Below are 60,948 nucleotides of genomic sequence, written 5' to 3' on the forward strand. Positions count from 1 at the left end.
CAACTTTCTACTTTATATAGTCCTATCCCATATTGATCTATGATTTCTATTTGTAACGACAACTACTCTCTTACAAGCTTGTATTATTCACCAAACCTTATAAGGGGAAAGGTATCTTTATTGAACCCAAAGACATTATAAGGTTTGGCGAATAAAATGCCATTTGTATTATTTTTTCATGAATAAAATTGTAAAAATAAAAATAAAAACGTTATATACTTATATATCAAAATTTTAAATGTAAAATATATAGCCGAATTTTAAAGAAATATATTCATATTATACCCGTTTAAAACACGTATATCGTATTTTTACCGTTAGCGTTTTATTGGACCGAATATTTAAAAGTATTATTGTTGAAAATTTCAATCTTAGGCTTAATAATTGACGCATCAACTTTTTTGTCATTCCACGAATTTACTAGCTATGGTATAACCTAATATTTCATTTTTTTATGTACCTTTATTAAAGATAAGGTTAGTGGTTTCACATGGGTTTTATCTAAAGTAAGAGTCAATGATCATATGATTGGGAAAATATGGGTCGGGACGAGTGCTAGTGTGCCACGATGACAGCCGTGAGTTGGATTAGGCAATAAATAAAATAAAATCAAGTTCTTCATTAATTGGGAAAACCCTTCGTGCTCAAACCTTTCGGTCCTTGGTCTTGCCATTAAGACCTTGGACATAGTTAGGATCCAATCCTACAATGTATAAATCGAGGGTCACACTAACCATTTTGGTCTTCCCCTCCAAGTTACAAAAACTTACAACAGTTCTCAACAAAAAAAAGCTTATGACAACGGTGGATTTAGTTCTCAGCCGTGTACTCATTAATTTCCAGGTTTCTCATTTTAATTTTCAGTTTCTGCTTTCCAACTTCATATTGTTTCTTTCTTCGCTCTCATTTTTCTCTCATCAATTTTATGCTCTTCAAGTTTTTCAAATAGAAAGTTAAAGTTTTTAATTCCCATTGGTCATGTAAAAGTTTTGGCCAAGCAACTACATATATATTACACCTATTTAGTAATTGCCACTCGCCATCTAATTCTGAAAAGTTAGGTTTGTTTAGCTTATTTTTTATTTTCACCATGTTTTTTGGACTTTTTTTGTTAAGATTAATTTAGTAACTGATGATCTTAAGAATTCTGAGTGGGGTGAGTTAGAGAATTGCTATCGTCCTGCCCCTTTAAAGGGGTAGGACCGTCCTACCACACTACAAACAAGAAAATACTACTTTTTCACCTATTCTAAAGGTTTTCTTAATTGTTTTGAGAACAAGTCAATTAATGAGTTGACTCACTTTCTTCTCTCTCTTTTTTTAACAAATGCAGCACCCATTAGTTCCGGCTGCCGGAATCCGTTAAGGCGAGTCATTTTTTTTTTCAAACAAAAGAAGAATCAACACTTAATGTTCTTTGTTTGAGATACAACAAAAGCATAACATCATAGCATCAAAATAGATGTCTTCAAGTTTGAGATGTAAATCTTCTAGAAATTTGACACCTCCCATAAAAATTTAACCATTAATAAGTAACGCCATCACCATGTTTACAACAAGTGAACTACAATAATTTCAAAATCAACTATGTATGATGTATGATGTTTTGATAGTTGGTGGTGGTGTGGAGAGGAAGAAAAGAGGAAAAAGAAAAATCAAATGAAAAAAGAATTATCAAACAATTAATTGTAACAAAATATGATAAAGATGAGAAAAGTGTGCAGTGACGGTTCTGGACAGTGGCGGTGCTGGATTTGGCTGCTGCTGGATGGGGATTGCTTGTGGTGGTGTTTGAGAAAAGATGTGAGTCAATTGAGTTAAATCAGTTTTAAATGCTTACAGGTAAATGGTCACATAGTTTGTTTCTAGTGTGGTAGGACGGTCCTACCCTTTTAAAGGGGCAGGACACTAGCAATCCTCGGTGAGTTATTGGTGGGAGTTTTCATTTTTCAATGTTTTATTATTTTACTTTTTTTTTCCCTTGGAATTGATTGGGTCTTCTATTATTTTTACTTAATTTCTAAGAGGGCTTTGCAAGTTTCTTCTTCTAACTGGCAAATATTAGGTTAAATTTTTATTAAAATCAAGTAACTTCAACATTCGTAGAGTATCGGTAGTAACCTGGTGGGTCCTTATTTGCTAATTTGTTTGTTGATGGTGTGTTTCATTCACGTGTTCAACTACAGTTGTTGTGCTTCATGTGTTTTGTTCCCTTATTGGGTGGAGGAAACTTTTGATGAGCGAGCCTCTGTGGTAATATAATATATCTCTTCAATCAAATGAAATAGAAATTTTTGTTGACCAGATTTTTGTGTTTCGATTTTGGTATTCAATCAGAATTAAAACTTTGTGCGAAGGTGTGTGTGCTTAGCTAATTTTCGGGTAAACTTTGTGCGAGGGTGTGTCGCTTTCACTCTTGAACTTCATCTTCTCGCATGAATTTGATATTTTTTGAATTAATTTGGTCTATTGGGATGACTCGAATCTGCTTCTGACTGCGTTCATCTCTTCATTCCAATGAAATAGAAATTTCTGTTGACCAGATTTTCGTGTTTCAATTTTAGTATTCAATCATAATTTAACCTATCTGAAAGGGTGTGTGTGCTAAGCCGTAGGTCTCCTCAAAACAGCTAACAAATAACAAACAATAATCTTAAGCTACTGACTTTGTTAATGCCCAAAATGTGAGGGGAAACAAAGGTTTAGCTTCTGTATGGGGATAATCATTTTCGGCTATTACACCATGAAAAAAACCAACTACAGCAGTACAACCTATTTTGTTTGGACAAGTTTAGCAGTTTTCCATTTCCATTTTTATTAATTTTTTTGGATCCAATAGAATAATATATTACATTTTGTCTTAGTGATTCTCATTATCCGTTCCCCCTCTTATTGTACTCCTTTTACTATCTACCTAATTTTATCATATGGAGTATACTAATGTTTGGGTTAGCGGTTAGCCTGTAACTTTCTTTTATCTAATGCACTTTTGCACTTTGAGCGGAGGAACATTTCTTAATTTGAGACCTCAAGGGTTGTATTGCAAAAGCAATTCCTTGGGTAGGGTTTGTCTCACTGAAATTGTGAGTTTTATATCCAAACAATTTTTTTCTTTCACTTTATCAATTTGCGCTTATGTAGTACTCTTTTTTATTAGATCCCTATATTTTCATCCTATGGAGTGTGTTAATGTTTATCGTTGATCAAATTTGTATGAGGAAACGCTAGCTGAGATTGAATACACAAGCTAACTGAAACTAAATGGAATAAGGCATTCAAGCATTTCATGTATGCTTTTACTGATTTATATTATAATAATATATCAACTTATATCCGATTCGATGTGTCTTACAATAGGAGCACAAAGAAAGGAGCTGCATGAGCAATTTTGTTGAAGGCTGGGGCAGTGTTATTGATATAGAAAGTTCGGTGCATCATCAGCTAATAGTGTTCCAGTGTGGTGTTGGGTTGGTGGAACCGTCGAGCTTTGCTCCGGTTGTCCGTATACCACACTCACCCCTGCATCGATGAAGAGGGCGCTGACCGCTGGCCCCATGGGCGGCTGCCAAGGCAACAAATACCCGATGCCTAAAGAAGAAGATATGCCCAAGGCTTCACTTAAAAGACTCACTTTCCCAAATTTTATTGAAGAGGGCGCCATCACCTAAGCGCCAGCACAAGGCCCCAGCTTTTAATGAAGGCGCCACACCACTATGTATACCCAGCGCCAAGCTCCGCACTGCGCCCAAGCCCATTTACTTCCCTTTGTCTATGTACACCTATATAAAGGAAATAGATTAGGGTTTTGAAGAAAAACTTTGAGAGATTCATTTCTAGGGTATCAGGGAGCTCATTGAGCTAGGTTTGAGTGAGGCCTCTTCTTATTGATTCTTGATCTCTTGTAAACTCTCCAATCTTTGTTATAAAGGAAACTCGGCTTGTGTGTGGATGTAGGTAACATTTACCAACCACCTAAATCTTTGTGTCTCTTTGCATTGTTACTTCCATTATTATTGTTAAGTATGAATCGTGATGATATTGTAGTGGTTTTGCTTTGTTGAGGTTGTTGTGATAACTACCAAAGTCTTGGGTGGGTGATTTCCTTGGTGTGAACTCCAAGTTGAAATCATTTGGGGATAGAAAGTAACTAGATTGAGGTGTGACTTTCTAGTGAAATCTCCCAACAAGTGGTATCAGAGCCGATGGTTCGGGCAGGACAAAGGCACCGATCATGCGAATCGAGACAAAAAATCATTCAAACCGAGCGCCAATAAGGCCGCAACTCGTGGAGTTGCTTAACGGCGTGCCCGCTATAATCAAGATTGGTGCCCCGATGTTGTAGAGATTCGGCAGGTGTAACTCGAAGTTGGATCTAGCAACATGGAATGATGTTCGAGGTGGAGTAGGCTCGGGGTTGAGAAAAATCCCTCCCTCGAGGGCCCTGCACACACCGAGCTCGCATTGATCGTGCTCGACGATGAACGAATGTACTCCCTTGGAGTTCGGTCTAAGGTGGAGATACTCCCTTGGAGTTCGGTCTAAGGTGGAGATACTCCTTTGGAGTTCGGTCCAAGGTGGAGATTGTTAGAGTGTGTGGACCGAAAAAAGAAATAGTCCCACATTGAACAAAAAAGGAGTTCATCATGGGTTGATAAAGTGGGAAGATCACTAACTAGTACCGAGGCCTTTTAAGATAAAACCCCACACCCATGGCCAAGATGTGGCCCAAGCCCAATGGGTGGTTAAGTTGGGGACAATATCGGTACTAGTTATCCCATGGGCGCGGAGGCCCAGGCCTGGCGGGTGTGCCCAGGTCCTAACATGTGGACCCTAACTGTGGTAATCAAGCATACGGTTAAATTCTCATGTGTAAGAAAAATTGCCTGCGAGCAAAGTTGCAGTGTCTTCTTGAACTTGCTAAATTCTCATGTACATGTTTCGTTCTTCACTTCTCGTATGTCTTCAAGAATACGCAACCTTTTAGACCCTCAACAATTGTAATTCTATCGACATTCTTATAAAGCACCTCGCTTTGACCATGCTTGAGGCCTTTTGGTTAATTCCGTGATACACCAACATCCTTCTTACTAATTGGTTTCGAAAGCAGAAATTTTGTTCGTTACAAAATCTGCTCACACAAACCATTTTGTTAGTTATGCGTGGACAATGTGCGACGCGACCTTCAACAAAATGCTGGTGTCTTTATACTATTTATCAAGTTTTTCAAGATCCACCTTCAACACAATTTTGGTGGCTTTAAACTATTTTGCATGTTTTCGCACCTACTCTATTTCTCGACGCTCTTCTCTCACCGATGAACACCCGATAACACAAGACTATTTATTAAATAATTAAAACCTTTCGCCACCAAATTACGCTTATAAATGAATGCACACGATTTGTTCCTCTGCTCATATTTGTTTGTTTTTATTTGCAACGCCGACTTCCCATGTTACGCATAATCCAAAAGAATTGTTAATTAGCTTGGCATATTTACCCAGTTTAGTTTTACAGGCTGATCAAAATATATGTTTAGAGTTGGAGAAACACTTTGTTTAAGATAGTGTACTGAAAACCTAAGGCGCCCAATCTCTTTTAAAATCTTACAGAGGCAATATATCATGTTCCGACTGTTGCGGGTTCCTATATTAAAACACATATCTTCAGTTCTTAACGCTTGCCCCCAAACACTTCGTTTCCCCTCCCACTCCAAAATTTTGTTCTTTTCCTCTTCCTCTAATCAAAGTTTTTTAGCAACTCCTTTAACAGTTTTAAATAGCTTTCCACCCATGACTTCCCACTATGTATCGTTACTGAAAGGTCTCCTCACCTACTATAAATACATTGGCGAAATGAGTTCATTACCAGCAAGTTGTTCATAATTCTGTCATCTCATCCATGAGGTTCGTTTTTTCCCCCCACCCGTTTGCCTAATTGAGCAAACCTTATTTTGATATAACGATTTTGTTTATTTGAATGTCCAGATCCTCTAAGCACGAAGTTCCTACAAGTTACCCCGTTAGTTTACTTCCTCATTTCCTAATTACAATTTCATATTGTACTACACACTTAACAATTTCATTCAATTATGCTTTATTCTAATTACATCTTCTTCTTTGACACAATTCATCACAGCCAATGGAAAAGGGCAGCACAATTGCAATTTCTTTCAAACACTTGCTAAATGACGTAACCCATCAGATAGGATTATCACTACCTATCTATGATGCAGTCTTCAAGTTCGGCTGTTACGAATCTTGGGTCGATATACAAACCCTTACATTCATCACTTCTAAGAAGAGATGTTTTGAGATCCATCTATCAACCAAAATGGTTCTCGATGAGGTTGTTGCCCGCAGAGCGATCAAAAATACCTTCGCTCTATTAACCATTTTGATCTTATTGACTTCAACTCACAGAACTACGCCAAATGCGACTTCAAAATCAATGTACTCCAAGCCGACTCTCAACAACTCCGCAACCGTAACACTACCCTCCTTCAACAAATTGCAACTCTGCAAGCACAACATGTCATTCCTAATGTTATTGTCATTAGTGATGATGAGGAGAGCATTGCTGACGACTCTGACTACATACCATCGTCGATGGACATAGGGGAATAAAGCGACCCTTGAAGAAAAAAGAGGATATTAATTCCTTCCTGCCTATCAGTTATTTAGTTTCCCTTTGCTTCCTGGATTGCACAACTACCTTTGCAACTTGCTTTATCTTAACAGGCTTTGTTGATGTTTAATACATTATGGAGTGTCGTTTATATACACCATGTTTGAACGAACCTCTGTCTATCTCATTCAACTTTTTCCTCTGTCTATCTTATCAGTGTTGTTTGACTTTTTTTTTTTTTTTTTTTCTGTTTCCCTTTTTTTCCGGTCAATATCAATGTTGTTTGCTTAACACATTCACTTCTTCCAGCAACCAATATATATCTTATACTCAGTAAATTACTGCTGCCTACTTCTATTAAACGACTGTGCCTACTTAAGGGAAAATTGACTAAGTCTTTTACCAATACCGAGCCATAAGTCAGGTATACAACTAACCATTTCAGTCACAATCTAGCCAATCCTTTATTATTTTGTTGTCTTTGAGCTCATTAGTCCAACAAGAATAGAGAATGGTATTTTCATTCAGTGGTGATTGTGGTAGCAGACGGTTGAGCTCTTAAACCAATAATCTAAGAAATACGTTATCGCCTAAAAAAACCAAAATTATCGCCACTCTCCAATTGCTCTTGAGAGGCCGCACTGTGTGGCACTTGAGATTGGATTCGTTGCCAGATTAATAATGTTCTTAAAAAATCGTTTACAGCCCAACTTAAACACATAAATCAATGCTTACAGGATCCGCCCAAAAATGAATGCATCATTCTAAGCAGACCCATGAAAATAAGGTTCCCCAACCAACTCCTTTTTTACAACACATACTAGCATGCACAAACAATCTTTGTTAGGTGCCTCAAATAAGACCTCGGTTGCTTCCCCTCGTCCACGCGATAACGACATTCGGCGCCTCTATTAACCAACATTATACGAGCACTGCTAGGCAGACCTTGTTTTTTTACCACCTATTTGCGACACACTGTTTGTTAAACGTTAGTTTGCATTGATACACACGGGTACATGTGTCGAGACAAATCAATGATTATCATTAGTAGGTCGGTTTGGCTGATTAAATTGGTTGTTCTCGGAATCATTACTCACATTATATTCAGTTACATTGCTTTTCAAGCAAATTCATTCTGCTTTGTACATGATCTATTATACATAGTATGAAAACTACCACAATTATTACATTAAAAACATTTTTCATTTTTCTTCTTTTGACTCACTTAATCCTATATGTATATGTAACTCCCATACTCATCAATTCTCCACCCTTTTACATTTACTACATTACTTCCTTCCCTATAAAAATTACCCTCAATTCTCTTTCAAGCGATAAAACTTGGTATCTATTTCTCATTACCTCGCCATAGAAGCAAGCCTTCTCTTACCAACACCCAGTCCACAGGTACGGTTCCCAATTGCTCTTCTTTTTTGTTCATCTAATTTGTACATTGTCATCTATTTATGTGCTTAATGTTTTGTGACTCTCATATATCTTTTGCAACAAATGTCTTACTTATCAAACGAAGGCCCAGATACAAGCAAGCCACTGTCAACATCCTATGAAGACAACTTTCCAATTTATAAGCCCGAAACTCCACCAGGAATTGTCGGTCTAAACGCAATGATGTATGCTTTTGATCATCTCACCGAGTCACACCTAAACTACCATAAACCAAAACTCAATGTTGAAGAGACCCCTGCCAAAAGCACCAAGACGCCTATCAAAACCTCCTATGATAAAGAATTTAATCCCACTTCCATGGACAACATAGATTAAGTTGTAATACATAACAAGTTAAACCCAATCCTCACTTGCCTCCGTTTCACGTTAATAAATTTTTGACTATTTAGTTTTTCAAATACTAATGATTTCCGATTCAAAATGTTAAATGCATGAAATGTTATTGACCTGTTTCCCGCTATCTATCAAGCCTTGCCAAAATTTTGAGCTTTAACCTAATCTACATGACTCAATATATTGCTTTTATGAAGCATCAACTCATCGTCCTCAGAGATCATAACTATACTAACCAAAGGACCATATGAATTAACTGCTTTTTATAATTTGTTGCCACTAATTTTGAATAGTGTGCTATGCCAATCTCTCCCACGCACAACATTTTTCTCCTTTCTTTGGTGCTCTAAGTGCCATCATGATGGCTTGATCACCATTTGGAAAAAAAAACATTTTGGCACAATATTAGTGTTTCATCATTCTCTAAAACAACCATTTTTTGGTTGGGGTTTTCTGTTGAAATTAGTTGAATGTTTTGTGGTTTCATTAATTTAAGCACTTGCTTTTGACAGCCACAATTAAGGATCAAGATTCAATAGATGTTATATATCTAATATATACCTTTGCACACTAACTCCACTTGAGCAGCAAGCTATTGTGTTCAATTTTGGAAGGAGATTCCTCTTCCATATCAGTTACCCCGAAAGTTATGTCGTGGTTAGGGTTCATGCATACATTGCAATTTTTGCAAAGCAATATTAATGGGCATGCCTTATACTTTTCTCAGCCATGGTGCGATGTGATATGCCCTTTGTTTTACCTTGACTCAACACATTTCCAACCATGCAGGAAAAAAATGATCATAAACTATTACCCTAATACAATAACATCAAATCTAATTATAATACATGGCGCCACCAATATCCCTAACGCATTCGAAAGGATTGGAAAACAATATTGGATGCATTGCTAATTTACAAAGTTTAAGAGAAAAAAACATTGGAGTCACAATGTCGCAATAGATGACTGCTCTCTGAGGCCCTCCACAGATATATTTTCCGATTATGATGAAATTCCAAAACATTTCGGCAAGCTACAATGTGAGGTCGTTAGGGTGACTTTTTCTGCATATTGATGAATTTCCTTGGTCCTCAACAGTTTCCAGCACTCTTAACACTCCTTAATAATAAACTTCTCACACTCCTCTTTTTTCTCCACCCTCATCCACAATTCAATTAAACCCCTACGTCTTCTGTAACCACATCCCACTACACCAAAACAGGATATTTGTAACACACATATTTTTTAATTTGTAACAGTTTTTTACCGTTAGTGTATTTTTACTGCCTTTTTACTGTGAGGAATAATGGTAAAGCGTTAGTTTAATTGCCAGTGAGATTTGAATTAATTTCTAACGATTTTATGTTATTTGGTCACGAAATTTTATCGTTAGGGCAAACGCTAATGTAAAAAAATTAAAAATTAACTTGAAATTAGAAATTTGGGAATGAGGGAACTTTTTGGGAACAACATAAAAAACTCTCAAACTAAAATAAAAGCTCCTCTCTCTCTCTGCTCTCTCTATCAACCCTCTCCTAAATCTCTTATAATTTAGGGTTTTGCCACTTCGGTTGTCTCACCTGCTGCCATTTAAAAGTTAAAACTAACTAATTTCAATTTTTTCTTAGTAAACTAACCTCTTTACTCTACTATTGTGTAGTAATCCTGTGATTCACTTAATTTTTGGTAGCTTTCTGGTCTTGGTTCAGTGTTTACACTACGATTTGTTGTAAAGGTATGATTTTTTTTCCCTTTATCATATTTTTCAATTAAATCTAGTAAATTTGGTAGTCTTTTCTACGAATTGGTAGATTTCCAGCTTATAGTTGTGCTCTTTCTTTATTTTGTAATTTTATCTTTTATTTTAATTTTAATTTTAAGATTATGAAATTCAGTATGGTATTCGTGTGATCCCTATTCCTAAATTTTGTGTGGTCTTGAGTCTTTTAATTCAGTTATAAATTCAATCAACTGTTAGAGTATGCCATTGTGGGTTTTCTATTTCTGTGTATCAAAGTATCCATCCTTTCTTCCATGGTAATCGAATGTTGCTTAGCCAAGAATTCACTCTAAATTTGCAACTATTAATTGACACAGCAAGTGTTTTCCGTTTAGTGTATAATGTTCCTATTTGGTTGTTTCTCTAATTGATTTTTTCCAGTGAAGTTGTTTGAGTCAAGATTTTATCCGGAAGTCGGGTGCTTAAATGTTTGTGAAGTTCTGCTTGTTGTTGGTATTTGATAAGATAATGTGCACCCAAAATGGAAAGGCAGTCAAGTATAGACCAATGAAAACTTATCTGAGGGTTTGGGGTTTGGAAGAGATTAAGTACATCACGAATATAAATCACTATTTCAGTTTGGATTTTTCTGTTGTTTCTTGTATTATGTAGTTTTGTTTTATCTATGGGTGAAGTTTTTCTCCAAAATTGCTTATACTTTCACAAATACTTAGTTATTTTGGAAGAAAGATATTTACTATTTTTATAGTATGCTATCAGGACCTTGACTAGAATACATACTAGGAAACTGTTAGATTTGCATCTTATTCGTACATTCTAGTGGTTTGTTAGTGTTGATTTTCTTTTATCATTGTTTCTTGTTACTTGAGCCACGTGTTTGTGTCGAAAAAGAATGTTGTGTTGTGTGTACATGTCCAACTTAGAATATGTTCATGTTTTGTGGTACTTTTTGCTTCAGCATCGATCCTCATCATCACTGTAATAGATGGGGCTCTTCTCCTTCTCCCTCTATACGTTTTTTCCCAAAATCTATAAATTTGTATTGGAATTTCATGGCAGATATAAAGGTGCTACATTCTTTTAACTTGCAACACAAGCTTCGAAAAGCACCGCAAATCCTAGAATGTTATTGGCTTTTTCCTCCCTCGGGCATAGTGAAAGTTAATGTTGACGGGAGCTCACGAGGCAATCCTAGTAGGTCAGGCTGGGGAGTGGTCCTTAGAGACTGTAACGGAGATCTTTTGGGGGCTGCTGCAAGGGTTTAGGCAATACAACCAACTACATGGTAGAATCTTTTGCGATAATAGAAGGAGTCTCAAAAGCAATAGATTTGGGATGGAGGAACATCTGAGTGGAATCGGACTTGGCTTCAGTGGTCAAAGCTTTCCAAGATGATAAAATGCATTGGAGGGTCAAATCAAGGTGGATACAGCTTAAGGCCAAATCTTCATGGATAAATATTACGTCCACCTAGAGGGAGACAAACTTAGGTGCGGACAATTGTGCAAGACATGGTGCGGCTCTATCAAAGGGAGAAAGTAAATGGTGGACATCTAGACCTCCGTTTATGAGGAACTTGGAAAACCACTATACTACTTACTTTAGATTCATTGCATAAGACAACACCTTTTTGTAAGTCAATGGTGGATACACAATTGATGACGTCCACCATAGACCATCTTCAGCCTTCTTCTTATTATTCTTTTTTTTTTGTAACTTCCTTTTAAATTAATTTAATCAATTACCTTTTAGCAAAAAAAAAAGTATCGGAATTTCGTATCCACCACATTTGTTCACCTTCTTCATATCAAGATACTATTCGTGTTACAACATCAGCAATCAGGTTTTGTGCTTATTTTTTTATCTTTCTCACAAATGTCCTGTGCTTTATATGTGGATGCGCAATTCAATATTTTGATACATGGATTATGCAATTTCTATTCTGTCTTATTCCTTACTGCATGTCGGCTACTCCCTACTTAATTTGTCCTTTCTATTACTGATTCATGTGCTATGCCTCTTCAGTCTTCCAAAAAAATATAAAGGAATTTGCAGGATTTCCTTGCGCAATTTTCATTTAGTTACATCCATTTCCCTATTGAGTTGTTTGTGTAATTTAAGTTGCCCGTATATTATGCAAACGTTGCTGCTGACCATCCTAACCCAGTTGTAAGGTCAACCAATTGTTATTATTCTTGAATGGGTTGGTAAATAGTTGTGGCATTTGCCTTCATTGTCGTTTCATCGACACACTTTTTAACAATTCGCGCTTTGTTGTTGTTTTAGTTATAATTTTTCTTTCTTTTATCCTCCATTTTGTTTTTTATAATTCCATATTGTTTAATTTGGCCCTTTTCCTATCCTTAACAGCTGTGACTCCCGATGTCGATGCAAAACTATCAAGACCTTGACAAACTCCACAACGGATCAAATCGATATAAAGTGAGGGGCCGCATTACAAGGTTTTGGGAGTCAGTGCATTTGAAATATAAGGACACTCTTAGTTTGGAGTTTCTTCTTTTAGATGTAAAGGTGATTATAATTCTATATGTGCCATCTATTTGCCAAAGCCATGCTATAATGGGTTGCTGACTTTACTGTTGTTTCCCGCATCGTACACAGGATGCTCACATCCATGTCGTTTTACTGAAGAAATATTTTGGGGATTTTTACGATTTACTTAAGGATGGTGTGTTAAAAGAAGGCAATGTCTACACCATGGAGAAATTTGATGTGTGGTTTGCAAAAGATTATCGGCCAGTTGAGAATGATCACAAAATTTTTATTAATGATGGAATGGTTATCACACCAGTTGATGGGGAAGGTACCCACATTGCAAGGCACAAATTCAACTTCTCCCAGTTCGACACCCTTTCGAGTAGAGTTCACGACAGGACTCACCTTATAGGTAATAGTTTGCTACGAGTTTCGCTTTCATAACTTAATAAACTCTTAAGGAATGTATTCTAACATTTTTTGTCAAAAAAAAATTAAGATGTTATTGGACTCCTTAAGTGAATCGGTGAAATCACACACAAAAATGGAACTGTTTTTCGAGAGATTGTGCTCATGGATAAGAGGTAACTTGCCGACGTTCATCTCTAATAAGCACTATGTATTTTTTTTTCCTAACACAAACTATCCTATAATCAGTGCCGTGGAATTGACTATTGCTTTATGGGGTTATTTAACCGAAAAGTTTCCAGATGATCTTTTGACACAGGAAGATGTGGTTGTCATTGTAACTTCACTTAATCGAAAAGATTTCCAAGGTACACATTTATTCCACCTTCATGTAATCATTTTTTTTTTTTTTACTACGCAAAGCAAAATAATGCATATTTCATGTCTTAATACTATGTTGTAGGCAAAATTTCTCTTTCATCGCTTAGTGGAGAACAAAGGTCTACATAGATTTGGACACCCAAGATGTTATCGACTATAAAAACAGATCAGTGTATCATATTACTCTTCGTTTTTATCATATTACTTCATAATCATGTCATGTTACAATATTTGTCATTCTTAATTATATAGTTTGGGGGATACCAAAGTGCAAATAGCAAAGCAGTATTCATCTACAAAAGAGGGCTTCTCTGAGGAAGAACTACTTAGAAACCGTAGGGTTTCAATAGACAAATTAAAGGAAATGGGACTAGATGAATCGAATAAGGTAACATTCAATCCATTAGAGACAACTTTGTTTCATTGCCCAACATTCTATTAAAGTTCATTATGATCGTGAAAACAAGGAGCAACATACACTTGCAAAGCAACCATAGGATATGTCTTCGACACGAATTGGTATTACACTTCATGCACCAACAACAACTGTAACAAGAATGTTGTTAAGTGCATTTGCCCAAGCTGTCACCTTGAAATCAAGAGCTGCAATGAGAGGTCAATCATTAATCCCTTATCGAATTTTTTCTTTTGGCGGATAAACTTTTTATAAATTTTATTTGGAGTGTCCAAGTACCTTCCAAGAATGGATGTGGAAGATTCATCAGGGGTTACTCAATTTGTTGCTTTTGATCGGGAAGCTAAATACCTTATTCAGAAGCCGGTTAAAGAATTGGTGGACTCCTACAAGAAGACAACACCTTATAACTTTTCATATCACAATTTTTTTGCTTTTAAACACAAAACACATTCTTCTCACCAAATGTAAATAAAATGCTTCAAAACACAGAAAAACGGCCCACAAATCATTCAGGATGCATTGCAACACGCTTTGGAAAAAGAGTACATCTTCCAAGTTAAAATAAATTATTTCAAATTGAGAATAATGAAGGAAAATCTACAAAATTTTCCCACCTACTATGGATGTGATGACCCACTTACTAAAGAAATGATTGATGAGGTATTCTTCTGATCCCTTTATTTAAAAAAACAGTATTGTTTCACCTACATTAAACTTATTGTGGTTAAATACAAGACAAAAAAAGTGGAAGCCCTGATTTAGAAAATGGAGTTACTGGAAAAGATGTTTCAAGCCAAGATATGCAATCTGAACTCCACCAAGCAAAAAAAACAAGGGTTCAATAGTGGGTCAGCACTTATTCAACCATTTGGTCCAATCCAGTTCAGCTTTTTTTGGTTTAACGTTTAAAAATGAAACATCAAAATATCACATGACTGTCTCCTCCCTGATGCAGGACATGTGTCGGAGTTGGAACTCATTTTGCTTAAGTTGTTTGCTTTTCAATTTACTATTTGCTCAAGGTCGTCTACATTTACAATTTTCTCGTGGTGGTTAGAACTTTCTCTTTTGAATGTGGTGTTTGTGTTATTCATTTAACTTGAACACGAATTAATGATGATTGCTAAAATATTTCTAGCAAAGGGTACCTTTTTGTGTGTGCTTTACTTTGATGTGCATATGGGTTTTGCTTATTGATTCTTCTACCCCCTTGCACACACACACACACCAAAACCACCCAATTAACACCCACACCAAAAATATATATAGATTATTGATGATTTCATATCATAAGCTACTTTATCGTTTATCCCCTCACGATAGAGAACCACTACATACAAGATTGTTCCACCAACACATTGTGAGTACAACTTTAGAAATTCACAATGTCTTTTACATTTTATTGTTGGCCCTTAATTGAACTGCCTTTTACCAAAAGCAAAGCAAATAGTCACGGCTACCAAATTGACTCATCAAGTTAAATACATATATAGGGTTTTTCCGCTTCCAAGCTTCATCATGCGCATCTACAACAAACAATACTCCACCTTCCAAAACCAACACTCTAAGTTGTTATAATTCTTCAATATTATGAAACTCATTTGTACTGATGGTAATAGTAACTCATTTGGCATGGGGTTACCACTTTTGATTATAGCGTTACACTTTGTGCACCTCTATAAATTGCATGATCCACAAAAAAACAAGTTAATTAGTCTGAAAGGTATGGTTCTCTATTAATTTTTTTTTCTACTACTGTCAAGCATCTTCCCTTCAGTATATATACCTTTTATTTATGTACTTTTGTGCATAATTAGATGCATTTCATCACAATCCCAACATAATCAACTCAAAAACTTCCTTCATCATAATCCCAACATAACAATGTTCATGTTTGTACAATATTTACTTACTTTTTTTGTTCGTCCTCAACCTGACAAATCCTTCCTTTGTATATTATATCCATCATTTCACTATGTAACTATGTTGCTCCCACTATAGTTAATATTACTTATTTATTTATTTATTTTATATATTATTAATTTATTCTTTTTGCATAAAATGGGTAGTCTGTCAAACACCTCTAGAGATACAAACAAGACAACCACAACATCTTTTGAAGACAGATTCCCAATTTATACTACTCAAAGCACCTCAAAACATAAAGCTTTTCTATATCTTTATGAGTACATCTACAAGTCGCACCTTAAACCAAAACTCATCCTTAGAGAAAACCCTAAAAAAAAATGGATAATTGAATTATATTCAAACCGTGGCCAATATAGATTAAGTTGTTGCACATCATAGAGTTATGTCGCTTTACCACAATTCCTCCATGAATAATTTAGTTATTATTACGTTTTTCGAATCATTTTGTATTGTACATTTCCCTTTTCATAATGTTACACATTACTATCCTACTTCAAAATGCTTTCAATTAATTTGGAACAAAGATGATCCGAGTCACCTACTCTACATTATTCAATCATATTTTTTTTTTTTTCTTTTTGCCAAGATTATTTAGGCTTCTTCATCAACTTGGCCTCGCTTATCAATTTTTTGTTTCACTTACGATTAGGGAAAGAGTCAATGCATGTGGAATTTTAAATCACATTATCAATTGTGCTTCTTTATGGAATCCGTGCCTTCAGCATGGGCATTAACTAGTGATAATAACAAAATAAGTCCGAGTAGGAGTGTAAAAAAAAACCGTTGACCCATCATCCGGTAGGGTACCCGGTCTTCACCCGCCACCTAAATCCGCACCAACCCAAAAACAGACCCGCCTTGCCCCGCCACCATTTTTACGCGGTCGAACTATGGGTGTATGTTCTATGCTCAAACCCGACCTGTCAAATCGCCCGACCCGCACTATGTGAAAAGCCGTTGACCCAACCCCGTTGACCCGTATAATTTCAAAACTCTAACTCTAATATTTTTGTATTTTGTTTATATTTTCTTTTAACTTTTGTAGAAATTTGGGAGATATGAACACAAACTTATGAGTTCAACATCAATTTCAAATATTCAAGTTTGAACATTGGGCAAATATCAAAAGTTCAAATTCAACTTTCGAATTTTGGAGAAGATGAATCATTCATCCTTGTATTAATTTCGAATTATTTTAGTTTATATTTTATTGTTTTGTATCATAGATCCTCGCTCTCATCTTCATTTTATCATGTTATAGAAAATAATCAATTTACAAATAAATCACGAAAAAGAAGTTTCAAATTTGTAGATATGGTTTTGGGTTCAAGTTCAAGTTTTTTTTTTTTTTGATTCCATTTTTTATTTATATTGTGAATTGGAAATATATTACTTGCAGAATTATAAAGTTTTTTTTAGGTGAAATTGGGATAAAATTATAATTTCCACCCGACCCGGATGACCTGCCCAAAACCCGTCCCGTAAGCTGACCCAACAGGCTGGGTGATGGTACTAAGACATGACACTTCAACCCGCCCCACCCCGTCGGAGACCACTGGATTTGTATCCCCTAGACTCGCCCCGCCCCGCCACTATTTGACCCAAAATTGACCCGACCCGCCCAGTATTACACCCCTAAGTCCGAGTCTTGCACGGTTGCACACTAATACTTCTATGTATTCTAATTCTCTTTTCTACATGAACGGAATCCTAAACAACCTGACTTTTGATTATGACTTCTGAGTCAATATTTAAGGATATTTTGGTTTCGATAACCCGATAACCGATCCAAACCAAACCGATAAAAAATGGTTTGGGTTTTAATAATTTTGTTTGTCCTCTACCGACTCGAAATCGAACCGAACCGATAAGATATTGGTTTGGTTTCGAGTTTGTCTTCTACCGAACCGATATGAACCCGAACCGATAAAATAATATTTTAATAATATTTATGATTAATTTTTTATATGTTTATCAATTGTGTGGCTGAAATTAATTGATTTAATTTAAGATTTATTTGATTTTATAGTTTTCGGTTCGGATTGATTCGGTTTCAGATTGTATATCTTATCGGTTCGGTTCGATTTTGGATGAAAAATAATATTATCGATTTGGTTCGGTTTCGGGTTTTCAATTTTATTATCAGTTCGGTTTGGATTTTTCAAAACCCGACCCAAACCAATCGATTGATGGCCTTGCTCCACACACAACGCATTAAGTTTAGCAAATTATTTTAATAGCGAATTGGCATCAGATCGTAATCATTGCTAATTTTTTTAAGAATAAGATGATTTAAATAGCTCTAAGAGTAGATTAGTTGGGCCTACAATATATTTTCAAATATTCTTTGTAGATATTGCCTAGGATATGCTGATTGCTGAATACCTTTTTTTTTTTTTTTTGCCTAGCGTATAGTGAAACTAATCGATGGACTTAAGTGGAATTTTTTTTACCAATTCAAGGTTTACTTAGCGCAAAAAACAGTTTAACGGTCAAAATGAAAAAACGAGACAAGTTCAATGGAATATTTGCAATTAGGCCTTTTTTTAGTAATTCTCTCATTAAATAATTGGTAGTTGGATCATGGATAAAATTAAAGAATAAGAAAACAAATCCGAGTCTTGTACAGCAAGTCTACGTGTGTGACACGTGCCCATGGATTAGTGTGAAATTAATTACAAAGTCCTATTCCATCCGCTTGAGTAAAGTCAGCAAACTGTAAACTGTTTCAAGTTTCAACTGTTAAAATAATTGAAGGACAAGGAGCAGCCATGTAGCTAATAAGTTGGGTACTTCTGAGTTCTTCATTTCTCTTGCCTTAGTAGAGAAGACTACAGAGCCTGGAAGTTATGATATAACACGTCCTTTTCACGGCTTAGTTTGTAAGTATATATCCAAGCCTTCATTTGTTATTTTAGCACGTACGTCGTTTTAAAGTTGTATATCAACGACAGAGTTGTTGTCTTAAAAATCTTTTTGCGTGTGAACTTAGTGTTTTGCGAGCTAGCTCATTTGTGAGATCTTCGAAATAACTTTATAGCTCTCTGGTATGCTTAAATGATTGAGTGCTTTCAATTCATAATAAACAGAAAGATTCTATATTATGTTTCCTTTTACATGCATGTTGACTATGCCTTGATGTCTATTGACGGTTCACCACTTGTTGGCTTCTAATATGTAACTACTGTCATGTGTCACTTTAGGATTGGTAGTGAGTAATATCCTCCTTACAGACGTGAACAGGAACAGGAGAAAGCCAAATGGAGAACTAACAATCAAAAGTAGAAATCAAAGAAGACGATATGGATGAGGTACGAAAAGGGACTGAAAAACTTCCTGGACTAAAACATCTACAATTTGATGATGGGGACAAGCTTCAGAATAACGTGTTGGAAAATCGCAAAGCGGTGAATAATTTTAAAGAAGGGGCCGTGCGTAGCTCAAATGCGATGGAAGTGTCATTAGAACTGCAAAGAGATAAAATACGGCGATATTCACCTAAGGATCTTATGAGGTTTACTAAATATTTCACTTGTCAAATAGGTTCTGGCGCTTATGGAGAAGTCTTTAAAGGTCAACTACCTAACGGTGAGAAAGTAGCGGTTAAGAAATTAAAAAAAACTGCAATGGATGTTATGGAATCCACATTCATGGCTGAAGTGAGATCAATGAGCAGTACTTCTCATCGAAACCTAGTTAGACTTTACGGGTATTGCTTTGAGGCAAACATGAAAGCACTTGTCTATGAATACTTGGAGAATGGATCTTTGGATGTTATTTTGTATGAGAACCATCTTAAGTTGCCGTGGCAGAGGTTGTATGACATTGCAACTGAGATAGCAAAGGGCTTTCTTATTTGCATGAAAGTTGCTACGAGGTAATAGTTCACTATGATGTAAAGGCTAGTAATGTGCTCATTGACTCAAATTTTGCTCCTAAGATTGCGGATTTTGGATTTGCCAAGGTTTCTCAAAGAGATGTCAGTCAATTATCTTTGATCGGATTCAGAGGGACCCGCAGCTTTGCTGCCCCAGAAATGTGGATGCAAATGCCAATAACTTACAAAAGTGATGTTTACAGCTTCGGCATGATGTTGTTCGAAGTTTTGGGGAGGAGGAGGATTTGTGTCGGCGATAATTGGTTTCCAGGACAAGTTTGGGAAAACTTTAAGAATGGACAAGTAAATGAAATTATGGAGGAATGTGGAATTGAGGACATGGACAGAGAAAATGCAACAACATTAGCTGTTGTGGCATTGTGGTGTACTCAGCACAATCCCGGTGACAGACCAACCATGAGCAAGGTGGTGAAAGTTCTTGAGGGGTACATACAACTTCCGCCCCCTCCCGATCCACTTTTTCCATATAGCGTCTCTTTAAACGCAAGCAAATTGGGAGCTAGTTCCATAGCAATTAGCGGACCTCCTCCTTCACCAGTTTCTTCTGATGTCTCTCTCACCCGGAGTGAACGGTAAGATCACTAGCTATGAGATTTTTCTTTCCGAAATTAAGTCTTTGATGCTTAAGTTGGTTATGTCTGAATTGACCTTGACTATTGAAGGTCTGTGAAAAGACAAAGATGAACCACTCCTCAGTGTACTACAGTGCCCCCTCCCCCCCTCTCTAATTTCCTAATTGTGCAATGCAGAACCAGAACGCAGAATTCGGCGAACTGGGCTAAAGTTATGGCAATACTGAAAGAATTTGAAGACATGTGTGATACACCACTTGGGAAATTGAAACAAGTTGCTGAAGCCATGACTGTTGAAATGCATGCTGGTTTAGCTTCAGAAGGTGGAAGTACACTTGGGATGCTTATCAGCTCTGTTGATAATCTTCCTACAGGAATGAGCACGGATTATTCTATGCATTGGACCTTGGTGGAACAAAATTCCGCCTTTCACGTGTACAATTGGGTAGAAAGAAAAGACGCGTTCTCGAGCAAGAATCTACTGAAGTGTCAATACCTCCTCATATGATGGTCGGAACTTCTAAAGGACTATGTGATTTTATTGCTGAGAAATTAGCAATGTTTGTTGCTACAGAAGGCGATGGTGATTTTCATATTTCTCCTAGTAGGCAAAGGGAACTGGGGTTTAGTTTCTCATACCCAATGACACAGACATCCGGGACTCCTATCAGATGGACAAATCCCTCGGTATCCATAGATGGTGCGATTAACCAAGATCTGGTAGGACAGTTGACACAATCCATGAAAAGAAGAGGTGTTGATATGCGTGTGGCGGCTCTAGTCAACGACACAATTCGTACTTTAGCTGGTGAAAGATACCTTAATAATGATGTCGTTGCTGCGGTGACTTTAGGTACTGGAACGAATGCGGCATATGTGGAGCGTGCAAGTGCGATTTCTAAGTGGCGTGGTGTTCTACCTAAATCAGGAGAGATGGTTATTAACATGGAATGGGGTAACTTCAGATCAGTACATCTTCCTCTGACAGAATATGATCATGCTCTGGATGTGGAGAGTTTAAATGTTGGTGAACAGAGTTTTGGGAAGATTATATCTGGTAAGTACATGGGGGATATTGTGCGCAAGGTATTACTTAAAATGGCTGAAGAAGCTGACTTTTTTGGTGATACTGTTCCCTCGAAGCTTAGGGTTCCATTTACATTTAGGACTCATGAAATGTCTGCGCTGCATCACGACAATTCGCCTGATCTAACATTGGTGGGAAGCATATTGAAAGATATCTTGGGTATATCTAACACATCCCAGGAAACTAGAAGAGCAGTTGTTGAGGTTTGCATCACTGTTGCAGAGCGTGGAGCTCGTCTTTCTGCAGCTGGAATCTTAGGCATCTTGAAAAAAATAGGAAGAGACACAGTCAAGGAGGGAGTCAAGCAGAAAACAGTGATAGCCATTGATGGTGGAGTATTTAAGCATTACTCAGAATTCAGCAAGTGTTTGGAGAACACCCTTAAGGAGTTGCTGGGGGAGGAGTTTACGGACACTGTTGTCATCGAGCATGCTATTGATGGCCCCCGCATTGGGGCCGCTCTTCTTGCAGCTTCACGTTCCCTGTACCATGGCATGAAGTGTGAGACTGGCGTAGTTGTTAGCAACCCCGTATCTTCTGGGAATATATTTCTGCTCCTTTCTGTGTGTGTTGCCTTGTATTTTTTTACCAGGAGGTAAATCAAAGTTGTTATGCCAGTATCATCTAGTACAGGTGCTGTTCCTATCTGTGTGTATTGACTTTTCTAGTGCTAAATGGGAATATATTTCGTCTCCTTTGTGTGTATTGGCTTTTCTAGTGCTAAATCTTTTTTTCGTTCTGTTTTTTTTCAGTAAAAAACAAAGCACTTACTGCTTCAAGTTCTAAACTCCTTAAGGCTTAACCTTACAGAAGTATAGAGTCTAGAGTTTAGAAGTATATACGCCATGAACAAATCTTTCAAAATTTGAGCTGGATTCTGTGCCTTGTTTTCGGGCCTCGGCCAGTATCTTGAGCTAGTTTGCCCGAGTACCTTTGTTTACTTTGCTTGTTCGGATGATATACAGGCCTAGCTAATTGAGTTACTGACTTTCAGTTGATCAGGCTTGGCTCACTTGTGAAACTGGGTCTCTTTACTCTGCCTCCTATCGATACATGAAGTAAACGACCTTGAGCAATGAACCATGCACAAGGAGCTTAACACATTTTCCAGCTCTACAAGAATTTATGGTTATTGGAAGGGTGATCGTGTCAATTTAGAGTCTTTGTACCCAAAATCGAGCAATTGAAAAATTCATGAAGGGATGAGATTTACATCAAGCAAATAAGAATTGACTGAACTACTGGAGACTATTTTGCCTATTGAGAAGTAAGAAAGAAAAAATGACAATAATTTACTTGACGAAAATATATTGTTCCTTACGTAGTTACAATGCAATTTCCCAATTTTTATTCGAAAAATAGTTATCAAGTGCTTAACAATTGCACCAAATCCGCACTAGTGTGTTCTCCCACTCCACTCAATTTTTAATAAGTACTTGTAATTATTGAGGAAAAAATTGCATTTATCAGCGTGAATCCATAACTATTAAAGCAAATCAACAACTACGGAAAAATTCTTTAGAGTATATACCACTTATCCAAAGTTCCAAACTCAAGTCAACTAACCATTTAGGATTAGTGGCATTTAAATTAGCTAGTGTTCATAAGAATAAACTTGGCAGTTTTTAAGTAGACATCACATTTCATAATTTAGAATATAAGATGATTCACTGAACACTACATCTAGATAATAACAGTAGTATAATTTGATAATAATAAGTTGATAAAACTCATGCAACCATGACTCCATGAGCCATACATTTTGAGTTCATCAACATGACATAAACGGGACTGGGGGGGGGGGGGTGGTTTACTGGGGTGTGGGAGATTGTCAACTTCACGCAGCATGGATTCAAGCCAAGAAGAGAGATCCGAAGGATTGTAATGAACAGTTGCCTCTGATGGAAGATGTGAAAGCGAATGATCTTCTTGAGCTAAACCCAACATTGCCTCAACTTGCTCCAGCTTCTTAGCTACCTCAGCCACATCCTTGGACCTCACCTTGTAACCAGACATAGCAAGGATCTCATCTTCTCCTCTTTCGTCGTCCATCTCAGTTGTAATAAATCAACTTAACAGCACTGAAAAACTTTTGTTCCACATTTAACAATGCTTTGAGAATGTGATTGAGCAGGTTGTACTTGGCTCACATATATATATATATATAACAACTTTGATGATATTTAATTTTCTTGACTACTTTATTTCTTGTAAAGTTGTTCACAATTTTTATGGTAAGAAGTCATTCTTCTCACTTTGTCACTTGTTCTTTGTCATTATGGATCACGAATTCACGACTTAATTCCGCGATGGACATGATGCAAATCATCTACAGTAATACGCTTTTTCGGATCCAATAGTATCTGGTTTAAGCTACTACATACTATTGCAGTCACCATGCAAGTGCGGCGCTTGGCCAATTGCACAGATCATTGTCTCATTGGGAATACTGGTATAATCACTATTGCCATGATTGGTGAATGAAGCATTGATGCTCCATGTTACACCAAGGCCCAAAATATCGATATCGATGAATATATCGGTGTACCCAAAAACCGATATATATCGGATATATCGGATATATCCATTTTTTTTGGTAACTAGTCCAAACTATTTAAAATATCGGAAATATCGGATATATTGGAAATATAATATCGGAAATATCGGATATATATCGGAAATATATTAGAAATATCGGATTTATATTTTAAAATGGTCAAAAAGTCAACCAATATATATCGATTATATCGGAAATATCGATTATATCGGCGATATAAAGTTTCATATCGGAAATTCCGATATATATCGGAAAAAAAAAGGGTTCTATATTCAATAGATATATGTCGGAAATATCGATGTCGGTGTACCAAAATACTGATATATATCGGCAATATATCGGATATATCGGCGATATTTTGGTCCATGTGTTACACACACAAGTTTAAAGTTGATAATTTGAGAAACGCGAATCAATCACTTTTTAAGCCGACCTACCTTCAATTTACTGAATAATAAACAAAACCTTGATAACTATCCTGTACATATACATCATGTAGCCAAAATTTTCTCTTTCAAGGGCATCTAAGTAGAGCCATTTATTCACCTCTTCTTTCCAATTTGATTGGTTTCATGGGTCATGATGAGACGAGTACCACCCCATTCAGGATATAGCTCAAAAACAAGTCACAAGCTCACAGCTCAGATGTCGATTCACTTGACTCTTTTGCAAAATTGATGCATCAAAAATACGCATCAAATTTGGTTAAGTGTCAACTCTGCTCGAATCCAGCTGGCCTGCACTCTGAATTTGCCTTGGAAGGGGGAATGCTAACAAAATCCCAGCTAAGAGGCAAACCATGGATAACCAAGGAGTAGTAAGAAGCACTTTCATTTATACTGTGATTGTCATAAGCTTTGATGTCAGAATGCCAGCTTCCGAGTCCTCATTGACATGTTGATCCACGTTCACAGTAGTCATGGATGCTCTAATTCCAGGACGTGGAAATGGGGAATTATTAATGGTAACCAACTTTTCCATTGCGGGCCCATCTGATGATCGCCCATGACCAGTTAGAATCCGCTTCAGCTGAGGCCGATGGCAGATAATTCTACCCCTGTTCCACCCCGGATAACAGAAATATGATGATACACTATCTTTTAGAAATGAATATACAGCTTTGGCAACAGGAAACTCCCGTGTTATCGAGCTTCTTTCCATTTCTCCTCGACTGGTAAGACACAAAAGAGTACAATGATTAAGGACATCCAAAAAGGGATTCAGGAGAACTGAGAAGTCTCAAGTGAAAATTAAGATTTTGTGACTAAGTTTCCGGTTTCCACAAATTGCTAGGTCCATATATGTTTGAGACACTATGAGTCTATGAGGCAATATTAGCTTCGCATGTAAAGGTTATTCATGACCATCAGAGACATCCATTTTGAATGGTCAAAGCTCTTCAAAGAATCAGGGGATTGCCCTTTTGAGTGCTTCATGGCTAGATGGGACAGATTACCACTTTGGGCAATGGGTGATGGGTTGTGAGCTCTTAATTTTGCTTGGCTGCATGTATGTATTTGGCTCAAGATCCGTGTCATGTTCTTTTGTCTATGCATATGGTCTTCACATATACAAAATATAAGGTCTGAGAGTCATCAATGTAACAGAGGAAGAGAAGAATGACTTACACTACCACAACGGCTGCCAAATGTGGAAGATCCTCCCGGTTGGTGAACATATCGTGAACATTATTCAGCCAGACAGATGTTGCTGTAAGAGCACCACCAACTGACATCCTAAAAAGATAACAACATCACAAATTTTAAAATATGTTATATCTGAAACCATAATCTTTTGACAATAGAGGGGTGGGGTGCTAGTTAAGCAAACATCACACCTGTGAACATCCACAGACCAAACAAGCTTGCTTTTATGAACAACTCAGGAATAGGCCACGTACTGTTGCCTCACGGAGAACTTTTGCAGATCGTGCCTTTTGGCCCAACCACCAGAGTGCCTCTAGAAGTGCATTGTAAAACCTCAATCCCAGACCACAACCTTCAGAATTAAATTTATCAAAGACATATTCTACCATTTGCCAGTTAATGTCATCATCATAGTCCCCTTTAATCATATGCCCTATGACTTGATGAGCATTAGATACCCTATTTGTGATCATCTCTTCCAAAAGCTCGTTAGCTTCGTCCCACCTGAAATATGTGAACCTCACAGGTGAGACATATAAAACAAAATTGTGTGAGGAACATCAAGCAGTAAAATCATGAGAGAGAACACCATACTATTTGTTAGCAATATCATATTACACTAAGTCAAGGTGTGATTAGAAATTGAACAATTGTAGATAAGTTGTACTTAATTCTTGAATATTAAACCAGAAGCTATCAGATGCCTATGTTATATTCTAGACAAGTACAAAGGATCATCAATGTTAAGTACAATACATCACCTCCAACTTGAGGCTGATCAGTCCATATGACGAGGAAACCCGAGGTCAAATAAATCCGCTGTTCAAAGGTTTATAGATGTTGTTTATATTGCGAAGCTACGCCATTTCCCATTTGTATCGTCATTTAACCCTCATAACTTCTTTTAGCATTTCCATCCACGTCCACTTCAGCTTCCCTCTTTCCTCTCAAAGCCTTCAGCCTTAATTAATGTGTAACCTTATGCTGTTCATATTCTTCATCTCAAACTGTTTCAAATAAATTTCATCTTATACCCAATTGAAGTTCTTTGTGAATTTTTTAGAATACACTGATACTCTACAAGTAGGTGGTCTTTCCAAGCTTTACCACATGTTGATTTTGACATCCTCATTTAAACTCATTATATGCATTTTTTAGACAACGACTAATATAAACGTCTGATTTTCCTAATCAAAAGAAAAAATAGAAAAAGAAAAACCACTCGCAGCTATTGTTCACAATGTAGAGGTATTTAACAATAAACTTAAGATAAACCCCAACTATGCATTAAATAAGTAAATATAAATCAAGATAATGCTCCACAGGCCATAGAAAGGGGTACAATATATAATAGTGGATTGACTACAAAATTAGGAACTCCCCATCACCTCATTATTGAATTGCTAAAGCTCTCCAGCAATAATTTACTTTTTTCGTGAATGAACAAAATAACCGACCTAGACTGCAAGGGGAGATCTAATGTACTGCTAGAACCTAGCACTAAAAGGTAAAAGTAAGAGATCGTTGCTACTCTGCAACATTGGCAGTAAGATTCCGTCAAGAATGCTTCACGAAACGTTTATCGAATTAAGGAAAAAGGAAAATGAAAAGGCTTCAAAAAAGGTTTAATGACAAAGATTATTCACACATCATTTCCAAGTAGTCCTAGGAAGGGATGACGTATTACCGCTTTCATTTCTTGGCTTCCAACGCCAGAATAAGAATAAACAACACTTTTAAACTAAGAACAAACAGTTTGCATCTACTTTCTGTAAAGCTTTTTAGGCTATTGACAAAGTTCAACTATAGTATACTATATACTATATATATATATGCAGAAGGAACCAGAGCTAAAAGTAAAACCATGTGTCATCAAATAAAGCTGAAGAGTTATCAAAAGTCACGAGGGTCAACTCCAGTAAGATTGAGAATTCGCTGTGTTGTAAGCTGAAGAATTAGTCATACAACTCTTCTTCCTTTTCCTCTTCCAGGAATGAGCTTTCCTTTTTGACTGAGGAGAATAGGAAAAAAGCAGAAAATTCTATGAAATACTTCAATTAAAGTCAGTATAATCTCAGGCACCACCTACTAGAACTTACAAAATCCATCAAAAAGATGAAAAAGATAGTTATCGCGATCAAAGTTTAACTCTTTCCTGTTGCACCAGAATATATTGTTCGTCTCCTTTAAAAACAAACTCTTCCTTGTTGATCTTGCCTATGGCACAGCATTAAGGAATCAAAGGAACTGTTTAGTTGTCTCACTCACACAAACTATATATCACCAGTGTAGGTTTTTAGTGTTTCCTTTACAATGTCGCACAGATTAGATCTATTTGTGGCTCTAGGTGCTAGCATGTATACCTAATAGGGAAATAGCTCCTGCATTTTAATTGCTTCCTAAACATTACCCAAAGCATTTTCTATACAAACCATACTTATGGGCTAAACAATTATGTCATGATGTTCTATTAGTATTAGAAACACACCAAAATAGAGTAACAAAATAAGCAACAACAGGTATACCAAAAAAGAATAACAGCACTGACCTCTCGCTCTTTGCTATTACAGATAGCAACAGACAGTAGCAGATGATACTTGGCACAATTCCCGATGCTTTGATCTCCCGGAACTGCTCCTTACTCTCCTCAAGAAGACCTGCCGAGCAGTATATACTTAGAACTGCCTCAAGGGTACGCTCATCAGGTTCACATCTTGATTTTTCCATATCAACATAAGCTTTGAAAGCCGCTTCGAATTGCCCTCCTTGTCCAAAAGCCTCAATCATTCCATTGAACGAATATGTATTACGTGCTACACCGGATTCACCCATTCGCCAATATATTGCTTCACACTCTTTGTAAAGCCCACCCTTACCAAACATATGTATCAGAGAATTGTATGTTTCAAGAGTTGGTTTGCTTCCCACCTCGTTCATAGTGTTGAATGCAACAAGAGCCTCCTCATACAATGCAGATTGTCCCAATGCTTCAACAACACCAGTAAAAGCCTTGGAACTTGGTACCACCCCTTTCTCATTCATGTGAGAGAGAATCTGCTTGGCATCTTCATGGAGCCCACCCTTTCCACAAGCAAATATCAAGCCCTCGTATGTCTCCATGTTCGGCTCAATATTCTCCTCCACCATATCATGGAACAAAGTAACTACCTCCTTGAAGTAACCTCCCTCACCAAAAACCTCTATAAGAATATTATAAGTAGCGGCATCTGGCTCTGTATTACTCACCTTCATCTCAAGAAACAGCTCGCGGACATCATCATACTTCCCATGTCTCCCATACAAATTCAACAAAATACTATAAGTGGTAGCATTCGGAACACACCCCGCTGCCTGCATCTGCCTAAACACACCTATAGCCTCTTTCATCGATCCCGACCTAGCATAAGCTTCTAACAAAACATTATATGATGTAATATCTGGTAAATTCCCTTCCGACTCCATCTCCTTAAGAAGCTCAGATACCTTCTCAAGCTTCCCCAATTTTCCAAACGTCTCAACTAAATTAGCATGTGTAGTAATATCCGGCACAATCCCCGCCTCATTCATACTCCTAAACACCATCTCCGCCTCATCACCAAGTCCTCTATTAGCACAAGCACTAAGCAAAGTATTATAAGTTATAAGATCAGGTTGTATCCCATCATGCCGCATTTGCGCAAACAATCCCAACAACCCCTCCCAATCCAAACCACCCCTTGCACACGAATTAATAACAGTATTATAAGTCAATACACTAGGCATTATCCTTTCATCCTTCATTCTATCTAACAATTCAAGTGAAACTTCATACTGACCATTCCTACCATAAGCATTAATCAAAGAAGTATAACTAAACACACTCCTACCCACACCATGTGCCGGCATTTCCTCAAAAATCTCACTACACTTATCCAGCAACCCTTCGCGACCGAGTACACCAATCATTATTGTATATATGTGTTCATTGGGCTTACACCAAATTTGTCTTTGCATATATTTAAATAACCTTAATGACCTTTGCCAATCGCCCCGTTGTGCGAATTCTTTAAAACTAATGCAAAATCATTTAAAGACAATTTATTTTTAAAAATATCAAGACAACGTGCAATACTACCTCTTGGAGGTAAGCTACTTAGCTTGTTTATAAGTGTTTCCACGTCATAGCTGTACTTCCCCTTCTCTACTGTTACTGATGGGTTACCAAGGATAAGTTCTCTTGGCTTTGCTCTTGTTTTGAAGGAATGAGATAGAATCTTTGTTTTGGAATGAAAGGGGAGTGAGAAAAGAGGCTTGGGGTTAAATGTGAGTTTTGAGAGTGTAGAGATAGGTGGTGTTTTAGAGATGGGAAGAGATGAGGACATGAGTGTCATTTGAGTGTTTGTTTTGCATGAGAATGGAAATTAGTGTTTTGAGGTTTCAACTGTTGGAGAAGAACAGTGAGCTGAGTTGAAGAGGTTGAAGAGGATTTGGGTAGATCACACGTGTAAGTTTCAGAGTGTGGATAACGAGATTTTAGGACAAATCGGTACGATATTTTATTATAATATCGACAAAATCAGTAACACGATATTTATGCAGTAGTAGACTGGAAGGCCTTCGAACCGTGCGCACATAAGCGGCAAATTAACAATTCCATCGATGAATGTGCGCGCCACAGGCCTGACTAAATATATATACCCTAACTATTAAAATTGGTAAAACATTTAAGTGATGATACCAAAAGTATGGGAATTCAACTTTGCCGATATGAATGAGTTATTGATCTCATTTAAAACTGGCTTGCGAATAAAAAAAATAATGAAAAAAAGACATCCAATATCTCCAATATCATAATATTATTGTGATATGTGTTCATATATCGAAGAAATCTTTTGTAAATTATATTGAATGGCTATCGTGATTTTATCGTGACATATGTTGATATATCCATAATATTTACAGTGAAATCTATATAATCATCGTCATGATAAATCCATTTCAATGGCTAAATTTGATGAAAATTTTCGTACTACTGTCTATTATATCCAATTATATCTTTTACTATTTTAAAAATCATGACCCCCACCTACAATGTTACAATAGTGATTTAATATTAAAAAATGTGTGACTCTTGGTCATTTATTTGTGACTGTTTTGCCTTTATAATTACTAGTAAACGGGCACGTGCGTTGCACGTGCTAGGAAAGAAAATAGGGTGGAGAAAATTAAATGAACGAACATCTGTTTGAATAGATTATGTAACATGTTTTAGATTAATACAGGTCGAGGTCTGACAAAGCTCAAATTTTTTTTTAAAGAAAAATATATATAAGAAAAAAACACTTCAATACATTAGTTGTGTTCATCGTTCAATTAGATTTTTGCTACTCTTCCATGTTGCGAATAAATATATTCGAAGAGGTATTTAACCGCCTATAATTTAGTCAATATATAATTATTAGTGTATATACCACAAACTAATTTACCAAAAAAATAGGTATTATATGTTGATGAAGTTAACCTTTGTGCTGCTGGTTGTGTAATTATCTTGTCGAGCATTTATATGTGATTGAGGAACATTGTTGGATTCATATGAGTGTACTACTTGTAAGATATAAAAATATTATATCATGGTGTGCAACATAATTACTATTCTACACTGGAGAATAAAATATTTTTTTAAAAATGCAAGAAGAATAATCTTTTTTTTTATCATTGTCTTCAATATGATCTAGCGAATCCATTCGATCTTCTTTTTTGTCGGCTTAAATAAAAAAGGTAGTTTGGACAGAGAAAGAAATTGTAGCTAGCTAAAAAATGCATTTTTTTTTATATTTGCACACTCTAGGAGGAAAGTTGCGTCCAATGATGGATAGTGGAAAACCCAAAATGAGATTCATGGATTGTTTAGAAAGGAACCATAACATTGATTATATCCAAAGTTGCGGAAAAACGAAAGGGTATTCCTACAATATAACAAATACTATAGACATTTTTCTATGTAGAAGGGACAATATACCATACCAACGAGTTTGAGTAGAAACTGTATGTTGAACGCCTTGATTGAGTAGAACTATTATGGAATTTTACAATCCAAATGAATAATCAAAACAGAAATAAACATTGGAAACGGCAAGAAAACAGTACCAAATAGAAATTATGCAAAACCCACAATGTAGTCGCCTTGGAGTAAATACATTCACCATTTCGGGCAGCATTAATTAGCAACAAATAAATGGGAAAAAAGGTAGAAAATTTAAAAGGGAGTAAAACCTAATTCTGAAGACGAAGAAGACCATTTTGGCGTTTGCCTAGAAATTAAAAGCAGATAATAGTATTGAAGAGTTTTATTCGCGTGCATTAATAATGAAGCAAAGAACGCCACCGCTTTATGGAGTTTATTCATGGAGAATAATCCCTTGGGACTGGAGAACAAAAATATGGAAAGGGAAAATACTTAGTAAGACTAAAATGTGACATGAAAATGACAATAAAACACCTAAGCATTTTGCGATGCAGCTGTTATACAATATGTTCGGAGCAAGACACGTTGACACCACTTGATCACTATCTTACATCGCGACATAGTATTTATCCAAGTAAGCACCCTGTGTATGACAAAGTCATTACACTTACAAAGTAATAATAAAAACATCAAAGACGACAGAGAAAATCCTTGAGATACAATAACCTTGAAAAACGATGTTCAAATAACGGTAACGACTATTCAAAATTGATTGGTACCAAATCTTTTGATAAATGACTGTCTCCAATAATGACATCATGATTTAGGAAGAAATCCATGAGTAAACCATCAACACCCCAAATCATTGAACACCTTATGTAAAAAAAAATCGATATCCAGACAACACCCAAACTTTGGAAAACAATAAAAGTGCAGTATACAGTCAATCGTAATTCCACATAACGGAAAATTAGGAAGAGAGTGCAATTATACCATCAAAATGCAATGAAAAAATTTGAAGGAGAATCTCGTGCTAATATAGAGTGGGCACCAAAAATGAAAAAAAAAATATAGAAATAATGTTAATGTTATAGTTTGAGGTTAGATCATTGCCTTCAGTGGCAAATTAAAGGCGAGAATTCTTGTTGAGTGAGTCGCATTGCCACTTTGGCAGGCTATGATATGATTCTTTTAAGAAAAAGGTTAATGTTAACGTTAACAGTAATTAATTGAAGGGGGAGGCAGAAAGATGAATAGTAATTCGAAATCCAAACTAAAAGTAAAACAAAAAATTTATCAAAAATATGCGAAAATTGTTGAATGAATTATGACGAATATGAGTTAACGAAAAACTTAAAAGTAATGTGACCTACTCCATGGTGAATCAATGTGCAATAGGGGAGAAACTGTTGCAGGTGTGGGAGAATCGTGGAAATGAAGAGGACCGTAACTCTTTTTCCCCTTTTTAATTTGGAAAATAGGCCGAAACGGTGTGCCAGTTTGGCGAGGCAGTTTTCATTTTAGAAAGTAAAACCCAATAGAATAGGCAATTTACCAATTTACTCAAGACACATTGCCGTTTAAATAACTCCTCAAAAGACCATCTCCATGTAGCAATAGATCAATGGTATAACCATTTCTAGTAGTTTTATATTTCATAATCATTTCATGCGTCTCACTTGATACTAACTTGATATTGATATGGATGTCCTGGAACAACTTCATATGATTGCACCACTATTGTCCTCCCCTATGGATAAATGCGCCACAGAGGCACATATCAATGACTATACGAATTTCCTAACGTGTTGCTAGCAATTTAATTTGGTACATGAAAGCAACCCACATAAATATGATTTTTCCAGACTTGGTACCATTAGTATTTTGTTTACAAAAGGGTTGGTTCTCAAAAGGAAAATATCTCAATTCTTACTTTTGACAATGGATCTCGCACTTGAAGGATTGCCAGGAGTCAATTTCAATGAAATAGCAAATCCTATCAAGCTTGGATCGCATGGTTGTTATGGTTTTTTTCACTAAATCATATGTATATTGAGTAGGGTTTCTTTCGGTTTTAAGCTCCAATAAAACTAATTAATTTTCTCCCTTAGGGTCGATTTTAGTGTAGGGAGTGTTGTATTATGTTAAGTAGTTAACAGTTCGTCACATTTTTGTGCAATTACATTGTCCAGTAGTTGCATTTGTTGTATGATAGAGTGAGAATATACATAAGTGTCACTTAAATGTACAAATTTTTTTTTTCTTAAAATGCATTGTGAGCATTGTCGTTCGCTTTAAGGCACCTTCCAGTTATAAGGTATTGGCAGCTCAAGAATAAAGCAGGAGCCAAATTGTGGCGCATAGGTAGGTCTTATGAACATACAATCTAGTCCATCAGGTTTCATCATGTTGGTATTAATCATGTCTTTTAGAATGTCATGTAGGTTTAGACCAGTTTCCATCTCATGCAAGCCTACTCTATCCAAACTTGACTGGGTATCTAGTATCTACATTAGATGATAGCACTTACAACTTTATTGTATATCGCAGTAATTTCATATGACATAATTTAGTTCGCTTCAGTAACTGTCTAACCATACTTTGCTTAAACTTTTTGAACAGCTAATGGAAGACTACCGAGATGAAGAATTCGCTCCAACAGCGTCTTTTGAGGTAGCTTTAGTGGTACTTCTAGACTGAACTTTTACTGTACTAATCTAAGTTTGAAAGTTAAGCACGTATTTGTTCTCTATTAGGAGTTCGAAGTCAAACATAAGTAGGTAAACTATTACATCTTGAAGAAATTGAATTCGAGATGTTTATACTAAATTTTTTGATGGGAAAGCTGGTCGACCCTACCAATGTTATGGTCAAGTGTCTGAGACTCTGAGGTAACTGAGCTTGATTCTTTTGTTCATCCCCTCCTCTCTTGGTTAGAATTAGCTTCTTTAGTTTTTTTCCACTTTGAAGTTAAAGTACACATTTTCTTGTTTTTATAGGAGCCTAGGAGGTGAGCTACTGAAAGATGATTAGTCCTACATTTGAACTTGTACATGTTAACAGTGAATGAATTGAAGACATGCAATGACATTGCTACTGTTAGTTTGGACAGTTTATTGGTTGTAATATAATTCTATCCTGGTAGAATCATATGGATAGTGACACTGCTTATATTGGTGCAAATGTACTTTCTTATTGATTAAAAGATGAAATGGAAACTATCTATGATAGATCGCAAACTCAGTTATTGTCCATAATACACCTTATGCAGTATTGAAATCATTAGCAACCTCTTCAAAGGAGCCAACTAAGCAATCGGCAAAACTTGGTCCCACTCTAAATGCATTGACCGTTTATGAGTCTGTCTGTCTTCTGCTCCTGATTGATTTCAGAAGCCAGGATTATAAATCCTCTGAAGCACTTGATATTCTAACTACATGTTTTAAAAACTTCCATGGATCTTCTAGCATGGATTTGTGGTAAAATCGCTCAGGTCACTTTCTAGCCATGACATGAAAAAGAAAGAGGTAAGCACGTGGAGAATATTAGGAGAACTGGTCAGATGATGGGCCAATAGAACTTTACTCATTTGAATGGCAAAAGAGGGCAGTCCAAAGATCGTAGGGAAAATGCATAAATCTAATCCAAAAACAAAATAGTATAGCTCTATTGGCACATCTTGCATAGCACATTTACTAAACTGTACTTGCAAATCAACCACCACATGCAAAAGCTGAAATAAACTTCAGTGGCATCTAAATTGTTCCACCACCACATGTCGAACCTTAAATGAGAAAAGTTCCTCACTCAAATTGGCCTTGCTACATGCATGGTGCGAGACACTTAAGTATCATTCCAATTCAGCCCACTTTGAATCTCCAAAGGAAGTGAGAAAAGACATATTCTTTATATTAGTATAACTCATAGCAAACCATTAATAAATCAGTGCCTGATAAAAACAATTCATATATCTTTCTATAAATGAGAACTGGTCTCGACAAATTGCGATTAGCAATTGCATTCTTTGCATGGGTAAATAGTTCAATTTCACGATAAATCATAGTTTGGGAAAAAATTTAGTATGTATGGAAAAAGAAGCAACATGTGGATTGAAACCAAAAGCTACAGTTGAAGAGTATATACATCCTCAAATTTTATCCTCCGATTCTTAAACAAAAATGTAACCACTATTCAATAAAACAATACTAATAACTTAAAAGGATATAACCACAAACATGCATTTCCATTAGGTAATCTAGTATGCAGGTTCACCAAACATCGACAAATATGTACAATCATGCATATGCGCAACATGGCATTGGTTTATGTAAGCGGAACCATGAAACTTATTAGACCCTCTTCACAATTGTCTACAACTTTTTCATTACTATTTTTTAGCTAGCAAACTGCAAACACCTTGTGTGTTGTACCCATTAAAGAGAAAAACAATCTAAAATAATTTGGGTTTCAAAATCCCAAGTGAAAGAAAATCTCTAGAGGAACATTCAATGGTCCAATCATATTTTCATCTCAAACAAATATCACAAATCGTAACTCATAAGAGACCATGCAACGGTTTGTTTATCATTATCAGTGACTGCATTTAATAATACCTATATGTACTATACTTATATTTAGAAATAGCCATTTACTCCGAAATCGGGGCAATTGGGTTCTCCCAACGGTGTATCACAAATCGTAACTCTTAAGAGACCATGCAACGGTTTGCTTATCATTATCAGTGACTGCATTTAATAATACCTATATGTACTATACTTATATTTAGAAATAGCCATTTACTCCGAAATCGGGGCAATTGGGTTCTCCCAACGGTGTACCAGTCACTTTGAAACTTGTAACTGTATGTGTGGCGTAGAAATCAACCATAAATCTAGATCATGTAGTTATGACAGTTATTAATAGTAGTCATAGTAGTCATATATCATTTTGGGTGTATATCCAATGCACTAACCTGTGGAGCCAGAATAATCAGGAACTGCATGCTATAAATGAGCCAGAATTTTACCATGGGATAAGGCCATCTATAACAGGTGTTCCACCAGTTCGGTAATGTAGTCCTCGCATCATATGAAACGAAATAACAACATGATTAAAAAAAAGAACTTGTATGCACAAAACATTATAGTGTTGTGCTAAAACTATAAGATATGATTACTTGTTTACGAATGACAAATTTGAAATAATCTTTCCAAGACTGGCCGCTACCTTTCTAACATTCAGTAGGCACATGGACAGAGTAGTTTCCTTCATAACTTTAACCTGCATCAATCATTTAAATCAAATAACTTACATTCAACCGATTAAAAAGAGGAACTTATCAAAAAAGTAACAGAAATTAATAAGCTCACAATTGAAGCATAAGACTTCTTTGGAGTATCTTCCGAATCTGCTGAAGCCGCGGCTCGGTGACCGGAAGAACTTCATCTTGACCTGAATGAACAGGGGCCTCCACAACCTCAACTTCCACAGTGGATACTTCAGTGATGCCATTAACTGCAATGGCAACTGCATGGGGACTCCACCGTTTCATACTCATCCACATACCTAAAAATATCATTAAGAACAAAGTAGCCTTTGTCTTATGGGGCCAGAAAAAATGATTGAGTAAACTTCCTTTTCACATTATCCTTCACAATAAGCCATCCAGTTACTTGAACAACTACTCCACCCTTGTAAGAGTCCTGAGCCACATACCTAAAAATTTCATTAAGACACAACACCTTCAAACAGCAAGCACAACACCTTCTTCAAACCAATTGCAGTGGAACCCAACTACACAGAAGACACAAAAATCATAATTTGACACAACCCCATTTCTTAAACAATGAAAATAAAGTGAGTTATATATACTTTGATTGATTTCCTTTTGATTTTCGAGAGAGATGAGATTATAGGGTTTAATTTTCGAGATATGAGATTTGGGAAGAACCGATAGTTTAAAACCGTTTCTTGGTAAACACTGTTCAAATTTTTTTGGTAACAAAGCTATTAATAAATGACTGAATAAAGCCAAACCTTGATACATGAGTGTCTCCGATATGACGTCAAAAACTGATCGCACCCACAATTAGCCTTTTGTTTTGTTTTTGCCCAAGGATATTTTTTCAAAGGAAACTTGACTTCATGGCCTCCTCCCTTATAACATAGACCATTGTTGCTTGAAGCAATCTGGATTCAGAACAAATACTGAAACAAAAATATCAAATGATAAAATTGACAATGCTGAACAAAAAAGAATGAACACAAATTCTATGGAACTAAGGAAACCACCATTATTTAAAGGGATGAGAAGTCATAGTATAGACTAAAGCAAATCATTTGTAGTCTGAGTATAGCATGAGAAAATACAAAAATTGAGTAAGGAATAAGGAGAAAGAAGCGAACTTACAACCCATGTTTTTTTGTAACCAATAAATTTCGTTTAATGAATAATTAGAAAATAAATAGAAAATGCAGGAGGGGGCATTTACTGGGGGGGGGGGATTTCCTTTCCGATTGAACTTACAAACTGTCAACAAATGAATAAGTTTGAAGTTGCCATTCTAAAATGGAAGGCATGTCTTACAATAAAATGATAATAAGATGTAATCAATGGTAATAACTGCATACATATTAGAGTGCAACTGCATCCTCTTTAAATAAATACTCATTCTATTAACTATACAATTCACCATTTATCGTTTATCATTACTGCCTCCTCAATATTTGTGGCAGAAAGCTTACTTTCAGTCATTGTGCCATGAATCCTTTTCACTTAGCTTAGCAGCCTCTATCACCTTCATCATATCATAGACTTGTGAATTTCAACTTACTACATAGTGTATCACGCAGATGTCAGATATTAGCAAAATATGCCAAAGAAAATAATATTTACTAAATAATAAGCACCAAACACAAATATAATTTTTCATAGATCTGGTACAATTTCTAGTAGACATCAAATGTTGTAAATAAACTTATGCAACATACTCTATAAACATTAATATAAACTACTCAAGTTTATATAAACATTTGGAAAGCCTATATATTTCATAGTACAATACTACAATGGACTCAAGTAAGAGTATGTGTGTTAGTAGCTAGTAAGGTGATATGTTGTTAAAACATAGCATGGCTTGTTTTTTCCCATAACACTCAAAATCTGTTGGGAATTAATAAAGTCGGTAAGTCATGTGTGCTGTAATGGAAGACAGGAAGAGTGTAAAGGTGTAAAGGTGATAAAAATACATTGCAAATATATATGCGAGTAATCTCCATGTGAACGAAAGAAGAGCAAGCCCCTTAAAAAAATTTACACAATCACACAAAATTAGTGACAACATTTTGTGCTTAAAGAAAATATACAGAAGGATTAAATTTAGTAAGACTAAAATGAGGAATGAAAATGAATTTCAAGCGCCGATTCTGTCAGACCAAAGAAAACCATCTCCATATTTGACATTAAAACACCTAAGCATAGAGTGGTGTAGAATAATTTTCTTATTTTTTAGAGATTTTGCAATGTAGCTGTTATACAAAATGTAGGGAGCAAGACACGTTGACACCAATAAAAAAATATCAAAGACAACAGAGAAAACCTTGAGATGCAATGAAGAATCTCCTCATGTTATTCAAAACACACACTGACATACAATACCTAGAAATTGGAGAAGACACAAAAGGCAAAAAGGAAAAGCACATCTACATTATAGGGTTCAATTTTTAGCAAATTAAATGATTTGATACCTATCATAGGTTCAGTTCAAATTAACCATGTAAAATATGAAGCATAGCCATTCCCTGACTTTTAATCAACTTGTGAAAATGAGAAGCATAACCATTATCATTAAATTAATAATTTTAAAGTGTTATCTCTCACTTTCAACAGGTTCACATAGTTAATACGATGATAATATATGACATTTATTACATGATTTCAAAAGAAATCGATGAGTAAAATGTATTAAAAAAGACTAACTAAAAGAAAATTTTATTTGTCAATTAACTTCTTTATGGTAAAACATTAACGACCAAAATCATTGAATAGTACCATATTTTTTTTTTTAGAAAATCTACTGTGCGCAGGCTGTAGGTGTGCACGATAATCTAGGCCGCTCATCAGGCAAGGGTGCGTGTCTTGCCCCAAGAAGTACTGCAATCAAGGTCCCTCATACCTCTAGGTGCAGCCTCCATACCCATAATCTAGGCCGCTCATCAGCTCTTGATATATTTTCATTGGGTTTTGTTCTCTCCTCAGATCTGGAAATGTTTTCATAATTTTGATTTCACGGGGAACTTTTTCAGCCGAGAAGTCGAGAACTATTTAAAGTCATATCTTAAGGAGTCCACAGTCCACACAATCTGTGTCGACAGTGTTTTTTGCTTAAAGTTCTGTCCCGCTGCTACTTATATTTGAACTGATAATTTGAACTCTGAGAGAAGATCTACTTTTTAACTTTTTTTTTGAGCAAGAGAGAACATCTACTAAGATTACTCAAGACTGATAGAAGTTAAAGAGTTTATTTGAATGCTACTTTGTTTATGTAACCCCAAAAAGTAAAAGTGTCCGCAATCTAAGCATGCGATAAGTGAGGCAGAAAAAATTACCTGTGTTTGTCTCTCCTTCTCCATATCTAGATTGTAGCGAAGTTCCCTCGTTCTGGCACGCTCAAGCTCTAACATCCGTTGTCTCTCATTTCACGTTCTACTTCACCATAGTTTCAGACGCACGATATATGTTTTCAAGTTTCGCGATTTCACCGCTCCCACTCCCACTCTTTTCCCTTTCATCAAAACTGAAAGGAAGCAAGAGAAAAGCAATAAGCAACAAAAAGTTTTTAATTTTTTCCAATAGAGATTAGAAACGTACATTTGAAATTTAAAACGATAAGAACCAAACGAAAACCTCGATGGAAATAAGATAGAAAGAAGAAAACCATTACCAGCGATGGAAATAATTTCGGTATGTATTTATCGAGTTTTGGGAAACCGCGAAGACTACGAATGGTTGTTTTTTTTCTTAATTGGGAAACCGTAAAACGGTATCTCGGTCTGTTTTTTCTGAAGACGTTGAGTTTTATAGTATTGGGAAATGATTAAATTACCGATTTACCCTTTGAATGTTAAGTGTAGAAAATTTTGTGGGTGAAATTTTTGGGTACCCTTTTGGACCAAAAGATTGGGTTAAAACCGAAAATACGGAGACTAATCACGGGGGCAAGTTTTCCCATTATATATAAGATATATGATAACTACGAATTTATCCCTACACCTAAAACAAAATCAAAAAAATAAATACTACATACAAAACTGTTAAATAAGTAATTCAGTTTTTGTAGATTATTTTATAGAATGGGCAAATGTGCGTAATACTAGTGTGAGTAATATTCTAAGGTTGAGTGTTAGTCACCTAGCTCATTCTCTCGGCCTATTGTCAAATGTCAGCAAATAGTGCAATAATATTAATGTCGCAGTAAATACGGACAAAATAGTTGATTATAAAAAGGTAGACACATAGTACAAACTACCGTGATTGAGTTGCGATGTATTACTTACTGATTTTATTTTTTATTTTATTTTTTTTCATGTTCAAGTATTAACACTTCTAGTTATACTAAAAAATTATCCCAAAGTTATGATATGGGTTTTAAAGCTAAGAATTTTAAATCCATTGGATTTTTAGAATATTAATTTATGAACAAACTAATAAAACACATGTTTAATTTTTATGATTTTATTTGGGTGTAAGATGAATGTCATTTGTTTTAATTAGCGACATTTTTTTTTTTTTGTTTTAGAGAGTAAAAGAAAATTCATAGGGGTTCAAGCTTCCATAGATTTTGAGCTTACCTAACAATTTAGCTTATCTATATATTAATATTAAAGCTCTTACACGGGGAATTTTACTAGCTCTCTTAAAATTCCATATCATCAACTCCTATTAAAACAGGAATCATTTTCCTATTTTAGCACTTATAATTAAAACGGAAATCATTCTCCTATTATAATGAAATTCTTCTCTAATTGGGGAAAAAAAAAAATAAATAAATAAAAATCTAGCACTTCTAATTAAAATGAAAATCCTTCTCCTATTAAAAATGGGAATCACACTTCTAAATTAAAATGGGATCCCTCTCCCAATTAAAAAAACGGGTTTTTAAAACTTAATTAAAACAATTTGTTGAGAAATTAAAACGGGTTTTTAAGATTTGATTAAAACAATTTGTTATAAAATTAAAACGGGTTAGCGACGAAAACAGAAATCACGATTTATTAAAAAATTTACATATTGATAATTGCTTAGAAAACAGTTATAATTGTTGAGCAAATTGATTAATTGCTTTAACTAAGTAATACGTAAGTTAACTTGATAATTTTGGGATTATTTGAGATGATGGTAATTCAAGAAAGCTTAGCTAGTTGGCGAACTGCATAGGAGAAATTGTATTACGGAGATCATCGTTCTGCTAGCTAATACGAATTAAATCCAACATGAACAGAGTACTAAAATTAGCTAGCTAGTTTTACATACACACTATGTGTTTATGTGGTCTCAAACTCAACAGTTGCTTCAATGTCCTTGGACTCTCTCGATAGTGGTGCGCAATCCACTTAAGGTCAGCGTTATGCAATCACAAACTCACAGCGCATAATTGCATATATATCACCTCCTTGATTATAAGATGGCGGGTCATAGTTTTTACTAAGTTGTTACTTTGTCAACCTATGAAAATGTTTATCAATCACTTTATCCACAAATTTTTCTACACTTTTTGGAACGACTAATAAAACCTATTGCATTGTAGCATCAACTAGCCAAATTAACATCCATGTGAAGAAAAAGGGTAAAAGTAATTTTTTTACGAGATTGTGTGAAAAGGCTTTATACCTACGAAACTGGTGAGTACAATCTCATACTCTTCTCCAACCTCCACTTCGGTTCGATCAACTGGCTCCTCCACGTCATCAACTCCTATTAAAACGGGAATTCTTTTCCTATTAAAAAAGGAAATTATAGCACTTCTAATTTAAACGGGAATCATTCTCTTATTATAATGAGAATTTCTCCCCTATTGAAAAAGAAAAATTTAACACTTCTAATTAAAATGAGAATCCTTCTCCTATTAAAAACAGAAATCACACTTTTAAATTAAAACGAGATCTATGCCCCAATTAAAAAATGGATTTTTAAAATTTAATTAAAACAATTTGTTAAGAAATTAAAATGGGTTTTTAAGACTTGATTAAAACAATTTGTTAGGAAATTAAAACGGATTAACGACAAAAACATGAATCATGATTTGTTATGATTCTTGAACAAGTTTTTAAAATAGCTGGTACAGATGCACGGGTCTACTTTCTAGTTAGTAATAATAACCGCTACAACTATCTAACGTTTTTTCTGAAAGAAAATTCAAAACATTTACTTGGTCACGCTCGAAGGCTCAACAATTTTCACATGACCCATTAAAGGGTTTAAAATTGTGGTCGTAGGCCGTGAATATCAAAGTGTCTTCCAGCACACTAGGATTTAAAGTGGGTCCCCACTTAAGTGCGAACAAATAGTAACCACTTTCTATAGTATGAACAATAACTCTAAAATTGATAAAAATAAATTATACGTATAACAAATTATGTTGCATAAATAATTAATGAAACACATCATTAGGGGTCGTTTGGGAACAATTATGATAATCCATTTTATGACATATAATCTCTTATGAGTCCCATAATTGTTTTTAGACTAAAAAAAAATTGTTTGGTAAATTTTCTTAGAAACCATTATCTCATTCTCAAAATTAGATAATCCATTAAAATATATATATATATATATATATATATATATATATATATATATATATATATATATATATATATATATATATATATATATATAGCCCCGCTCTTAAGCGGATGTACTTAAACGGATTTGATCTAAAATTTGAAATATCACGCGAAATATACTCACGAAGGTTTTAAAAATCGGGTCTTAAAAAGGGAAAACCCCAAACCCCAAACCTTGATCCTATTCCATATTCCTCTCTCTTATTCTCTCTCCTATCTTTCGTGACTCTCTCCTCCTAACACTCTCTTTCTCTCTATATCTCCTGGTTGTTTGTTTCTCTCTCTCTCATCTTATAACAAGCCCCCCTCCCCCCCCCAAAAAAAAAAACAAGACACAAGTACACAACACAAGTTAGAGAATCTTCTATTACACGTAAGTTTTTTTTTTACGATATCAATTTTTATATACGTTCCTAATCTAAATCTTCACTTGTTAGAGACGTATTGCTACTTGCTAGAGTGATTTAAGTGTCTTTTTTTAAGCTTATTATACGAACAGTCATTGTAAATGATAGTATTGTAGTGCATGCTATTAGTCATCGACAAATTGAGTTAGTGTAAGCATATATAGTTGACAGGAGTTTTTTCCTTTGTCAGACTTGGTTTGTCCCTACATTGAATGTTGGTGCAGTGTATAACACTTCTATATATCTAGTTATTTGACATGGAACCTGAAGGAAAATCATAAAATGGATATGCATACACGTACCTAAGGCATATGATGTCTTTGCGATTATACAAATCGTAATCGAAATTAAACCATGAGGGTCGGCTATAATTGTCATTCACTATATTAATATTCGGGAGGGAGGAAAATCTTTATTCACTATAATAGAACAAACGATGTTCAGGAATGAGGACTATCTAATAAGCAACAATAGTCTTTTACCTTGACCATTCTTGTTCCATTGTCACAAACAAGAGGCTGGATGTCCTTGGCGTCTGCCATTTTCTATTGTCTGAAGAAAACATGTACCTAAGGCATATGATGTCTTCGCGATTATACAAATCGTAATCGAAATTAAACCATAAGGGTCGGCTATAATTGTAGTTATATATTTGAAGCTTAACTTAGGTTTGATATATATATATATATATATATTTATATTTTTTTTTTTTTTTTTCAGGTTACATTGTGATGGAAAATGAGGATTTCGAAATTGAGAGAGGGAGTGTAGGTGGGAAACCTAATCACATTTACAATCCCCAAGTATCAAATGATACCAAACCTAGAAAAGAACAGGAGTTTGAATCACTTGATGATGTCTCCACGGTTTCTACAATAATTATGCCAAAGCCATTTGGATTCAGTGTTAAGTAGTTGGTCCGAAAAGGAAGAAAGATGGTGAATGTGTAAGAAAGGAATATGTGTGTTACAAGCAAGGAAAAAGTTCGAATAGCGGGACGTTGATACAAAAAGGCGTCGGGCAATGTAAAAGAAGATTGTAAAGCAAAAATTGCTGTGACGAAGTCAAACTCTGGTACATTTGTTGTTACTGTATTTGTTGAAGGGAATTCTCACCCGCTGTCGACCCCGCGAAGAGTACATCTTCTAAGATCGATCTCACCGTGGTGTTTTCAGTGCCCAAAAATGTTTAACACAACAACTTAGCATGGTAAACATACCACAACATCAGCAATTCAGTCTTCTTGGAGTTCAATCAGGAGAGATAGAAAATATTAGTTTCACACAGAAATATTTAAATAACCAGGAAAGGGACAAGCATAATAAGATGAAAGGCCATGATGGAGATATGTTTTATGAGTTTTTAAAATTGGAACAAGGGAGGAATTCTTATTTCACTTTTAAAATTGAGAGAAACGATGAACAGAGAATTACACGTTGTTTTTGGGCCGATGCAACCTCGAGACGAGCATACAAATTTTATGGTGATATGGTTATCTTTGATTTTACCTACAACACTAATCGATATGGCTTAATTCTTGCACCGCTGTTTGGGGTTAAAAATCATGGTCAGACAGTTGTTTTTGCTTGTTCATTTTTATGTGATGAGACCACAGAATCATTTATTTGGTTGTTGAACCAATTTTTAGAAGCTATGTCAGGCAATCTCCCAAAGATGATTATTACAGATCAAGATCCAGCAATGCCAAAAGCCATTTCTCAAACTCTTTCAACCACTTTTCACAGGTTATTTTTTTATTTATTTTTTTTTAGAATTAATTTGCAGACGTTATTATTTTTTTATTTGTTTTACGTGCTGAAGCTTTGGGTACTTTGTCAACAGGTACTGCAGTTGGCACATACTGATGAAATTTTCGATGAAAATAGATTCAGTTATATATAGTAAGTACTACACTGAGTTTTCAAACTGCATTTGGGGATCTGAGATGAAAGATGAGTTTGACTTGAAGTGGAATGGTATTCTTCAGAGGAGTGGTTTACATGAGAACAAGTGGTTGGAGTCGATGTACGAAATCCGATCACAATGGGTACCCGCTCATGTGAATCACATCTTCTCTGCAGGTATGTCAAGTAGTCAACGAGCGAAAAGCGCTCATTCATTTTTCAAAATGTATGTTTCAAAAGAAAATTCTTTGGTAGATTTTATGGTTCAGTTTGGTAGGGGACTTGTGCACCAACGTCATGAAGAATTAATGGCATATAACAAAGATATGATTGAGAAACCAAAAATGAAAATTCCCCATAGCTTTTTGGTACACATGGTTGATGTTTATACACATGAGTTATTCTTTAAATTTCAAGATGAGTTATGGGAGAGCTTGAATTATAGATTTGTACTTGTTAGTGAGAATGAAAAGTGTTGCATTTGCGTTTATAAGGTTCATAGAAAAATGGCGGCCGAAAAGTCTAGAGTGCGGGAAATTTCTTATCAAAAAGATCTAGATTTTGCTTCATGCACTTGTAAAAAGTTTGAGAGCTTAGGGGTCCCTTGTAGGCATATTTTAGCTTATTTGAATAAGATGCATGATTTGGATAAGTTGCCGAATCAATACATTTTGAAGAGATGGTGTAAAACTGCAAAGTCAGGGGCAGTCATTGATGATGGTGGAATGGAGGTTCGAGATAATAAATTATACATCATGAAGCGGAATGAAGTGATTCAAATGTCAACACTTGTAGTTGATAAATCCCTTGAAAGTGAAGAAGCAACTAAAGTGTTTATAGATGCTTTAAGTGGTGTACTTGAAAAAATTAATAAGTTGGTTGGTTGTGATACAAGTGTAGCAACACCACATGAGAAAGTAGTCAAGCGTTTGGTTGTGATACAAGTGTAGGAGTTTCTGGAGCAAAGAGTTCTAACTTGGCAATTAATTATCAAGAACCAAGTCGAGCAAGACCAAAAGGATGTGGAAAAATACTTAAAGGAGATAAAAATAAAGTACTCAAAAAGGCACAAAAATATAAAAGGAGACGGTGCAATGGATGTAACAAGGTTGGAGTGTCACACGATAAAAGGAATTGTCCGGAGCTTAAGAAGAAGGGTAAAGAAGAGCTAAACAATGAAGAAGAGCTAAGCAATGGGTAAGAAATGCAAAATTTTCCTCCCTTTCTTTTTATTCCTAGTAGAGTATTCACAAATTATTTTCTTATGTTAATTGACTTGCAGTGAAAAAACTTGCTTGTACGACAAGGACTCAACTTTGGACTTTACCACAGATGATGATTCTTATTCATCTTCGGGTAAATATACATTTTTAATTATTTTTTTATATGTATGTTTATTGTATTTTCATAGCTTTGAATATTCATGTGTTTGTTGTAGGAATGTCGCTTAATTAAAGAGAGTTGCACATAATTAGATTTTGAAAGTCGCATTGCAAAGGTTACTGCCATTTTGAAGAATACAAGCTATGATGAGTGATGTGGAGCTTGCTTTTGGAAGTTTCATTTGAATGGTTCTGCATGTATTTGGAAGGGTTTATTCTAAATTTTTTTTTGTGCATTGAATGTGTAGAAAATTAACTAGAGTGTTCGCTATATCATTTACATTCAGTTGTTGTGTCGTCCTAGATGAGTGAAACTTCTATTTCTTGTGTTCATGAGAGCTTGGAAGTGTTTGAAAACAGATTGATCTCGGAAAGGAAATTGAGACATTAAATTTATTGGTCTCGCAGCTCTAGTTTTTTATTTGTCCAAACATCATTGAAGAAGACTACTTTCCAATGCTGTAAATGTATCATATCCTAGCTCTAAAGCATTTAGTTTATTGTTATTTAGAAACAAGTGTTTGCTTCTCAACTTTACTGATATCCATGTACGAAAATAACATTGAACAGATAACATGGGCACAGGATCAAGGAGGGGCTTCAAGGTCATGGAACTTGAGGTCTGTGAAAGACGTGTTTCTTAATGGAGCCAATTTCAGACAAACAGGAAATGGCGTAGCAATCCCAAATTACAACCCTCAACAAAGATTTGTAGTAGCAAATGCAAGAGCTGTTAGGTCATTAACAAGATCAGCAGGTGCCCTGCCGCTCAAATAGATCAAGATGTTGATTCAAGTTTAAAAGCAACTTGATCGATCAGATTGTCTAGCAAAAGAAAATTCATTTCATTCTACATGTGTTTTGGAACATTCTGAAATTTTAACTTGATTTTTCGTACTGACACATGCACAGAGAGGCTCATGTCTTGCACAAAAAAAATTAAGTCAGAAACAAAAGGTTATATCAATATATTGTTGTAGTAAGATACAGTGTTCCACCAATACACATCAACTTCATAACAATCAATCTTCCTCACTTTCAAAACTTTCTTAGGCTAAACCTAGTAAGCTTTTAATGGGGTTCTCACTTTTGAACTCAGTTTCTCCTTTATTTGGCCATGGTGATGTAAGCTCTTTCTTTGTATTGGACTCAGCCTTTTCATTTGTCACAGCTGGAGGGCTTAAAATAGCAGCAGGTTGATTTCCATCAGAAGGGATTGAGTGTCATACGATGATCCCTTTGAGATTGATAGTAGTATTGTTTTCCAGCTTGTTATGTCTCACGATGTTATGTGCGAGCTGAAGAACATAATGCCCCACGCAACTCTCTCCCGATATATAGAAATCCTTGTCTTTATATTCAGGAAATCTTTTAAGGCAATTTAGCAAGAAAACATAATTATCATCCGCGGTCATTTTATCCCCACTCTTTTTCAAATTGGATGTTGTATTCGTGTATGAGAAACCTACTCCGACAGGGGACTCCAAGAACAAAACGTTTGCAACTAAAATCCCCACATAACAAATAATTAGAGTTAGAAGTTCGTAATGAAACAATGAAATTGTTTTGACTAAAAATCTAAATCAATATTCTAAACTTAAGATAATTCTACCTTTATTCCATGCATAAGGATTGTGGTGAAGCGTTTTGCCATCGCTGGCCACTCGGAATGGTCCAAGCTCCTGCATTGCTCCATAAGCAAGAGAAGAGCAACCTAGGCCTGAATACACATAAACAAAAACAAGTCATTCTCATTAAGATCCTTATTGGTAAGCAACATCAGATTACTATTAAGTACATTAAAGCAACATATTACAGCATTAGTGAGAATCAGGCCGGGTCATGTACCTCCATTGAGGCAAAAAAGAAGAGGCTTAGATTCTTTTGAGTGTTCTGCCTCAGTGAAGTAGTATTAGAAAGCGCAACTGGCCTTTTCATCAACCGTAACATAGCCTCCATACTGAGCAAAGTCCAGATTATGAGGCTGTCCAGGTAACTTCTCAATCCTATCATTTTCCTTCAATCCCTCTTGTGAAAGAACTCTAGTTTCAACAACAACCTGAAGTTCATCATAGAAGTTTGTGTCAATCTTCCTCTCTCTCTTCATTTTGTAAAGGCGAGTGAGAGCATCTTCTTGTCTAGCATGGATTGTTTGTGTAACAAAGAGTAAAAGTAGAAGAAATGAGCTAAGAAATTTGGCCCTCATGGTTGCTATATATACAAGTTTTCAACAGATCGAGGAAATGAATAGCTTTTGTTAGGAAGTAGATAGATAGCTTGCAAAGTTTCAAGTACGAGACTGTCAAACCTGTTTTGAGTTTTGACAACATAATTCTACACAAAAGCACCATGACTCCTGACTCACCCAAACAATGAAGAGTTGCAGACAACACTAAGTAAATTAACTTTATGTAAGTTACTTCACAAACTTGAATCCATATCTCAATTTTCTATTTTGAAGCTTCTGATTCAAAACAAATACTCAAATTATTGCAAGCAACTGGAGTTGAAGAAATGGAGAAATGATCTTATGTTTACATCAGTTTGTATTAAATCAAATCTTGGAAGCTAGACTCAGAGCTTACCAAAATACTCACCCAAGCCGCAACCCTTAAAATCAGACCCCAAGAACACGATCAATTCAATTTGTTTCAAAACTACCAAACTCAGACTCCATAACGATAAAAGTTCAATCTCATAAATTTTGTGAACTGATTTGAGGAAAACAGGCAAAAAGAGGAAGAGAAAGTGGTATGTAGGAGGGAGTGTTCTCATGAAAAAAAAGGTATTGGGGAGAGAAAAATAAGGAGAGAGGTTTGGGGTTTTCAGTTTTCGGGCCCGATTTTTAAAACTTTCGTGATTATATATATATATAATAAGAAACAAAATTTATGGAGCTTTCCTCTATAAACAAGTTACCATATTTTAATTCTTTTAGGATTTTGACAATTTTTGTTTCCATTTTTAGTTTAGTCATAAAATCAAAATTTGATTTGTATTTGATTGTTTGGTATCATTTATTCTATAAAGGATCATCTCAAAAACATTTACATTATAATTGATTTTAAAAATATAATTCTTTATACTAATAACGGTATCATTAAATTTTGAAATAAAATTATGTTTTGCATAAATAATTAATGAATAACTACAATATAAATATAAATAAGTAGCTACTCAAGTTAACTTAAAAAGTAGCTACTCAAGCTACACTATACATTAATTCTCTAAAAAATAGCTGCTTAAGTTAACTTAAAATAAATACGTACCTAAAACTTCACCTACAAAATGAACTCAAACCTAATTTTTTGTGATTATGAAGCACTCACCATAATGATTATCTTTCCAAAATTTCAGCTTATTTGAAAACCTCTAACATAAATAAAAATTATTGTCATCTTTAAAAAGAAATCTAACGGTCCAAAAATGTTGAATTTTTGTAAGTGTTTTTTGACAATGTTAAAGATTTCTAAATGAGCTAAAATTTTGTAGAGATGATCTTAATATTAAGTATATAATATCTACAAAAAAATAGATTTAAATTCATTTTGTAGGTGAAATTTTACTTACGTACTTATTTTAAAATTAACTTAAGTAACTACTTTTTAGATAAGGACATATATATATATAACAAACAAACAACTTATACACTGTGTACGTACCACCTCATCATCACTCCCCATCTTCTTCTCATCCGTCTTCACTTTCTCAAGCTCCTCACGCAACATTCTTATCTCCAAATCCTTCTCCGCCAACTCTTCTTGGACCAAACTCCAGTACTTAAGTCTCTCCTTAAAAATATCAATTTTCTCGTCGATATCAACTTTTTCTTTCTCCAAAGCAGAACTCACACCTCTAAGATCCTCTGCCGCGCGCACTTACAAAATTGGTTATTTCCGAGTCACTTGTATCAGCGATAGTAAGAATCTCCACCATGGTCTCCATTTCAATTTTCGATCAACCAGCAGTTGAGGTTCATAACATTTTTAGTCAAAGCAATTCTGGCCTTACAATAAATTAGCAATGACTAATAACGCGTGACTTTTATCTTGACTAATGGTAATTCAAGGAAACAAAAGACTTACTTTGCGTGTTTCTGCTTTAGTTCATGGCGCGATCCCCTTAAGTTATTCCACCATTTGATAATCGATCAACAATTTCACTAGCCTCCTATTGTTCGTGAGTTGTATCCATGTCAGAATCTTTGAACATAGTCTTAATGAAGAAGTGTTGACTCAAGTTTATGAGTATCCTCTTTCGAAAAAAAGGTGAAGTTTATTTTTATCTCAAATGCCTAATATCAATACAAATCGGTCTTGGTCACTCGAGAAATGAAAATATATTATAGATATCAGTCTTGGGGATCACGATATGTGTCCATTCCATAATGTCCTCTAATGGTAGAAATTTCAATATGCAAAAAAAATAAAAAAATAAAAAATAAAAATGAAGATGTTGAAGTTGCGGAAGAGCATGCAATGCTTTTGACGACCGGACGTAAAGGACTATTTGCCCTTTTGCCCTTTTGTTTTGTCGAAAAGATAGAGAATTGCTAGCGTCCTGCCTCTATAAAGGGTGAGGACAGTTCTACCCCAGTTCAAGACAAGGAAAACTACCTGATGACTTTATTAACCAATCTCTCTTTTTTTACTGGAAAAGCAAATAGATTTAAAAAAAACTTATTTCATCTTCTCCCAACAAGTGAACACATTGCCCACCACTTCTTTGCTCCTCCTCCATCCTCCGGCTCCCACCAATACAAACAAGGAAAAGCACCACCAACATCATAATCCATTTATAATTTATCCTTTTTCAGTTCTCTTGTCTCTCTCTCCTCATCTCACAGTCACACTCATAGACTCATCTTCTTGACAACACTACATTTGATAAAAATTAAAAAATGATAGTCAAGAAGAACCAATGTCCATTCAATCAAAGCAGTTACTCATTCTTCTGCATCTTGTTATTTGTTAATTGATACAAAGATGCAAAATTAGATTGAAAGAAAGTTACCCAATCTCAAACTCAAAAGTTCCATCATCAATCCAAACTTTCCAAAAGAATGAAAAACAGGCCCATGTAAAATGTTTAATTCTTGTTTTAGATGAAAGTTTCAAAAATAAAAGAGAAGAATGGATTGAAAGCAAAAAAAAAATGTTCTATAAATAACAAGGCTAGGCATAACCAATTGTGTTCCTAATTTGTTGATTCCATTACCGTCCGTTTCCACTAACTCCATCTTCTAGAAAGAAACTTTGATCTGAAGAGTGAAGATGATGTTATTGAATATGGTTGTGTTCTTATTTCCTGTAGCTTCTTACGTTTACTTCTGCTTTTTCTGTTTTGTTAACCAATATTAAATCATTTTAAGTTCAACCGGCTATACAATTGTCCAGTTAATATTTTTTGGGTTTAAGTGGGTAGAACGGTCCTACCCCTTATGGGGGCAGGACGTTAGCAATCCTCGAAAAGATAACTAGTTCTTTTAAGAGAATTGCTAGCGTCCTGACCCATTAAGGGTAGGACGGTCCTGACTTGGTAAATGACATAAAATCTTAACTGTTAACCTGTTAAACAAGTTTCTATTAACATAATGAGTTGACTCGGGTCATCTCTTCAGATCCAAATAACAGCCACAGTTCCAAACTCCACCAACAATTCTCCACCGCCCGTGATTGCCTGCAGATCGATCTTCGGTAAGTAGTAACTTCACCGGCCATCCATGAAACAAATAACTTAGTAACTCATGTCGATTTTGGATCGGCCATGGGTTGCACAACCCTCTTCCATATGCTATTAATTTCAAAAGGAAAAGATGGGTGAGAGATGAGAATGTATAAGATCATCAAACCAAGTCTTGCATCAAGAAAAACAAAATCTATTTGAGTACGGTAAAAAGTTGGTTGAGATTCTGTATACCAAGAAAGAACGAAGGAGAGAGAGCCTAAAATTATTAAGGACCGGTCAAGTCATTCTCCATTCGGTTTATTTTGTCATTTAATAGTCGGGACCGTCCCTACCCCTTAATGGGTCAGGACGCTAGCAATTCTCTTCTTTTAATTGGTTACACAAATTGTTGGATCTCTTGAGTGGATACAAGTACGGATATTGTACTGAAACAAGTACTTGGTGTCAATTCTCTTTAACTAGTGCGCATTCGATTAAAAAAAAAAACTCAACATATCATCGAGAAAACTCATATATAAAATTATACAAAATCTAGCATATGCCAGGCTGTACCTGCGCTATCACATCTGGGCCGTCTAATAAGCAATTAAGGGGTGATGGTGTATTGCATGACAGAGTCTATAACCAAGGCTCTAGATGCTAGCGCACCCAAGGCTCTAGATGCCAGCGCACCCATAATCCCGCGTACTCTAGCAACTCTAATAAAATTAAATTGGAAAATCTAGAGTACACGGGATTATGGATGTGCAGTCATTTGGGCGACTGGGCTCTCCACTAACAAAAGATAAGGGTGTATTGCATGGCAATGTACTGGATCTAGGTTCTCTTAAGCCTGTGTATCGGTACAGCTAGCGCATGCTAGAATCTCTCAAATTAAATATATATAAATCTCACCCTATTTGATTGCTTAAGCAGTTAAGCCTCAAAGGAAAAATTAATAACAACTTACATGTCTCAACTAGAATAAAAGCTAATAATTGTACTAGTAGAGGTCTAGAGGAGGATGTGCATGAATATATGCTAGTTTTTGGCTAGAGATTGGTTTTGACTGGAGTGACTTCTGATCGATTGGATCAAGGATTTTTAGGATTTTTTTTTTTTTTTTTTTTTTTCAAAAGACAAAATCTTTTTCAATTATGATCTAATTAATTTTGGATCTGCAATTTCTTTTCTAAATTCAAAAAATAATCATAAACTTCGGAATTGCCAAAACAATCGAAAACTTTATGTTGTAACCATTTTGTGCATGTTAATGCAGCAATACATTCATAATTTATTGTTAACATATTAATACAATTATTCAACAACCATTTTGAAGTTGTTAACACAATTATGTGGTAAGCATTTTCAACATGTTTATACATTCATATGATCATATCCACTTTGTCCAAACACATGTACATTCGAAGTAATATTTCAGACGTGTTTTTTTTTCCGATAATCCTTTTGATTTGGTTGTAAAGTATCTATGGACTATAGACCTATAATTATGATTTAGTCTTAGCATATGAAAAAAAGACAAAGATGAGCATATATCTATCTAATAAAAAGCAATGGTGTGGAGCCCACAGAGACTCCATCCAATGGTTGCCATTGTCTTTTCTAAGTTGTGACATGGCAGATCCAAGTGTTTGGAGAGTTTGTGTAATTTTATTAAGTGTAATCAATACTATGGGATCTATCCAAAAATCAACCAAAAGTCAACAATTGCGGTTTGACTTATAAATTGTTGAAAAAATTTGCATAAACCGTGCAATACCCAATTGATTTGGGCTTATAGATAATGAGTAATTGGGATGGCCTTGCGGGTTGTATTTATAAATTGAGTTGTTTACGTTGGTCTTGTGCGAATATTTTATCTAAGATGCGTTAATGCGCGCTTGCGGCGAAGTAGCGATGAGTTATCGGGATAATGTCGCGCGCCGCCGTCGAGGGGCTCGTAGCCGTAGTCACGGGCATACCATAGTATATATATATATATATGGTACCCGAGTATATAACAATGTTGACTTCTTTCCACGGAATGTCAAAATAAATGAAAACCCGGTATTCCATTTTGTCATTTAGCAGGACAACTCCGTAATTTCAACCAAAACCCAAAGGGTAATTTCGTAAACAAAAAGCCAACGGACACATAGCTTGCAAGAACAGCAAAAAAAAAAAAATTCTTTCCCCACAGTTCCTTCCTCAAAACTTAAAAAAAACCCAAAAAATGGAAGAATCAGAGGTAAACTTTTATTTTTTCATTTTGGTGCTTTAGTTATTTCAGTTTATTTGATTTTTTTGTTTGTTTGTTTGCAGAAAATTATGGTTTTGAAGAAAGTGTATGCAGATATGTTGCTGAATACAGTAAAAGAAGCAGCTGGAAAGATTATGGTTTGTGAAAGAAAGGCATTTTGTTTTCAGAAAGATGCTACTGATACTAAAGCAGAAGCAGTTAATATGCTTTTGAGGATTAAACAAGTTATGGATGCTAAGGTAATATTTTAGTTTTTTTTATTTATTTAAGTTGGAATGATTGTTTATGTTTGGTTTGTGGAGTGTTGTTATTTATATCATTGGCGATTACTTGTTTATTTGTACTTGTATGAGATAGTTTTGAGTTGGTTTGTGTTATTCACAAGGAGGGGTGGTTTTGGACAGTTCTGTTTGGTTTTATGTTATGTTGGCGGTGGGTAGAATCTGAGAGAATGAGGTACATGCCAAATGTAGGTGTTTGGTGAAAGTCACTATTTTAAGATTTTGAGACTAGGTGATCCTAATTGCGATAGGATAGGTTGGGTGTAAGAGTAGAAAAGGATAATCAAGCTTCAAGATGAATTTCTATATCATCTCCCATTGGAGGTTGGCATATATTTCTTTCCAGCTGCAATTGAATTGAAAATTGTATCCTTTCCTTGTAATGGCGGATGTGATCTGTTATGCTGTTCAATTAGTACTTTCTGTCCGCTGAACTTGTGTTTCTACTCAATGCACTTTAACATTTTCAGATCTTATAGGATTCAGTTGTGGATAGATCATGTAGTCATGTAGATACCTTGCCACATGGAAGTGTTTTTGTTTTGGTAGGAACCTACCTAGTGACAACAAATTGAAGTTCTAGTCAACTAAAGAAGTGGGATAAAGTGTTTGTTTGGGTTCCAACCATGGGTTAAGATGTTAAATATGAAAAAAATATGGCCGTACTTGCTACTGGAAATTTTAATCACCCTTATCCATTACTATTTCTACTGGAAAGTTTCATCGCCATCAATCTTAAAAGTATGATTAAGCCTTTTACATTGGAAGCTAGGAGAACTACTAGAAGTTTCATTTGATTGGAGTAGCAGGGACAGGATGTGTATTCCAGTTCCAAACATGGGTTAAGATGTAAATATATGAAGGAAATATGCTCGAACTTGCCAACTGGAAATTGGACAATTGTGCAAGTTTGTTGTGCTTGAAGAATTATTTCCAAATAGTTGTTTCTACAAAAGGATTTAAAACTAGAGAAGTGGGGCACCACTGAGATTCTCTTACTACATTCTTACGGGGTTATCTAGATAACTTCCTTAGTTATTCAGATCATATTAAAACTTCCCAACTGGGCTGCCTCCCATTGGCCCATTTATCATTTGCACTCCAGACCTGAGTTATATAGGCATCCCTATTAAAACGAATCCTTACTAGGTTGTCACCCCTTTGACCATTTATCTTTTGCAATCAAAGCCTTGGTTGTTTTGATCATATTATCTATTAAGACATCCCTACTAGTACTTGGGTGTCACCCCTTACCCTGCTTATCAAACAACTTATGCTTTTTCAAGGGCCTACAAAATCATTGCATTGTTATGAAGGCCCACCCACACCAAATAGGTGCCTGTGTAAGTGTGTGTGTGTCTCAAATGAGTACTTTCTAGATATAAATGAAAGAACATGTGGTCTCTCTGAATAAGTTTTGATTCAGAAATTGAAGGTGCAAGGTGTTCTTAGGGATCATAAAATCCTGAAAGGCAGAAAAGCGAAAAACCTAAATTTTCCCTGTAACTTCATAATTTTCTGGGTGAATTTTTCATGTAATGATAAAAAACAGAAGAGAATGATGAGAGGAACTCAGCAGGAAAACCACAACATAAGAAAAAGAAAGGAAACACGAACTAACAGTGCTGGTGCCTGGTGGAGGTAACGAATTTGATGGTGGTGGTGGATCGCTTTCTATATGGTGATCTGGAAAGTAGAAAGTGAGGCTGTTGATATCACTTAATGTAAGGTTGAGCTGATAAAAAGGAAAGAGTTTGTAGATCTTTGAAAGAATAAGAGAAGGAGGATATTAAGGAGACAAAATAAAGAGGCACATAAGAAAGTTGAAGATCAATTTTATTGAATATGAAGACTCAGATGAACATAATAAGCTGAGACATGATACATTAATTTGTTGAACAGTTAGATCATCAAATAAAAAAAGTTACATTGACCATTTGGCCTCCTTATATGGAGAAGCCAAATTTGATAAACTAGAAACAATAAGTTCTAATTAGACTCAAAATAGGAAACTGTTAATTATTCAACTTCCTAATGCTATTGAAACCACTAATTATGATTAAACTAGCACAGAATCTTTAAATACTAAGTAAAATGTTTGTAATTGTTGAATATATCACCATAATGGATCAAAACAATTCAGACGAGGAATATGGCTGAAATTCCATGATTGTCTATAAGCGGGATGTGTTAAGAATAGGGCACTATACAAAGAAAGTCGCCTCGGAGAGCACTTGGCACCTTTAAATGTATCCTGATAAGAAAATGGATTTTCGAGCAGAGTGCAAACCTGTGCTACCGAAATCTTGTTTGTGGATTTAACCTTTTGAAGCTAGTATATAAAATAATTGACATTGGCTGTGATTTTGAAGTGCATAACTTAGCATGTATTTCAGCATGCCAGCAGTTAAGCTTGTCAGAAAGTGGTCTTAAATATCTTGAAGGTAAACAAAATAGTACGGGAATACCCTGATAGAGGTACAGAGTCCAGACAGGCACTAATAACATAAAGTATTATCCAATTTTTTGTGCACAGGAGACTTAAAATTTTGTGTAAAAGGTGGTCTTATCCTTTTTGTAACTTTAGTAGTTTGCAAGAAAAAACTAAGGGGAATGAACAGGGTAGGGGTTAAATAGTTGTACCAAATTGCGGTTGTTTCTTTGAGGGATACACCTTTTGGCCTATTCGTGTTCCGTTGTGAGTCTCCATGTTGTCACTTAGTTTAGTTTTTCTTGGAATTTGTTTGCACTTGTTTCTTCCCCTGTTTCTAGTTCTTGCCTTGTAATACTATCTCATCCTTGTTCTTTACTATTATTAATATAAAATATCTACTTCACTGATAAAAAAAAATCATTGCGATCCCACATTTGATTAATTTACGCAATAGTTGATGTGTTATGTGATGATCTCAGGTCTCCCCAGTCTTAACGTCTCAAATATTTTCTGTTTGTTTCTTGTAGATTTTTATTGTGCAAGGGTTAGTCTCGTGAGATTGTCTGTGAACACTTAAGACCTTCCATGAGACTGACCTCTTGAGTTGTCTGTTCAGGATGCAGATAAAAGTCTCTTAGCCCCTTCCACACCTTTGATTTCTTTTACCATTTTCTGTTTATTGTCAACTGATTATATACCGTCTATACAGATTGCTGATATGGAAATTACATCTTTGAAACAAAAATCGAAAATTGAAGAGCTTGAAGCGCAGCTTAATGAAGCAGAGGATGTTGTGACAGATCTTAGAGCACAGTTGAATGCAGTGCAAGATGAACTGGAAAAAATGAAAAAAACTCGATTGAAGCCTTTGGATGAGCAAACTTCAAAAAGTTTTGCTGCTTCACACGAAAACTCTTCACATGCAAACGAACTGAAGACTTCTGAGGTCATTTTATTGCCTTCTCTGGATGCAAGGTGGAGATATAACAATGCATCTTCGGACCAGAGAAAAATTGGCGATAACTGCTGTTTTACCTCAGAAAGTGTAACCACACCTACTGACCCCTGGAGAAAATTTTCATTGGAGAAATGTTTTTCTGGTAATGGAGATTTAGCTTCCATAATCTTGAAAAGCAAAGAGCCCGAGCTCTACAGAAACAGATATACTCAGAGAATTCGTGCATTTGAAAGGAACCTTCCTGATGGGAAATCGCCTCTTCTCATGCAGACAGAGGATCAGGAATCAAACCTGAAGACAGGACCAACTACTAAAGAGGACATAACAGCTGAAGTGACTTGTGTTGTAACTCCTCCCAGAGAATTCGATGTGAGGATAACGGAGAAGAAATCAGATGTGATGGAAGACGAACACCAAGCTGTCACGCCCTCTCGCAGGTTATCCTCAAGAATAAGCACTCAAAACAAGAAGGCTGTTGTTGTCCCTTGTGCTAACAATGGCGTGCAAAGCTGTGAATTATCTGATATTTGGAACGTTTATACATGTTCAGGCAATAGCATGGCCAAGTATAGAGAAAGTGTACCCAGGGCAACTGAAGAGGAAGTTGAGAAGAACTCAGACTCCCATTTTCATCCTGTGTCATCGTTGGATAAAGCTGATATCGATTCTCTTCGTGAATGTAGTGGAAATAAAACTAAAACTACTAATGAAGTAAATGTTCAAAATACTTCCGCAGAAGATGAACCAGTAGTAGATAAGTCAGAATTATCAAGACAGAATGGTGAAGACAGTTTAGGGGTTCAACTTTGTAAGGTTGATCACAAAACAGTTGATCTACCAAAAGGTTCTAATCTGACAGGTGTAGAAGCACGTAATACCTCCAATGAAGCAAATATCCAACCTGCAAGTGACAGGCTTATCAAGTTCACATTTCAGAGGAAACGCAAGAAGGGATCCTTGAGCGACCCTGATGAAAATGAATATCAAGAACATAACACCGTGAAGAGAAGAGCAGAGGAGAATCAAATTGGTGCTCTGGCGCCTCATAAGTTTAGCTCGAATACGGAGTCTCCTGATAGTCCGCGGTTAGCACAGGCAGCTCATCAGGTTGATTAACCTTCTTCCATTATTATTTTTTTGTTGCTCTTGGAGTGGTGATGATGATTTTTATCATATCATATTGACCAATTTGCATTTTGGACGGCCTCTTTTCTGCATGTGCATGGTGCCATGGTCATGTTCTGTTCATTTATGCCAATTAGCGATATTGCGTCCTACCCAACTGTCACCTTTTCATTTCTTGTTTTGGCATATTTATTATCTTCATCCTTCATCCCATCATCTAATTTTTTTACATGGGCAGCCAAGATCTTTGTCTGAGAAGAGATGCTTAGAACTGGCTGTTACTTGCATACGGCAATAAATATTGTTAACTTGAGGTGCACCTTCCGTGTCTTATGTAATTCTCGGCAAACGTTTCTTCAAAGATTCTCAATGGATGACCGGCTAATCGTCAAGATAGAGCACAAGATAGAGTATTTATTTCAATCATCATACTAATGAAGTAATAAGTATTGGTAATTGTAGTAATATTTCATTTGTCATTTCTCATAGTTTTATCTTTTTGATATAAAAATGTTAAAGCTGATATATACTGGCTTCAGATGGTATTTCTATTTTCTTCGTAGCTTATCTGTATATCTGCAACAGGATCGTAAGGCGCTAGTCGTTATCATGGGAAACCTCTCATTAAGAGGGTTCCAACCTGGCTAAAGTGTACAAGTTGTAGTGTTTTACAAGTATCCTTGACTATTATTGATAGTTTTGTTAATTGGTAGTTGAGATTAGTAATTCATTTCAACTTATAATCTTTTGAATCTTTAGTTGAGCAGGTAGAAATTAATATAGGAAACTTGAGAGCAAGGCCGGCCATAGCTTCGGTGAGGCCTTAAGTGAAACTCAGAACTTGAGGCCTTTTTCCAAACCAAATTTTAAGTCAGTTACTCCATTTTTTTTGTTTGCAATTCTACACTATATAGCAAGTTTTCTTTGCCTAATAGGATTGAAATTTATGTTTATTTTGATTAATTTGTTTCTCATAGGTGGTTAGACTTATCATTTGTGGAGATATAGTATAGAGATGGAAAATTGAAAATTTAACCATTTGAAATTTGAGGTATTTTCGGAAATTCTTTTTAACATAAGAGAAGGAGAGTTATTACTTTTTATTAGGAGACTTTTATGGGATATGTATTATGTTTTGTAGTATCCAAAAATCTTTTAGTAAGATTTAGTAGGAATTTTATGTTG

The 60,948-nt window shown here is 35.6% G+C and overlaps 3 protein-coding genes, 2 long non-coding RNA genes and 1 pseudogene across 9 annotated transcripts; 3 read left to right on the forward strand and 3 right to left on the reverse strand.

The window, feature by feature from the left end:
* The first annotated feature begins 18,535 nt into the window (after positions 1 to 18,535).
* LOC147522960 (hexokinase-1-like) lies at positions 18,536 to 22,059 on the forward strand. The gene is given in 4 exon segments (XM_086596240.1): positions 18,536 to 18,679; positions 19,001 to 20,267; positions 20,445 to 20,641; positions 20,644 to 22,059. Coding segments are annotated over 3 exon segments (1,941 nt in total). The 5' UTR covers positions 18,536 to 18,679; positions 19,001 to 19,833; the 3' UTR covers positions 21,954 to 22,059.
* Positions 22,060 to 24,327: 2,268 nt separating this feature from the next.
* On the reverse strand, positions 24,328 to 30,023 carry LOC147522961 (pentatricopeptide repeat-containing protein At1g74850, chloroplastic-like). The gene is given in 6 exon segments (XM_086596247.1): positions 24,328 to 25,082; positions 25,540 to 25,647; positions 25,749 to 25,793; positions 25,795 to 26,061; positions 28,106 to 29,606; positions 29,609 to 30,023. Coding segments are annotated over 6 exon segments (2,577 nt in total). The 5' UTR covers positions 29,928 to 30,023; the 3' UTR covers positions 24,328 to 24,745.
* Positions 30,024 to 30,701: 678 nt separating this feature from the next.
* On the forward strand, positions 30,702 to 34,744 carry LOC147522962 (uncharacterized). Its single transcript, XR_015215334.1, has 2 exons — positions 30,702 to 34,174; positions 34,258 to 34,744. It is a non-coding gene; the product is annotated as an uncharacterized LOC147522962 (long non-coding RNA).
* On the reverse strand, positions 34,673 to 40,593 carry LOC147522963 (uncharacterized). 3 transcript variants are annotated; one of them, XR_015215326.1, is made up of 8 exons: positions 40,444 to 40,593; positions 40,109 to 40,296; positions 38,246 to 38,333; positions 37,538 to 37,708; positions 37,217 to 37,294; positions 36,871 to 37,066; positions 36,474 to 36,781; positions 34,673 to 35,377 (listed from the first exon to the last, which is right to left on the reverse strand). It is a non-coding gene; the product is annotated as an uncharacterized LOC147522963 (long non-coding RNA). The 3 variants fall into 3 exon arrangements; XR_015215327.1 differs by adding an exon at positions 38,750 to 38,802 and having other exon boundaries at positions 34,673 to 35,405; positions 36,871 to 37,294; positions 40,444 to 40,563; XR_015215321.1 differs by having other exon boundaries at positions 34,673 to 36,781; positions 36,871 to 37,294; positions 38,246 to 38,298; positions 40,444 to 40,563.
* A 7,392-nt stretch (positions 40,594 to 47,985) lies between these two features.
* LOC147522964 (serine carboxypeptidase-like 40) lies at positions 47,986 to 49,484 on the reverse strand (annotated as a pseudogene). Its single transcript, XR_015215339.1, has 3 exons — positions 48,887 to 49,484; positions 48,651 to 48,758; positions 47,986 to 48,542 (listed from the first exon to the last, which is right to left on the reverse strand). The product of XR_015215339.1 is annotated as a serine carboxypeptidase-like 40 (transcript).
* A 5,333-nt stretch (positions 49,485 to 54,817) lies between these two features.
* Positions 54,818 to 60,506, forward strand: LOC147522965 (uncharacterized). 2 transcript variants are annotated; one of them, XM_086596273.1, is made up of 4 exons: positions 54,818 to 54,953; positions 55,028 to 55,204; positions 58,390 to 59,745; positions 60,002 to 60,506. In XM_086596273.1, exons 1-4 carry the CDS (start codon positions 54,939 to 54,941, stop codon positions 60,059 to 60,061), a joined length of 1,608 nt encoding a protein of 535 aa, XP_086452399.1. In that variant the 5' UTR covers positions 54,818 to 54,938; the 3' UTR covers positions 60,062 to 60,506. The 2 variants fall into 2 exon arrangements, with proteins under 2 accessions (XP_086452399.1, XP_086452403.1); XM_086596277.1 differs by having other exon boundaries at positions 58,390 to 59,733.
* The last annotated feature ends 442 nt before the right edge of the window (positions 60,507 to 60,948 follow it).

This window comes from Coptis chinensis, chromosome 1, assembly GCF_015680905.1.
Source record: "Coptis chinensis isolate HL-2020 chromosome 1, ASM1568090v1, whole genome shotgun sequence".
NCBI lineage: Eukaryota > Viridiplantae > Streptophyta > Magnoliopsida > Ranunculales > Ranunculaceae > Coptis > Coptis chinensis.

Coding starts and splice junctions, on each gene's coding strand:
- LOC147522965 (XM_086596273.1), top strand. Junction 55,205..58,389: donor AACAAGTTATGGATGCTAAG/GTAATATTTTAG, acceptor CCGTCTATACAG/ATTGCTGATATGGAAATTAC. Junction 59,746..60,001: donor TAGCACAGGCAGCTCATCAG/GTTGATTAACCT, acceptor TTACATGGGCAG/CCAAGATCTTTGTCTGAGAA.